General features: G+C 45.3%; 2 protein-coding genes across 2 annotated transcripts; one reads left to right on the top strand and one right to left on the bottom strand.

The window, feature by feature from the left end:
• The first annotated feature begins 46,077 nt into the window (after positions 1–46,077).
• On the top strand, positions 46,078–47,334 carry LOC123115255 (uncharacterized). The gene has a single exon (XM_044536461.1). The coding sequence runs from the start codon at positions 46,078–46,080 to the stop codon at positions 47,332–47,334; it is 1,257 nt and encodes a 418-aa protein (XP_044392396.1).
• Positions 47,335–48,536: 1,202 nt separating this feature from the next.
• On the bottom strand, positions 48,537–51,171 carry LOC123114127 (calreticulin). Its single transcript, XM_044535493.1, has 10 exons — positions 50,504–51,171; positions 50,345–50,401; positions 50,034–50,081; positions 49,852–49,938; positions 49,706–49,763; positions 49,516–49,583; positions 49,321–49,416; positions 49,167–49,214; positions 49,040–49,084; positions 48,537–48,940 (listed from the first exon to the last, which is right to left on the bottom strand). Exons 1-10 carry the CDS (start codon positions 50,786–50,788, stop codon positions 48,827–48,829), a joined length of 906 nt encoding a protein of 301 aa, XP_044391428.1. The 5' UTR covers positions 50,789–51,171; the 3' UTR covers positions 48,537–48,826.
• Positions 51,172–72,089: the final 20,918 nt, after the last annotated feature.

Here is a 72,089-nt window from a genome sequence, read left to right as displayed (position 1 = left end):
CAGCAGTTTTACGATAAGTCGATGATTACAAATCAGTCGGGTAAGAGAGATTACCCTCAAGCATGATGAATAGCTTCTTGGCGAGCCCTCCCAGATAAGCCTCCAGATCATTCTTCTTCCCCACCAGCTCACCAGCCTTGTCATTCAGAGCTATCTTGTCATTCTTCAGACGGCTGACTTCCTTGTTGGCTGCGTCGAGAGCAACCTTCAGATTGGCGTTCTCCTCTTCAAGTTTACCGACTGAAGCTAGTTTTTCTTCCGCAAGCTTCGTTTTGTCCAAAGCTGCCTTCTATGCCTCGACAAGGTCATGGTCCTTCTTCTTCAGAGCCTCCTTCAGTTTATCTGCAAAATGACAATGAGATCAGAATCAGGAATGGGCAGAAAGATACAAACAGTTGTCAAGTTCTCACCAATCATACATTTTGCCTCGTCCTTCACCTTCTGAAAGTTCTCCTGAACAAGCTTCAAGTCAAGGTCGAGCTGGATATGTTTGTTTTCCAACTCAGTATAGCCAGCCACAAGTTTGCAAGATTTCTGCGAAGGATCAGTCGACAGACATCAAAGATAGGTTGCTTCCGAGTGACTTAGAGAAAAATCATAGCATTTCTAAGACTACAGCCGAATCAAAATATTCAACAGTAGTCTCGGGGACTACACCCAGTGGGTGCACTCAGCGTACCCCCACTGGTTCTACCGACTCGGTCCGACCAGTCGGCCGAAAGAGACAAAGAGGTTATGATCCTAAAACTATAGCTCTATAGCTAACTGCCAGCAGTTAGTCTTGGTCTCATCATGATCTACCAAAAAAAACAGGTTCTTCAGACTACAGTCGACTGCCAGCAGTCCACCATAGTCTCGGGGACTACACCTAGTGGGTGCACTCAACGTGCCCCCACCGGTTCCAAAATTCCATTTGACATGGTCCGACCATACCGAGTGAAGAAGTTAGAGTGAAGAAATTCAAAATACAAGACTACAGTCGACTACCAACAGTCCACCATAGTCCCAGGGACTACACCCAGTGGGTGCACTTAGCGTGCCCCAACCGATTCAAATATTCAATCGACACACCCAGTGGGTGTACAGATGCAAAGATCTTCGGAAAGAAAGTCTTCAGATAGCATATCCTAACAGAACAAGCGGTGACCAACTAACCTGGACGTTGCTCTGAAGGGCTGAGCTAGCATCATAGGCTGCTTGGCTGGCTTCCCGGATCGCCTTCACCTGCTCCATCATGATCCCCGCCTGGCGTATAGCCTCCTTAGCAGCACCCGCTTGGTCCTCTGGGACGTGGTGTGTGGCGAAAAGGGAGGGCGGATCAGTAGTCGACGTTGAAGGCCGGACACTCGTCAGCGGCACAGCAAAGGACACGGAATGCCAAGTGACATCGTCATCCCCTTGAACCGATGCCTCAGACGCTAATGCAGTCTGAGTGGTCTTGCCAGCCGGCGCCTTTTTATTCCTCCTTGCCCTCAAGGGCACCTCGTCGTCATCATCCGGGAGATCAATGACATGGGGAGGAGCTACAGGAAAAATCCAAAGTTGAAATCGAAATCCAATCGACCAAAAGTAAAACCCTCAAAGAGTGTACCAAGGTTGGAGGTGGCAGCGTCTTCCATTTCCTGGTCTTCATTCTTGGCGGAGGTCTCGGAGGTAGCAGCACTGCGGATTTCAGAAACCAGTCGGTTAGTCAATGAGTCGACCAGGAGTTCGTCCATGCTAAACGAGAAAACGTAAGTTCTGATGTTACCCGGAGATAGTGGGAATGGCTATTCTCATCTTGGGCAAGGCCTTCGCCGTCTTTGATGGCGCCGCTCGTGGATGCTTCGGCGCTTTCTCAGTCGGCGCCGGAGAAGCCGCTCGAGGGCGCTTTGTCAACTGCCCAACGGACGCGATCGCTTTGCCACGCTCACTCACGGAGTCGTGGATGAGCTTGGATCGCCTTTCCGTGCAAGGAGGATCGACTTCCTCCTCCTCCTCCTCTTCGCTAGATCCGTCGTCATCCTCTTCCCCACCACCATCAGATTGCCACTCCTCCTCACTTTCACCTCCGCTCGCCTCTCCCTCCTCGGCCTGTTCTTGCGCCCCATTGGGCGTCAAGTACATCTCAGTCATGGCCTAGAAGACAACAAACAAAACAAAAGTCAGTCGACTGATTTCAAGCAAACAGAATGAAGAAAGCAGGATCACAGTCGGAAATGCAGAATTGTACCTTGTCCACTTCGTATGACTGGTCAAGTGGAGGAATCCCCCTGGCTCCTCGAGGGTTGTCTTTGTTCCCTGTGATGCTCGCCAGCCACCACTCCAGCGTGGCATCGTCAATCTCCTCCGGGTGGATCCGAGTGGTGTCCTCAGTGCCAGAATACAACCACATCGGATGGTCTCGAGCTTGAAGCGGCTGGATTCGTTGTCGGAGGAAGACCTCCAAGAGGTCCATGCCGGACACCCCATCACGGATAAGCTGGACGACACGCTCGACCAGCACCTTAAATTGCACCTTCTCTTCTGGGACCACCTTCAAAGAGGAAGGTTTCCTCACTCGTTCCATGGAAAAAGGAGGGAGCCCAGTCGACTGCCCAGGCGTCGGCTGGTCTCTGCGGTAGAACCAGGTCGACTGCCATCCATGGACCGAGTCGGGTAGGATCATGGTCGGAAAGGAGCTTTTTCCTCTCAAATGAACCCCAAGACCCCCACACATCTGAATCACTTGTGTTCTCTCATCACTCGGATTGGCCTTTTTCACCGTCTGGGAGCGACAGGTGAAGATCTGCTTGAAAATACCCCAATGAGGTCGACAACCCAAGAAATTCTCGCACAAAGACACGGAAGTAGCGAGGTACACGATGGTGTTGGGTGTGAAGTGGTGGAGTTGCGCCCCAAAGAAATTCAGAAATCCCTGAAAGAAAGGGTGAGGCGGCAACGAAAATCCGCGGTCGACATGGGTGGCCAAGAGAACACACTCACCCTCCTGAGGCTGCGGCTCGAATTCCTTCCCCGGGAGCCGTGCCGATCCATGGGGGATCAGTCCTTCATCGGCCACGTCGTCAAAATCTTCTTGATGAATCGTCGAGCGGATCCAGTCGCCCTGGATCCAGCCCTGCGGCAGGCCGGCCCTCGATGAAGACCCGCCTCGACTGGTCGCCCTGCCCTTCGCCTTTGCCGTCGCCTTCTTCGCCCTCTCCAGGGCCGCCGTCTTCTCTTTCACCATCGCCCCCGGTGAGACGCGCGTGGGCGGCGGCACTGACACGGAGGCGAACGCGACGGATAAATCTGGAGAAGAGAGGAGGAAATGAGAACACACTGTTCAAAAAACCCTCGTCCGACACCTTATATGAGGTTACTTCCGAGTGACTGACTTGTAGGCCCGGGCGATCCTGTCAAATCCCGCAACAGTCGCGCGCGCGATACATGGCATAAAAGGTGGCGCGGAGATCGAGGCATCCCTGCCTTATCCCCGTCCGATTACCGTGGCCTCCTCCGCCCCGCGCGCTTCCCGAAATTCGAATCCCGCTAAATCCGCGGGTTGCAGAACAACTCGTCAGACGAAAGATCTCCTTCGCTCTGTCGCTCGGAGCTCTCCAAGTAAAAACTTCACTCGACGGATACAAAGAATGGATCAAGGCGACTGAAAAAGAAGTTGGTGCCGTCACCTAAAGTTCATTGATCCAGAACAAGATATACTCATAGCACGAGAAATGGGTCGGAAGAGTTCTCAACTCCTTCCCCACTGAAACCTCGATCCATTCGGGGGCTAATGATGAAGCTATGTACCTAGGGTAGGGCCATGGACCTGTCCAAACTACCCTACCCAAGGACATCTCTAGAAGAAACCACCTGTCAATCGACCCAGAAGTGTTCCAGTTGACTGACTCGAAGACACTCGACAATCAAGCCAACCACTCGACCATGAAGCCAACCACTCGACAGCCAGGAGATCAAAAGTCACTCTGCACGCAAATGGTCGGTCATTAAGTAGCTTTTATGGTCATCATAGCACTTTATGTGTAGCGTTACCAGTAACGCCCAATCTTAATGTATCTTAAACCCTGCATAACTGAGAGCTGGAGGGGTCTGGCGGACTTTCACTAGTAGAAAAGGGGGCATCAGTCCCGGTTCGTAAGGGCCTTTAGTCCCGGTTCTTGAATCGGGACTAAAGGGTCGTTACTAATGCCTCCCCCCTTTAGTCCCGGTTCAAACTGGAACCGGGACTAAAGGTCGCGGCCACGTGGAGCTCTACCTTTAGTCCCGGTTGGTAACACCAACCGGGACTAAAGGAAATTTTATGATTTTTTTTTATTTTTTTTAATTTTTTTATTTCAAATTTCTGAATTATTTTAACCTCTAATCTCTAATCACCACCCCTCATCACTGCTCAATTTATCCTCTAATCTCTAATCACCCCTCATCATTCCTAATCATCTAACTTCCCGAACGGTCACCCATCCTCCCACTCCCCCAGCCTGAGCACGCTTAACTTTCGGGTTCTATTCTCCCTCATTTCCAAGCCTGCACTTGTTGTTTTGCTGACAATAGTAAGATGTCAATCCTATTAACCCTCAGGAATTTTGCATGAGCATTTTACTGTTTGAGTTTGAAACTATTGTTTTAAAAAACAATAATTATTTAGTAACACTAATATTTCTTGAATAATTAGTTTGACCATTGTTTGACCACAGTTTGACCACAATTTGACCAGATTTGACCAAAATTCAAAATAACTGAAATAATTATTTAGTAACACTAATATTCTAGAATAATTAGTTTGACCATTGTTTGACCACAGTTTGAATTTTTTTTGATTTTTTGCACTCTAGATCTTAAAAGCCCCGTAACTTTTTTTCTGTTAGGTTTTTGAGGATTCTAAAAATGTTTAACGGGGTTCCCCGATTAAATTTGGATGTAACTTTTCGAGAAGATGATTTTTCATATAAAAAACTTTTCCATCCGAGTCAGTATGCAAAAGTTATGCCCATTTTACTAAATTCTAGATAGATTTTGCAAATAAAGTCAAAATTCACATTTGCAAATTTTCCCAACAACTAGACCACATATCACATGGGAAACTTATTTTTTTTTTTTTGACATTTTCATCATTTTCTTTTATTTTTTTTAAAACTGAAAAGGCGATCCACAGGGGGGGGGGGGAGTTTGAAAATGTGACCTTTAGGACCGGTTCGTGCCATGAACCGGTACTAATGCCTCAAACCCCATTAGTACCGGTTGGTGGCTCGAACCGGGACTAAAGGTCTAACCTTTAGTCCCGGTTGTTGCCATGAACCGGTACTAATGGGCATCGCACCCTTTAGTCCCGGTTCGTGGCACCAACCGGGACAAAAAGGTCCAGACGAACCGGGACAAATGGCCCATGTGGCCCCTGGGAGCACGAACCGGGACTAATGCCCCCATTAGTCCCGGTTCTAGACTGAACCGGGACTAATGGGCTAACCCGGGGTGGACCAAAGCCCTCTTTTCTACTAGTGTCTATATAATCCACCCCCCCTCAGTGTAAAGGGTTCGCACCCCTGTAACTCATACGCATATAATTCAGTCGACCGCCTCCGGGCTCCGAGACGTAGGGTTGTTACTTCCTCCGAGAAGGGCCTGAACTCATAAATCCCTTGCGTATACAACTACTCCATAGCTAGGATCTTGCCTCTCCATACCTACCCCCCTACACTACTGTCAGACTTAGAACCACGACAACACCCTTGAGCACATCTCCATGCCACGACGTTTCCTCTCCTCCCCCTCGCATCCCTCTTCCTCTCTGTAGTGCTTAGCGAAGCTCTGCTTAGATTCCGCCACCACCACCGCCACCACGCCGTCGTGCTTGCGGTGGACTCGAGCTACTACTTCACCATCGCTCACTGGATCGAGGAGGTGAAGGCATCATCAAGCCGTATGTGTGTTGAACATAGAGGTGCTGTCCGTTCGGCACTTGGATCGGGAGTTCACGGGACGAATCGTGATTGGATCGCGAAGACGTTCGACTACAGCGACTGCATTTCTTAACGCTTCCGCTTAGCAATCTACAAGGGTATGTAGATCTAATCTCTCCTCCCATAGATGGTCATCTCCTAGATTGGATCTTGGTGAGCGTAGGAAAATTTTCTTTCCCATGTAACGTTTCCAACAACACCATGATTATGGTGGAGGGACCAGACATGGACATAGTTAACCTTAAGTTCCTACTTCTATGCTTTGAGACTATGTCGGGACTTAAGATTAATTTTGACAAGAGCGAGGTAGTGGTCCTAGGATACTCTGCAGAAGATCAACAGAGGATTGCGGAAACCTTAGCTGTAAACTTGCGGCCTGCCCCATAGCTTATCTGGGGATGCTGATGTCGGACTCCAGGATCTTGATGACGGAGTTCGACCCACTCATTGGACGAGTAGCATCCCATGCGGAACTGCGGTGTGGACGGTTCACTTCTAAAGAAAGCAAAACTATCCTCATCGGCTCCAACCTTGCTAGCCTCCCCATGTATATGATGGGGATGTATATCCTGCCGGAGGGTGTTCATGCTTCCTTCGATAAGGAGCTGGGAAGGTTCTTCTCGCAAGCTGGCGATGGCCACCCAAAGTACCAGATGGTCAAGTGGGCAGACATTTGTCTACCTAAGGATCGGGGTGGGCTAGGCATCACGGCGTCTCGACGCATGAACGTCGCCCTCATGCTATGCTGGGTCTGGTGGATCTTGCGTAAAGAGGGTTGTCTGTGGCTGCATCTTATCCTAGCCAAATACCTACGGGGTGCGGCTCTCTTGGCGTGCTCCCGCCCAGATGGCTCCCAGATCTGGAAATCCATCCAGAAGATTAAGAACGAGATTCGCCTCGGGGCTACCTTTACAGTTGGCAATGTGAATGGTACTCAGTTCTGGCTCGACCCTTGGACGGGCAATGAGCCATTGCGTACCCAATCCCCTAGATTATTTGCGATCCGTACTGACCCATCTATCCTAGTGTTCGCGGCTTGTCTAGATGGCATGTGGAACATCGCATTCCGACGGTCATTTGGCCATGAGGAGGCTCTCGAATGGGATAGGTTGGGAGACGTCATCTTGGCGGAACGATCTCAGTCCCCGGACAGTGTCTTCTGGAGTCTCTCTCCTTTGGGAGAGTTCTCCGTTAGTTTGGCATATTAGGCGCTTTGCCGCATGTCAGCCGTATAGTGGATTTCCCCTCTGTGGAAGGCTCCTGTGCCCCTGAAAATAAAGATATTCCTATTGCAGTTGCTTCGGGACCGCTTGCCCTCGGGGACAGAGGTCTGCAAGCACAACGGCCCGGGCAACGGCATTTTCCCTCTCTGTAGTGTCCTGGAGACAGGCTCTCACATCTTGTTTTCTTGCACGGCGGCAAGGGCGTTGTGGAGCTTTGTGCGGGACACACTCGGGCCCGACTGGGAGGCCGGAGACCTGGCGGAATTCCTACAGGCCAGGGCGACCCAGACTGGGCACAAGCGCCACCTATTCTGGCTTATATTTGTTGGGGAATGTAGCAGAAATTCAAAATTTTCCTGCGTGTCACCAAGATCTATCTATGGAGAAACCAACAACGTGGGGAAGGAGAGTGCATCTACATACTCTTGTAGATCTCTAAGCGGAAGCGTTCAAGAGAACGGGGTTGAAGGAGTCGTACTCGTCGTGATCCAAATCACCGGAGATCCTAGTGCCGAACGGACGGCACCTCCGCGTTCAACACACGTACAGCCCGATGACATCTCCCATGCCTTGATCCAGCAAGGAGAGAGGGAGAGGTTGAGGAAGACTCCGTCCAGCAGCAGCACAACGGCATGGTGGTGATGGAGGAGCGTGGCAATCCTGCAGGGCTTCGCCAAGCACCGCGGGAGAGGAGAAGGGAGAGAGGTAGGGCTGCGCCAGGGAGAGGTCAAACTCATTTGTTGGCAGCCCCAAAACCCTCAAGTATATATAGGGGGAAAGGGAGGGCTGCGCCCCCACCTAGGGTTCCACCCCTAGGGGCGGCGGCCAGCCCAAACCCATCTAGGGTGCGGCCAAGGGGTGGGCCGTTCCTATATCTCTATATTTTTGCAAGAGGCCATGTTATTTTGGTATGCAAGGGCAGGCCTGTCAGTTGTTCCGTATGTAGATTTGTTCCCTTCTTGTTGGTGCACTATTCTCGAGTTTTTTGTGTGTTTCTTTCTTGCGGCCAGCTTGACCATTGTCAGTTTGTCCATATGTAGATTTTTTCCCTTCTTGTTGGTGCACTATTCTCGGGTTTTTGTGTGTGTTTCTTTCTTGCGGCCAGCTTGACCATTTACTCTGGAAGGAGTTACTCAACTAAAAAAGAGCGAACAAGTTGAGATTCTTTTGTCTTGTCTATATTGTTCCTACAATGTTGTTTGGGTTGATTTTCTTGCTTTTTTGTAGTTTGCGGAGAGAGTTAAGTAGTAGGGTACCTGTCTATGGTGGCGACCGCATGCTCTGCAGCCGAGTGTAGTTAATTTGATGGTTCATGTTACAAGAAAAATCATTCCTCTGTTTGTAGGTTTCAGGTTCCTTTTGTTGTGAGGTGCTCCATGGCCCTTTGCTTGGTTGCTCTGTGGTGAGGCAACAGAGATAATTAGCAGTCTTGTATACTAACCAGGAGAACATCCATTTCATGATTTTGGGTATTGGGTTCTCTTTGCTAAACCAGCTGCAGCTAGATGGGAGAAGTAGTAAGTAATATCAGGTGCATGATTTCTATCAGTCTGTATTCTAATGACTACTGATATCCCCTTTCCTGTAGTGTGGCACTGAATCAATAGTTATTTTTGCACAATCATGTGTCATGTTCCTTTATGAATCATATAATATCAAGAGACAACTTATGGAACTGTTCAGATTTTTATGGCAGCCCTAACTTCACTAGGTAATAACTTTATTTGGTCTTTATCCAACTGGTTTTTATCATATCAAATTACTGCAGAGTGTACTGATTTTTTTGTCACCTAGCAACGGTGCCTTTCAGTTCAACTAGCAGTTTAAACCTCCGAAGGTTTAAGGTGAACAATGAGATATTTTTGGGTTTGTTTGAACTGTTGTGTCTATCCACTTGAGTGCCTCCATATGTGGTTCTCCTGTTGCATTAGTTATATTTTTATTTTTGATCATCTTGCTCAAGACTAAAGTTTCACTACATGAAAAATGACTACTTTATTTTATACCATGTTATCCTCTTTCTCTTCCCCATAGGACAGCATCTCGCCGCGTTCTCGATCTGGCGCCGCCACATATCGTGATTCTGGATCGGCGCAGGTTGTCGCCATGAGAGAGCCTGGCTGGTGTGGTCTTCATGCTGGGTGTGGAGAAGCACAGGAGGATGAGTAGGACGGGCACGGGGAAGGAGCAGCCAGGCCGGAGCTCCGGCGTTGCTCTCATCATGGTCGAATGGAGCCGGCTATCACTATGGGCTGCTGCTCGCCGGTCGTCGTTCCCCAATCTCAGTTGCTCATCTTCGGCTTCACCATCTTCCTCCCCTGATCGTGCATTTATTTTAGATCATATAATTATGCTATATCATATATGTTGTTTAGTTCAGACTTGTGCATGTGCATGCATTGGCATTGATTTAGACAGAGATATTGCATGATTTGTACATAGGAGTACGGATGATCTAGGAATAAATGTTTGAATACACTTAGTAGTGAGATTTAGGTAGAGGTTACCTGCACTGTTCTGTTTTATGTAGATTCTAAGCTGCAAAATCATACATGGTCCTGTCAGTAATTTGTTTGAGTAGTGAGTTTACGCATTTTCCCTTGGAATGTTTGTATGTGTGATCACTTGCTTTTAGGTTCCCAGTGGTATATCATGAGAAGTTTTTTACTTTGCACCGGGTGATCAACTACATATTTAGACGAATACACTATTCAAGACCAGGAACATTAAGATTTCTAATGTTGGTTTCCTCTTTCAAGATTGCGGTTTTCATAAGCCTTAGATAGCTAAGGTATTGTTCTCTCATCTCCTATATGGTGTCTAAGAAATACTAATGTAGACAATTCAAATTTTTAAAATACCTTCTGGCCAATTATGTGGGGAAGGTGCAGCAAGCCGGCCCTCGCGTTGCAGTAGAGTGGAGCTGGCAATTTTATGATCGGTCTCTAAATATTTCAACTTGCACAGTTTGAATTAGCTTCACATGGTATATAGTTTGAACATATGTATTCCTTAATTTTTCATATCAAAGGTTTAGAATTATTACCCTCAGTGCTAAAACTTGAAGTTACTAACAAATGCAAACGTTTTTGTTACAAAAGGTTTAGAATCATTAGCCTTGATGCTTGAATTTGGACCTTTCACCTTACTTGGGTAACATAGAGCCTAATGGCATATTGTCCAAATACACGTTCAAAACACTTTGGGTTTGACATGTTCTTTGTCCTTGATCAAACATAAAATTACTAAGAAAGGCAAATATTTCTCAACACGAACATGGTTTCAAATGGGTCTCTGCGCCATTTGGCGCACCGGGTCATCTAGTTATGATAAATGACAAACCAACACAGCATACAACAGAGATCTTAAGCCATGTTTGCATAATAGGACTTTCTTTCCCCAGTTACCTTTCTTCTTTTGAAGAGAACAAAAGTGTCTGCATGTAGTTTCCTGTCACACTTGTTAAAAGAATCCAAGGATACTTCAACAGCATCCGACCAATATGTTCTTGTTCAAAGCCAGCCTAGCATTTTTCTGAAATAGGACAATATTACAATACTTACTTACTGTCTAGAGAAAAATGGTATTGCAGGTTCTAAAAGCGTTCACAAACATAAGGGTTCAATTGAGAATCATGTTCTTTAGTATCATGAATCCTTGGCTTGGTATCATTTTTCAACATCAGAAAGCATAATGGGAGGAAATGAGAGCAGAACTGATGCAATCATTAGCTTGGAAATTCCAACGTGCTTAAGGAAATCAATTAATGGCTTACCGAAAAAGGCTTTCGCCTGCTTTATAAATAAAGCAAACCACCTAGAGCAACACATACAAGGACTAGTTCAGCACACACACACACACCCAAGTCTCACAGGAAGAAGTACACAGGTTCTGCTGAGGGCACAGCTCAACAAGCCCTAACAAAAAGAAATCAGGACGGCCCAGAGTCAATTAATGGCTTAAGATGACTCTCCTCTGAGAAGAGAAGAAGCATTGGAAATGATTCGACGAGATAAGGAAATGACACATCCCCCTGTGCCAACATCTCAGACCACCATGTCCGGCCTCTATCTGCAGTTACATGGTTCGAGAAACCTAAATTTCAAGACATTTAATAACACCATGAAACTTCCACGAGTGAAATTCTTTTGCGAATGGGAAACAATAACTGTGACTGTGAAACTTACTTTTTCGAAAAATGACAGTGTACATTGGAGTGCCTCATCTGCAGGTACTGAGAAGTGCATATGCTCAGCATTCCGTCTGATTAGAGTTTCAGAACCACTGCCTGAACATAGCATTTCCTTCAAGAGCTTAACCCATACATGAACAAACCGCAAGTAATGAATGCTGCAATCTACTGCAAAACATAAGATAGCTGTATCTAGCAGTACCACATTTGCCAGAAAGAACAGATCTAGAACAGTCATAATCCATTCTATCATAATATCAGATGTGCGATACCACCGTTTACTAGTGCTTATGAAAATTTGCTACAGATTTTCCAATTTTGACTAGCAGGTAAAGGTTCCACTAATAGTTTGGAACTTTACGAAAAAGAAGACTGAGGCAATGGTTGTTTGGTGGCACCGGGTGGTGTTGTGTGGTCGCCAGCGAGCACCCCTTCCACCTATGTTCTCTACTTTTTTGTTAGCCGCAGGCCGCAAATATAGCGCAAACTCTAAACTCTGTTCTGTTATACTGAGTATCTCTTAGTCACTGGTCAGTGCCTTATATTATGTTTTAGTGCTAGAACATGACACAGTAGCTTGTTTTCTGGCATTCCATTAAATCAGATCAGGACTAAAATATATAGCAAATCCTCGAGTAGAATGCCTGTCATCAAGAGCATAAGTAAAGAGCATGGGTATAGAAATAACCGGAATTCCGAAGTTCATTCCTTGTTAAGGGAAGTACGTCTTCATTGGAGGAGTGTTGAGGCCACACAAGGTCTCCCAAGCGCAACAAATTAAAGGCTCACCCTATTCTCTCGAGTGCGCACCACAAAGACGGGCACCCGATCCACTATGCAGTGGCCTTAAAGGCGGCAACCGAAACGTTTACATAAGCTTGGGGCAATCTCCACAACTTAATTGGAGGCTACCAAGTAATTCCACAAATGCCACAAAGCTGCAAACCAACAAACCGTCTAGGCTTTGAAGGACCCAAGAGTAAAAGGTTCCTCACCTTTCACCAATCGAATCCTCACCAAGAACTCAAAACTGTGCACCAAATGCAATGGCAAGAACACAAGAAGTGCTCAAGTCCTTCTCTCCCAAATTCCACCAAAGCTACAAAAGCTTATGGAGGAATACGAGAGGAAGAACAAAGAGGAGAACACCAAATTACTCCAAGATCTAGATCCAATAGGTTTCTTTTTGTTATTCTATATTCTGGTTTTTATTCTACATTTTTTATAACTCAACAACGTTTTTCAAATAAAAATTTAACATTTTTAATACATAATCAACATTTTTACATACACATTTAGAAAAATCAAATGCTTGATTAACATTTTTCAAATACAAGATTAAGATTTATTTTATACATGGTCAACATTTTCCCTATAAACACTTTTAGCATTTTTCAAATGCTTGATTAACATTTTTTTCAAATATAATATTAACATTTTTCTAAAATATGGTCAACTTCTATGAACATTTAACATTTTTAAAATGCTTTATAAAAAAAATCAAATGCAATATGAACAATTTTTTGAATGCACGATCAATATTTTTTCTGTACACATTTAACAATTTCCAAATGCTTGATTAACATTTTTTAAATATTTTTTCAACATTTTGAAATACTTGATTAATATTTTCATATACGTGATCAAAATATTTCATCATTTTTAAATACATGGTCAACATTTTTCTATACACATTCAACATTTTTCAAATGCTTGATTAACATTTTTCAAGTACTTTTTTTAACATATTTTAAATTTATGGTCAACCTTTTTCACATCCATTTTATGTTTTTTGTATACATGGTCAGCATTTTTTTCTATACACATATAATAATTTTTCAACTGCATGATTAATATTTTTTAAAATATTATGAAAAGTGTATTTTGTAATATATATGTTTAGAATTTTTGAAAGCGTAAACAAAGTAAAAAATAGAAATAAAAAATGAAAAACAAAAGGTCAAACAAAAAAAAAGGCAATGGCCTCGGCGAGCTGGGCCGACCCATTTAGGCCGAGAGCTGACTCTGTCTCGCCTGCAACGAGACATAAATGCGTGCAAGAAACCAATCAAGGAGTACTCCTTCGGAGCCCCGACAAGAGTCATTTGGGTGGGTTGGGAGCGCGCCACTTGGCATGCCCTCAGCTACCTCCACGTGTCGTGCTCTGGACGCTCTCTCCGGATTTTTTTTCTATTTTTCTGTATGTGTTTTCATTTTTTCCCTCTTCTGCAAAAGGCACGATGTTGGTGTGAAACGACAGACCTCGAGGTAGGGGGTCCCGAGTTGTGGATCGTGGATCGATGATAACAAGAATGAGGGAGACGATCTTTACCCAGGTTCGGGCCCTCTTGATGGAGGTAAAACTCTACGTCATGCTCTTGTTATATTTATGGAGATGTATCAAGCACAGAGTTGATCTACCTCGAGATCGTAAGCTACGTTCTACCCCTAGGGTTAGGTGAATGTAATTGCGATGCGGTCCCCTCTACGTGTCGAACCCCTTGGCTTATATACTCACCAGGTACGACATCTAGGGTTACATGGTCGGTATCCGGAGGATCGCATGGAGGCGTCTGGGGATATCTTGGAGTATACATCATGTCTTCGGCAGTATGGTCTTGATCTCATCTAGGCATACAACTTCCGAAGTCTTCCTTAATGAGAATGTGAGCCCATTAGCCTAGCCCAAAGACTACGGGCCGACTAGGTCAGTACCCCCTAGTCCAGGACACCGTAGGTAGCCCTCGAACTAGTCTTCCATGCTGAAGACGACCTCCTTGAATTAAGTAACCTTGGATCCGAAGTCCTTGAATTGATAGATGAGTTCCCCTTTATTGGCAATCCGAGGTTCCTTCTCCGTTAAGAGGTTCTGTTGACCTCCTTCCTCTGGAGTAGCATTCCTTGGCCATGGCTTAGCCAAGCTCATCTAGCGCCCGAATACTTAGCCTCAAAGGCTGGCCGCATAGGTGTGAACAATGTGAAGGAAGTATGCCCTAGAGCCAATAATAAAGTTGTTATTTATATTTCCTTATATCATGATAAATGTTTATTATTCATGCTAGAATTGTATTAACCATAAACTTAGTACATGTGTGAATACATAGACAAAACATAGTGTCCCTAGTATGCCTTTACTTAACTAGCTCGTTGATCAAAGATGGTTATGTTTCCTAACCATAGACATGTGTTGTCATTTGATAAACAGGATCACATCATTAGGAGAATGATGTGATGGACAAGACCCATCTGTTAGCTTAGCATTATGATCGTTATAGTTTCATTGCTACTGCTTTCTTCATGAGTTATACATGTTCCTCAGACTATGAGATTATGCAACTCCCGAATACCGGAGGAACACCTTATGTGCTATCAAACGTCACAACATAATTGGGTGATTATAAAGATGCTCTACATGTGTCTCCGAAGGTGTTTGTTGGGTTGGCATAGATCGAGATTAGGATTTGTCACTCCGTGTATCGGAGAAGTATCTCTGGGCCCTCTCGATAATGCTCATCACTTTAAGCCTTGCAAGCAATGTGACTAATGAGTTAGTTGTGGTATGAAGCATTACGGAATGAGTAAAGAGACTTGTCGGTAACGAGATTGAACTAGGTATGATGATACCGACGATCGAATCTCGGGCAAGTAACATGCCGATGACAAAGGGAACAACGTATGTTGCTATGTGGTTTGACCGATAAAGATCTTCGTAGAATATGTAGGAGCCAATATGAGCATCCAGGTTCCGCTATTGGTTATCGATCGGACATGTGTCTCGATCATGTCTACATAGTTCTCGAACCCGTAGGTTCCGCACGCTTAACATTCGATGACGATTTGTATTATGAGTTATGTGTTTGATGACCAAAGTTTGTTTGGAGTCTCGGATGAGATCACGAACATGACGAGGAGTATCGAAATGGTCGAGACATAAAGATTGATATATTGGAAGGCTATATTCGGACATCGGAATGGTTCCGAAGAAGTTCGGGTATTTTCCGGAGTATCGGGAGGTTACCGGAACCCCCTGGGGAGTTGATGGGCCTTAGTGGGCCTTAGTGGGAAGGAGAGGCAGCGGCCAGGAGGTGGCGCCCCCAAGCCCAGTCCGAATTGGACAAGGGGTTGGGGGTGCGGCCCCCCTCTCCCTTCCTTCCCCCTTCTCCTTTAGGTGGAAACCTACTAGGACTTGGAGTCCTAGTAGGATTCCCCTTCTCTCGGCATGCCTAGAAATGGCCGGCCGGCCTCCCCCTCCCTCCTTTATATACGAGGGCAGGGGGCACCATAGAACACACCAAGTTTTGCCTTAGCTGTGTGTGATGCCCCCCTCCACAGTTACACACCTCGATTATATCGTCGTAGTGCTTAGGCGAAGCCCTGTGCCGGTAACATCATCATGAATGTCGCCATGCCGTCATATTGATGGAACTCACCCTCGTCCTCAAATGGATCAAGAGCACGAGGGACGTCATCGAGATGAACGTGTGCTGGACGAGTAGGTGCCGTACGTTCGGTACTTGGATCGGTTGGATCGCAAAGACGTTCGACTACATCAACCGCATTACTAAACTCTTCCGCTTTCGGTCTATGAGGGTACGTGGACATACTCTCCCGTATTGTTGCTATGCATCTCCTAGATAGATCTTGCATGATCATAGGAAGTTTTTTGAAATACTGCGTTCCCTAATAGTGGTATTAGAGCCAGGTTTACGCGTAGATGTCTTATGCACGAGTAGAACACAAAGAGTTGTGGGTGATAATAGTCATACTGCTTACCACCAACGTCTTACTTTGATTCGGCGGTATTGTTGGATGAAGTGGCCCGGACCGACATTACATGATCGCGTTTATGAGACTGATTCTACCGACGTGCTTTTGCACATAGGTGGCTGGCGGGTGTTTTTTTCTCCAACTTTAGTTGAATCGAGTTTGACTATGGCTGGTCCTTGTTGAAGGTTAAAACAACACACTTGACAAAAAATCGTTGTGGTTTTGATATGTAGGTAAGTACGGTTCTTGCTAGAAGCCTGTAGCAGCCACGTAAAATTTGCAACAACAAAGTAGAGGACGTCTAACTTGTTTTTGCAGGGCTTGCTGTGATGTGATATGGTCAAGACATGATGTGATATAAATTGTTGTATGAGATGATCATGTTTTGTGACAGAGTTATCGGCAACTGGCAGGAGCCATATGGTTGTCGCTTTATTGTATGCAATGCAATCGCCATGTAATTGCTTTACTTTATCACTAAGCGGTAGCAATAGTCGTAGATGCAATAGTTGGCGAGAGGACAACGATGCTATGATGCAGATCAAGGTGTCGTGCCGGTGACGATGGAGATCATGACGATGCTTCGGTGATGGAGATCCTGAGCACAAGATGATGATGGCCATATCATGTCACATATTTTGATTGCATGTGATGTTTATCTTTTATGCATCTTATTTTTCTTACTACAGCGGTAGCACTATAAGGTGATCCCTTACTAAATTTCAAGGTACAAGTGTTCTCCCAGAGTATGCACCGTTGCTACAGTTCTTTGTGCCGAGACACCATGTGATGATCGAGTGTGATAAGCTCTACGTTCACATACATTTGGTGCAAGCCAGTTTTGCACACGCAGAATACTCGGGTTAAACTTGACGAGCCTAGCATATGCATATATGGCCTCGGAACACGGAGACCGAAAGGTCGAACGTGAATCATATAGTAGATATGATCCACATAGTGATGTTCACCATTGAAAACTACTCCATATCACATGATGATCGGACATGGTTTAGTTGATTTGGATCACGTGATCATTTAGATGACTAGAGGGGTGTCTATCTAAGTGGGAGTTCTTAAGTAATATGATTAATTTAACTTTAATTTATCATGAAAGTCCTGATAGTTATTTTGCATGTCTATGTTATTGTAGATCAATGGCCCGTGCCGTCGTTCCTTTGAATTTTAATGCTTTCCTAGAGAAAGCTAAGTTGCAAGATGATGGTAGTAATTACATGGACAAGGTCTGTAACTTGAAGATTATCCTCATTGTTGCATAGAAGAATTACGTCATGGAAGCACCGCTAGGTGTACCACCCGCGCCAGCAACTACAGACATTGTGAATGCCTAGTAGACGCGTGTTGATGACTACTCGATAGTTTAGTGTGCCATGCTTTACGGCTTAGAATAGGGACTTCAAAGACGTTTTGAACGTCATGGAGCATATGAGATGTTCCAAGAGTTGAAGTTAATATTTCAAGCAAATGCTCGAGTTGAGTGATATGAAGTCTCCAACAAGTTCTACAGCTGCAAAATGGAGGAGAGTAGTTCTGTTAGTGAACACATACTCAGAATGTCTGGGTACCATAACCACTTGACTCAGCTGGGTTTTAATCTTCTTGGTGATAGTGTCATTAGCAGAGTTCTTCAATCACTGCCACCAAGCTATAAAGGCTTCGTGATGAACTATAATATGCAAGGGATGAACTAGACAATTCCTGAGCTCTTCGCGATGCTAAAGGCTGCGAGGTAGAAATCAAAAAGAAGCATCACGTGTTGATGGTCAACAAGACCACTAGTTTCAAGAAAAAGGGAAAAGCAAAGAACGGGAACTTCAAGAAGAACGGCAAGAAAGTTGCTGCTCAGGAGAAGAAACCCAAGTCTGGACCTAAGCCTGAAACTGAGTGCTTCTACTTCAAAGGGACTGGTCACTTGAAGCGGAACTGCCACCGGTATTTGGGGGATAAGAAGGATGGCAAAGTAAAAGGTATATTTGATATACATGTTATTGATGTGTACCTTACTAATGCTCGTAGTAGCGCCTGGGTATTTGATACTGGTTCTGTTGCTCATATTTGCAACTCGAAACAGGGGCTACGGATTAAACGAAGATTGGCTAAGGACAAGGTGACGATGCGTGTCGGAAATGGTTCCAAGGTCGATGTGATCGCCATCGGCATGCTACCTCTACATCTACCTTCGGGATTAGTTTTAGACCTGAATAACTGTTATTTGGTGTCAGCGTTGAGCATGAACATTATATCTGGATCTTCTTTGATGCGAGACGGTTATTCATTCAAATCAGAGAATAATGATTGTTCTATTTATAGTAATATCTTTTATGGTCATGCACCCTTGCTGAGTGGTCTATTTTCGTTGAATCTCAATCATGGTGATACACATGTTCATAATATTGAAGCCAAAAGATGCAAAGTTGATAATGACAGTGCAACTTATTTGTGGCACTGCCGTTTAGGTCATATTGGTGTGAAGCGCATGAAGAAACTCCATGCTTATGGGCTTTTGGAATCACTTGATTATGAATCACTTGGTGCTTGCGAACCATGCCTCATGGGCAGGATGACTAAAACTCCGTTCTCCGGAACAATGGAACGAGCTACTGACTTATTGGAAATAATACATACCGATGTATGCGGTCCAATGAGTGTTGAGGCTCATGGTGGGTATCCTTATTTTCTTACCTTCACAGATGATTTGACCAGATATGTGTATATCTACTTAATGAAGCATAAGTCTGAAACATTTAAAAAGTTCAAAGAATTTTAGAGTGAAGTGGAAAATCATCGTAACAAGAAAATAATGTTTCTGCTATTTGATCATGGAGGAGAATATCTGAGTTACGGGTTTGGTCTTCATTTGAAACAATGTGGAATAGTTTCACAACTAACGCCACCTGGAACACCACATCGTAATGGTGCGTCCGAACGTCGTAACTGTATTTTATTAGATATGGTGCGATCTATGATGTCTCTTACTGATTTACCGCTATCATTTTGGGGTTATGCTTTAGAGGCGGCTGCATTCACGTTAAATAGGGCACCATCAAAATCTGTTGAGATGACGCCTTATGAACTATGGTTTGGCAAGAAACCAAAGTTGTCGTTTCTCAAAGTTTGGGGCTGCGATGTTTATGTGAAAAAGCTTCAACCTGATAAGCTCAAACCCAAATCGGAGAAGTGTGTCTTCATAGGATACCCAAAGGAAACTGTTGGGTATACCTTCTATCACAGATCCGAAGGCAAGATATTCATTGCTAATAATGGATCCTTTCTAGAGAAGGAGTTTCTCTCGAAAGAAGTGAGTGGGAGGAAAATAGATCTAGATCAGGTAATTGTACCTTCTCCCGAATGGAAAGTAGTTCATCACAGAAATCAGTTCCAGTGATTCCTACACCAATTAGAGAGGAAACTAATGATGATGATCATGAAACTTCAGACCAAGTTACTACAGAACCTCGTAGGTCTTCCAGAGTATGGTCCGCACCAGAGTGGTATGGTAATCCTATTCTAGAAGTCATGTTACTAGATCATGATGAACCTACAAACTATGAGGAAGCGATGATGAGCTTAGATTCCGTGAAATGGCTTGAGGCGATGAAATCTAAGATGGGATCCATGTATGAGAACAAAGTGTGGACTTTGGTGGATTTGCCCAATGATCGGCAAGCCATAGAAAATAAATGGATCTTCAAGAAGAAGGCTGATGCTGACGGTAATGTTACTGTCTACAAAGCTCGACTTGTTGCGAAAGGTTTTCCACAAGTTCAAGGAGTTGACTATGATGAGACTTTCTCACCCATAGTGATGCTTAAGTCTGTCTGAATCATGTTAGCAATTGCTTCATTTTATGATTATGAAATTTGGCAGATGGATGTCAAAACTGCATTCCTGAATGGATTTCTGGAAGAAGAGTTGTATATGATGCAACTAGAAGGTTTTGTCGATCCAAAGGGTGCTAACAAAGTGTGCAAGCTCCAGTGATCCATTTATGGACTGGTGCAAGCCTCTCGGAGTTGGAATAAACATTTTGATAGTGTGATCAAAGCATATGGTCTTATACAGACTTTTGGAGAAGCCTGTATTTACAAGAAAGTGAGTGGGAGCTCTGTAGCATTTCTAATATTATATGTGGATGATATATTGTTGATTGGAAATGATACATAATTTTTGGATAGCATAAAAGGATACTTGAATAAGAGTTTTTCAATGAAAGACATCGGTGAAGCTGCTTACATATTAGGCATCAAGATCTATAGAGATAGATCAAGACGCTTAATTGGACTTTCACAAAGCACATACCTTGATAAAGTTTTGAAGAAGTTCAAAATGGATCAGTCGAAGAAAGGGTTCTTGCATGTGTTACAAGGTGTGAAGTTGAGTCAGACTCAATGCCCGACCACTGCAGAAGATAGAGAGAAATATAAAGTCATTCCCTATGCTTCAGCCATAGGTTCTATCATGTATGCAATGATGTGTACCAGACCTGATGTGTGCCTTGCTGTAAGTATAGCAGGGAGGTACCAAAGTAATCCAGGAGTGGAGCACTGGACAACGGTCAAGAACATCATGAAATACCTGAAAAGGACTAAGGATATGTTTTCATTTATGGGGGTGACAAAGAGCTTGTTGTAAATGGTTACGTCAATGCAAGCTTTGACACTGATCCCGATGACTCTAGGTCGCAATCCGAATACGTATTTATATTGAATGGTGGAGCTGTCAGTTGGTGCAGTTCGAGTAGAGTGTCGTGGCGGGATCTACGTGTGAAGCGGAGTACATAGATGCTTCCGAAGCAGCAAATGAAGGAGTATGGATGAAGGAGTTCATATCCGATCTAGGTGTTATACCTAGTGCATCGGGTCCAATGAAAATCTTTTGTGACAATACTGGTGCAATTGCCTTGGCAAAGTAATCCAGATGTCACGAGAGAACCAAACACATCAAGAGACGCTTCAATTCCATCTGTCATCAAGTCACAGAGGGAGACATAGAGATTTGCAAGATACATATGGATCTGAATGTTGCAGACTCGTTGGCTAAGCCTCTTCCATGAGCAAAACATGATCAGCACTAGGACTCCATGGGTGTTAGAATCATTACTATGTAATCTAGATTATTGACTCTAGTGCAAGTGGGAGACTGAAGGAAATATGCCCTAGAGGCAATAATAAAGTTGTTATTTATCTTTCCTTATATCATGATAAATGTTCATTATTCATGCTAGAATTGTATTAACCGGAAACTTAGTACATGTGTAATACATAGATAAAACATACTGTCCCTAGTATGCTTCTACTTCACTAGCTCGTTGATCAAAGATGGTTACGTTTCCTAACCATAGACATGTGTTGTAATTTGATAAACGGGATCACATCATTAGGAGAATGATGTGATGGACAAGACCCATTCGTTAGCTTAGCATTATGATCGTTCCAGTTTCATTGCTATTGCTTTCTTCATGACTTATACATGGTCCTCAGACTATGAGATTATGCAACTCCTGAATACCGGAGGAATGATGACCCACAAGTATAGGGCATCAATTGTAGCTATTTTCGATAAGTAAGAGTGTCGAACCCAACGAGGAGTAGAAGGAAATGACAAGTAGTTTTCAGTAAGATGATGTCTGCAAGTGCTGAAACTGTAAGTAGCGAGTAGTTTGATAGCAAGATAATTTGTAACGAGCAAGTAACAATAGTAACAATAAGTATGCAGCAAGGTAGCCCAATCCTTTTTAGACAAAGGACAGGCCGAAACGGTCTCTTGTAACAAGCAAAGCGTTCTAGAGGGTACACGGGAATTTCATCATGTTGGTTTGATTTGTGTTCGCTACTTTGATAATTTGATATGTGGGTGGACCGGTGCTTAGGTGATGTTCTTACTTGAACAAACCTCCTACTTATGATTAACCCTCCCGCAAGCATCTGCAACTATGAGAAAAGTATTAAGAATAAATTCTAACCATAGCATTAAACTCTAGGATCCAATCGCTCCCTTACGGAATAGTGCATAAACTGGGGTTTAAGTTTCTGTCACTCTCACAACCCACCATCTATTTACTACTCCACAATGCATTCCCTTGCCAAAATATGGTTAAGTGTCATGTAGTCGACGTTCACATGACACCACTAAGGGAGTCACAACATACATACTATTAAAATATCGAACACATATCAAATTCACATGATTACTTGCAACATGATTTCTCCCATGACCTCGAGAATGAAAGTAACTACTCACAAATGATAAACATGCTCAAGATCAGAGGGGTATTGAATAACATAATGGATCTGAACGTATAATATTCCACCAAATAAACCATATAGTAATCAACTACGAGATGTAATCAACACTACTGGTCACCCACGGGCACCAATCTATAGTTTTGATACAAAGATTGAACGCAAGAGATGAACTAGGGTTTGAGAGGAGTTGGTGCTGTGAAGATGTTGATGAAGATGGCCCTCCCCAAGATGGGAGAGTTGTTGGTGATGAGGATGGCAATGATTTCCGCCTCCGGGAGGGAAATTCCCCCGGCAGAATCGCTCCACCGGAGGGCAAAAGTGCTCCTGCCCAAGTCCCGCCTCGAGAAGGCGGCGCTTCATCCCGAATGCCCTCCCCTTATTTTTTTCTAGGTCAAAATGACTTACATACTAGAAGATGGGCACCGGAGGTGGGCCGAGGAGGGCACAACCCACCAGGGCGCGCCTGGGCTGCCTGGCGCACCCAGGTGGGTTGTGCCCACCTGGTGGGGCCCCTCTGGTAGTTATTTGCTCCAATATTCCTTAAATATTCCATAAAAATTCCCCGTGAAGGCTGAACTTGTTTGGAGTTGTGCCGAATAGGTAGCCTAGCGTAGCTTTTTCTGGTCCAGATTTCCAACTGCCAGAATTCTCCCTCTTGGTGTGTACCTTGCAAATTATGAGAGAAAAGGCATTAGAATTACTCCAAAAAGCATTATTATGGATAAAAACATCATAAATAATAGCAAGATGACATGATGCAAAATGGATGTATCAACTCCCCCAAGCTTGGACCTCGCTTGTCCTCAAGCGAAAAACGAAATCGAGAAAACGTGTCCACATGCTTTGAGGGAGAGGTGTCGATAAAAACAAAAATATGGACATAGAAGCATCATGTTGATTATTATAACAACAACAAAAATTGAACATAGGACTTTTATCATTGAACTTGCATCATATACTTCCCATGAATAAGTAACAGTTCATCATATAATCGAAGTATCAAGCAAAAACTCTATTACAAACCAACAAACTATGTTCCCAGTCAACTTTGCAACTACAATTCATCATCTTTTCAGGAAGAGTCAGTTGTCGGAGCCTTTTAGCAAGTCCACATACTCAACCATCATATAGTCTTCCATGATTGCTAACACTCACCTCGTACCCATGAGCAAAATGTATCAACCGGACACCTAGAAAGATAGGGTCTTATAGTTTCGCCTCCCAACATACTCACCTCAGGAGGTCAACAATAATAACTCATGCTATCTATATTCAACTGGACATATGTGCCTAGATCTTTCCTCACCACGTGATGCTTGCCAAAAGAGAAAATAAAAAGGAATAGAAGGAAAACTTTGAATATTTGCATAAAAGCAAATACATAAAATTAAAAGATAGGTGCTACGTCTTGAGCTAGCGTTGGTTTTCCCCGAAGAGGAGAGGGTGATGCAGCAAGTGTAGCGTAAGTATTTTCCTCAGTTTTTGAGAACCAAGGTATCAATCCAGTAGGAGGCTCCTCAAAAGTCCCACGCACCTACACAAACAAATTGAGAACTCGCAACCAACACAATAAAGGGGTTGTCAATCCCTTCACGGCCACTTGCGAAAGTGAGATCTAATAAAGATAATATGATAATATAGATATATTTTTGGTATTTTATGATATAGATGCAAGAAAGTAAAGATGCAAATAAAAGTAGGTTGCAAGAAAATATGATAAGAGATAGATCCGGGGCCATAGGTTTCACTAGAGGCTTCTCTCGAGAGCATAAGTATTATGGTGGGTGAACAAATTACTGTCAAGCAATTGATAGAAAAGCGAATAATTATGACGTTATCTAGGCATGATCATGTATATAGGCATCACATCCAAAACAAGTAGACCGACTCCTGCCTGCATCTACTACTATTACTCCACACATCGACCGCTATCCAGCATGCATCTAGAGTATTAAGTTCATAAGAACGGAGTAACGCATTAAGCAAGATGATATGATGTAGAGGGATAAACTCATGCAATATGTGATATAAACCCCATCTTGTTATCCTCGATAGCAACAATACAATACGTGTCTTGCAACCCTTTCTGTCACTGGGTAAGAACACCGCAAGATTGAACCCAAAGCTAAGCACTTCTCCCATTGCAAGAAAGATCAATCTAGTAGGCCAAACCAAACAGATTATTCGAAGAGACTTGCAAAGATAACTCAATCATACATAAAAGAATTCAGAGAAGATTCAATTAATAACCATAGATAAATCTGAACATAAACTCACAATTCATCGGATCTTGACAAACACACCGCAAAAAGAGATTACATCGAATAGATCTCCACAAGAGAGGGGGAGATCATTGTATTGAGATCCAAAAAGAGAGAAGAAGCCAGCTAGCTAATAACTATGGACCCGTAGGTCTGAGGTAAACTACTAACAACTCATAGGAGGGGCAAGGATGTTGATGTAGAGGCCCTCCATGGTCGATTCCCCCTCCGACAGAGTGCCGGCGAAGGCTCCAAGATGGGATCTCGCGGATACAGAAGGTTACGGTGGTGGAAATTGTGTTTCATGGTGCCCCTGGATGTTTTCGGGGTCCGTAGGTATATATAGGAGGAAGTGTACGTCCGTGGACGCCCGAGGGGCCCACGAGATAGGGGGGCGCGCCCTACAGGGGGGGCGCACCCTCCTATCTCATGGGGCCCTCGGGGCTTTCTTGACTTGCACCCCAAGCTCTTCGGATCAGATTTGTTCCAAAAATAACGTTCCTGAAGGTTTCATTCCGTTTGGACTCTGTTTGATATTCCTTTTCTTCGAAATACTGAAATAGGCAAAAAACAGCAATATGGGCTGGGCCTCCGGTTAGTAGGTTAGTCCCAAAAATGATATAAATATGTAAAATAAAGCCCATAAGCATCCAAAACAGGTAATATAATAGCATGGAACAATCAAAAATTATAGATACGTTGGAGACGTATCAAGCATCCCCAAGCTTAATTCCTGCTCGTCCTCGAGTAGGTAAATGATAAAAAGAGAATTTTTGATGTGGAATGCTACCTAGCTTAATTCATAATGTAGTTTTCTTTTATTGTGGCATGAATGTTCATATCCAAGTAATACAAAATAAAAGTTCATATTGATATAAGAAACAGTAATACTTCAAGCATACTAAGCAAGTAATCATGTCTTCTCAAAATAGCATGGCCAAAAGAAAGTTATCCCTACAAAATCATATAGTCTGGCTAAGCTCTATCTTCATCACACAAAGTATTTAATCATGCACAACCCCGATGACGATCCAAGCAATTTTTTCATACTTTAATAATCTCAAACTTTTTCAACTTTCACGCAATACATGAGCGTGAGCCATGGACATAGCACTATATGTGGAATAGAACGATGGTTGTGGAGAAGACAAAAAGGAGAAGATAGTCTCACATCAACTAGGCGTATCACCGGGCTATGGAGATGCCCATTAATAGATATCAATGTGAGTGAGTAGGGATTGCCATGCAACGGATGCACTAGAGCTATAAATATATGAAAGCGCAACAAAAGAAAACTAGTGGGGTGCATCCAACTTGCTTGCTCACGAAGACCTAGGGCATTTTGAGGAAGCCCATCATTGGAATATACAAGCCAAGTTCTATAATGAAAAATTCCCACTAGTAAATGGAAGTGACAACATATGAGACTCTCTATCATGAAGATCATGGTGCTACTTTGAAGCACAAGTTTTTTAAAAGGATAGTAGCATTGTCCCTTCTCTCTTTTTCTCTCATTTTTTTATTTGGGCCTTTTTTATGGCCTCTTTTTTATTTTGTTATTTCGTCCGGAGTCTCATCCCGACTTATGGGGGAATCATAGTCTCCATCATCCTTTCCTCACTGGGACAATGCTCTAGTAATGATGATCATCACACTTTTTATTTTTTTACAACTCGATACTTAGAACAAAATATGACTCTATATGAATGCCTCCGGCGGTGTACCAGGAAATGCAATGAATCAAGAGTGACATGTATGAAAGAATTATGAACGGTGGCTTTGCAACAAATACAATGTCATCTAACTGTTCATGCAAAAAGCAATATGACAAAAGTAATGTGTGTCATATGAATGGAACGGTGGAAAGTTGCATGGCAATATATCTCAGAATGGCTATGGAAATGCCATAATAGGTAGGTATGGTGGCTGTTTTGAGGAAGGAGTATGGTGGGTGTATGGTACCGGCGAAAGTTGCACGATACAAGAAAGGCTAGCAATAATGGAGGGGTGAAAGGAGTGCGTATAATCCATGGACTCAACATTAATCAAAAGAACTCATATACTTGTTGTAAAAATTTAGAAGTCATCAAAAACCAAAGCACTAGATGCATGCTCCTAGGGGGATAGATTGGTAGGAAAAGACCATCGCTCCCGACTGCCACTCATAAGGAAGACAATCAATAAATAAAATTGTGCTCCAACTTCATCACAAAGCGGTTCACCATACGTGCATGCTACGGGAATCACAAGCTTTCAACTCAAGCATTCTTTAAATCCATAATCACCCAACTAGCATGATTTTAATATTACTACCTCCATATCTCAAAACAATTATCAAGCATCAAATTGATCATAGCATCCAATTCACTTTCTATGATAGTTTTTATTATACCCAACTTGGATGCTCATCATTCTACGACCAACTTTGTGACAATAGAAAATACCATGCTGTTCTAAGAGACTCTCAAAATAATATAAGTGAAGCATGAGAGACTAGCAATTTCTATAAAATTAATCCACCACCATCCTCTAAAAGATATAAGTGAAGCACTAGAGCAAAAACTATCAAGCTCAAAAGATATAAGTGAAGCACATAGAGTATTCTAGCAAATTCTAATCAAATAGGCTTCTCCAAAATGGTGTGTTACAGCAAGGATGATTGTGGTAAACTAACAAGCAAAGACCAATATAATACACGACACTCCGAGCAAAACACATATCATGTAGCGAATAAAAATATAGCTCCAAGTAAAGTTACCAATGAACGAAGACGAAAGAGGGGATGCCTTCCCGGGGCATACCCAAGCTTAGGCTTTTGGCTATTCTTGAATATCTTGGGGTGCCATAAGCATCCCCAAGCTTAGGATCTTGCCACTCTTTATTCCATAGTCCATAAAATCTTTACCCAAAACTTGAAAACTTCACAACACAAAACTCAACAGGAAATCTTATAAGCTCCGTTAGTGGAAGAAAACAAAACCACCACATAAGGTACTGCAATGAAATCATTCTTTATTTATTTTGGTGTTAAACCTACTGTATTCCAACTTCCTTATGGTTTATACACTAATTTATTAGCCATAGATGCATTGAAATAAGCAAACAACACACGAAAAACAGAATCTGTCAAAAACAGAACAGTCTGTAGAAATCTGTAACTAACGCAAACTTCTGTAACTCTAAAAATCCTACCAACATAGGACGTACTGGACAATTTGTTTATTGATCAGCAGCAAAAAGAATCAACACAAAAGCTCTTTCCTGTGATTTATTGAATTTTTCCTCGTGAGCGCAAAGTTTCTGTTTTTCAGCAGAATCAAATCAACCATCATCATAGTTTATCCTATAGGTTCTACTTGGCACAAACACTAAACAAAAAATAAAATCCCATCTAAACAGAAAGTAGAAACAAAATTTAACACTAAACAGTAACAAAAACAAAGAACATAAAGAAAATTGGGTTGCCTCCCAACTAGCGCTATCGTTTAACGCCCCTAGCTAGGCATAAAAGCAAGGATGGATCTAACGAGTGACATAATAGTAAGATAGATCTTGAAAACTCATCTCATATTCTCTACGTTCGGCAGAAAGCTTTCTTTGAGGCAATCAAAAGTAATCAAATGGGCTAAATTTGGTGGGACAAAGGTCCCCAAGATCAATCAAAGGAGGAATAGGTTCCTCCTTCGGCCCTTCATAGTGCACAACTATTTCATCACTAAAATCATTATTTTGGAAAAAAATTGTGAGCCTATACTCAAGAGAGTATCTTAGCTCATCGTTTCGAAGAGCAAAATCATTATTAAGTTCGTTAATGCAATCAATCAAGACTTTGGTAGGAACCTTTTTTCTAAGGTTTGCATTAAAAGCGACATAGTCGGAAGATTGAAAACGTCTAAATTCCTCTTGATCATTAAGATTGCTTCTATGGGAGGACGACCGACGTCCACCCTATAGTGCACAAAGATTTCTTTGGCCTCTCTTATGATAAATTTAAACTCATGAGCCAAAAATATAGTAACAGCGCGCTTAACAGAACAATGCTCAGTATTAGAAAATTCTAGAAAAATTCTTTGTATGCAAGGATGCATATGCATAAATTGTCTTTCAAGTTCAACTACAAGCATAGCGATAGCATCAGCAAGACTACTAGTTCTAATAAGAATAGAACAACCCAAGGAAGGTAGAACACCGGCACAAGTAAAGAAATCTTGAATAACACCTTTGCCAATAATGTTACCACTGCCGATTCGAAACTTTTTAGTATGCAAGATAGGGGGTTCATCGGCCGGAGCCTCGGGATTTGCCATGTTATCATTATTGTCCATATCGACGATAATCTCCTCAGTTTCAGACATAGCGGCAAGCAAGGCGGGAGAAAGCGAGTGAAAAATAGGGGAGGAGATTGGGAAAGAGAGGGCGAATAAAATGGCAAGGGTGAAGTGGGGGAGAGGAAAACGAGAGGCAAATGGCAAATAATGTAAATGCGAGGGAGATGAGTTTGTGCTGGGTACTTGGTATGTCTTAACTTGAGTGAAGACCTCCCCGGCAACGGTGCCAGAAATGAGCTTAGTTGACGGGGTGTGAGTGAGTGCCCTTTACCTAGCCTCCCTGGCAACGGCGCCAGAAATCCTTCTTGCTACGTCTTGAGCTAGCGTTGGTTTTCCACGAAGAGGAGAGGGTGATGCAGCAAGTGTAGCGTAAGTATTTCCCTTAGTTTTTTAGAACCAAGGTATCAATCCAGTAGGAGGCTCCTCAAAAGTCCCACGCACCTACACAAACAAATTGAGAACTCGCAACCAACACAATAAAGGGGTTGTCAATCCCTTCACGGCCACTTGCGAAAGTGAGATCTAATAAAGATAATATGATAATATAGATATATTTTTGGTATTTTATGATATAGATGCAAGAAAGTAAAGATGCAAATAAAAGTAGGTTGCAAGAAAATATGATAAGAGATAGATCCGGGGCCATAGGTTTCACTAGAGGCTTCTCTCGAGAGCATAAGTATTATGGTGGGTGAACAAATTACTGTCAAGCAATTGATAGAAAAGCGAATAATTATGACGTTATCTAGGCATGATCATGTATATAGGCATCACATCCAAAACAAGTAGACCGACTCCTGCCTGCATCTACTACTATTACTCCACACATCGACCGCTATCCAGCATGCATCTAGAGTATTAAGTTCATAAGAACGGAGTAACGCATTAAGCAAGATGATATGATGTAGAGGGATAAACTCATGCAATATGTGATATAAACCCCATCTTGTTATCCTCGATAGCAACAATACAATACGTGTCTTGCAACCCTTTCTGTCACTGGGTAAGAACACCGCAAGATTGAACCCAAAGCTAAGCACTTCTCCCATTGCAAGAAAGATCAATCTAGTAGGCCAAACCAAACAGATTATTCGAAGAGACTTGCAAAGATAACTCAATCATACATAAAAGAATTCAGAGAAGATTCAATTAATAACCATAGATAAATCTGAACATAAACTCACAATTCATCGGATCTTGACAAACACACCGCAAAAAGAGATTACATCGAATAGATCTCCACAAGAGAGGGGGAGATCATTGTATTGAGATCCAAAAAGAGAGAAGAAGCCAGCTAGCTAATAACTATGGACCCGTAGGTCTGAGGTAAACTACTAACAACTCATAGGAGGGGCAAGGATGTTGATGTAGAGGCCCTCCATGGTCGATTCCCCCTCCGACAGAGTGTCGGCGAAGGCTCCAAGATGGGATCTCGCGGATACAGAAGGTTACGGTGGTGGAAATTGTGTTTCATGGTGCCCCTGGATGTTTTCGGCGTCCGTAGGTATATATAGAAGGAAGAGTACATCTGTGGACGCCCGAGGGGCCCACGAGATAGGGGGGCGCACCCTACAGGGGGGGCGCACCCTCCTATCTCATGGGGCCCTCGGGGCTTTCTTGACTTGCACCCCAAGCTCTTCGGATCAGATTTGTTCCAAAAATAACGTTCCCGAAGGTTTCATTCCGTTTGGACTCTGTTTGATATTCCTTTTCTTCAAAATACTGAAATAGGCAAAAAAAACAGCAATATGGGCTGGGCCTCCGGTTAGTAGGTTAGTCCCAAAAATGATATAAATATGTAAAATAAAGCCCATAAGCATCCAAAACAGGTAATATAATAGCATGGAACAATCAAAAATTATAGATACGTTGGAGACGTATCAAGCATCCCCAAGCTTAATTCCTGCTCGTCCTCGAGTAGGTAAATGATAAAAAGAGAATTTTTGATGTGGAATGCTACCTAGCTTAAATCATAATGTAATTTTCTTTTATTGTGGCATGAATGTTCATATCCAAGTAATACAAAATAAAAGTTCATATTGATATAAGAAACAGTAATACTTCAAGCATACTAAGCAAGTAATCATGTCTTCTCAAAATAGCATGGCCAAAAGAAAGTTATCCCTACAAAATCATATAGTCTGGCTAAGCTCTATCTTCATCACACAAAGTATTTAATCATGCACAACCCCGATGACGATCCAAGCAATTGTTTCATACTTTAATAATCTCAAACTTTTTCAACTTTCACGCAATACATGATCGTGACCATGGACATAACACTATATGTGGAATAGAACGATGGTTGTGGAGAAGACAAAAAGGAGAAGATAGTCTCACATCAACTAGGCGTATCACCGGGCTATGGAGATGCCCATTAATAGATATCAATGTGAGTGAGTAGGGATTGCCATGCAACGGATGCACTAGAGCTATAAATATATGAAAGCGCAACAAAAGAAAACTAGTGGGGTGCATCCAACTTGCTTGCTCACGAAGACCTAGGGCATTTTGAGGAAGCCCATCATTGGAATATACAAGCCAAGTTCTATAATGAAAAATTCCCACTAGTAAATGGAAGTGACAACATATGAGACTCTCTATCATGAAGATCATGGTGCTACTTTGAAGCACAAGTTTTTTAAAAGGATAGTAGCATTGTCCCTTCTCTCTTTTTCTCTCATTTTTTTATTTGGGCCTTTTTTTATGGCCTCTTTTTTAATTTTTTTATTTCGTCCGGAGTCTCATCCCGACTTATGGGGGAATCATAGTCTCCATCATCCTTTCCTCACTGGGACAATGCTCTAGTAATGATGATCATCACACTTTTTATTTTTTTACAACTCAACAATTACAACTCGATACTTAGAACAAAATATGACTCTATATGAATGCCTCCGGCGGTGTACCAGGAAATGCAATGAATCAAGAGTGACATGTATGAAAGAATTATGAACGGTGGCTTTGCAACAAATACAATGTCATCTAACTGTTCATGCAAAAAGCAATATGATAAAAGTAATGTGTGTCATATGAATGGAACGGTGGAAAGTTGCATGGCAATATATCTCAGAATGGCTATGGAAATGCCATAATAGGTAGGTATGGTGGCTGTTTTGAGGAAGGAGTATGGTGGGTGTATGGTACCGGCGAAAGTTGCACGATACAAGAAAGGCTAGCAATAATGGAGGGGTGAAAGGAGTGCGTATAATCCATGGACTCAACATTAATCAAAAGAACTCATATACTTGTTGTAAAAATTTAGAAGTCATCAAAAACCAAAGCACTAGATGCATGCTCCTAGGGGGATAGATTGGTAGGAAAAGACCATCGCTCCCGACTGCCACTCATAAGGAAGACAATCAATAAATAAAATTGTGCTCCAACTTCATCACAAAGCGGTTCACCATACGTGCATGCTACGGGAATCACAAGCTTTCAACTCAAGCATTCTTTAAATCCATAATCACCCAACTAGCATGATTTTAATATTACTACCTCCATATCTCAAAACAATTATCAAGCATCAAATTGATCATAGCATCCAATTCACTTTCTGTGATAGTTTTTATTATACCCACCTTGGATGCTCATCATTCTAGGACCAACTTTGTGACAATAGAAAATACCATGCTGTTCTAAGAGACTCTCAAAATAATATAAGTGAAGCATGAGAGACTAGCAATTTCTATAAAATTAATCCACCACCATCCTCTAAAAGATATAAGTGAAGCACTAGAGCAAAAACTATCAAGCTCAAAAGATATAAGTGAAGCACATAGAGTATTCTAGCAAATTCTAATCAAATAGGCTTCTCCAAAATGGTGTGTTACAGCAAGGATGATTGTGGTAAACTAACAAGCAAAGACCAATATAATACACGACACTACAAGCAAAACACATATCATGTAGCGAATAAAAATATAGCTCCAAGTAAAGTTACCAATGAACGAAGACGAAAGAGGGGATGCCTTCCCGGGGCATACCCAAGCTTAGGCTTTTGGCTATTCTTGAATATCTTGGGGTGCCATAAGCATCCCCAAGCTTAGGATCTTTCCACTCTTTATTCCATAGTCCATAAAAGCTTTACCCAAAACTTGAAAACTTCACAACACAAAACTCAACATGAAATCTTATAAGCTCCGTTAGTGGAAGAAAACAAAACCACCACATAAGGTACTGCAATGAAATCATTCTTTATTTATTTTGGTGTTAAACCTACTGTATTCCAACTTCCTTATGGTTTATACACTAATTTATTAGCCATAGATGCATTGAAATAAGCAAACAACACACGAAAAACAGAATCTGTCAAAAACAGAACAGTCTGTAGCAATCTGTGACTAACGCAAACTTCTGTAACTCTAAAAATCCTACCAACATAGGACGTACTGGACAATTTGTTTATTGATCAGAAGCAAAAAGAATCAACACAAAAGCTCTTTCCTGTGATTTATTGAATTTTTCCTCGTGAGCGCAAAGTTTCTGTTTTTCAGCAGAATCAAATCAACCATCATCATAGTTTATCCTATAGGTTCTACTTGGCACAAACACTAAACAAAAAATAAAATCCCATCTAAACAGAAAGTAGAAACAAAATTTAACACTAAACAGTAACAAAAACAAAGAACATAAAGAAAATTGGGTTGCCTCCCAACTAGCGCTATCGTTTAACGCCCCTAGCTAGGCATAAAAGCAAGGATGGATCTAACGAGTGACATAATAGTAAGATAGATCTTGAAAACTCATCTCATATTCTCTACGTTCGGCAGAAAGCTTTCTTTGAGGCAATCAAAAGTAATCAAATGGGCTAAATTTGGTGGGACAAAGGTCCCCAAGATCAATCAAAGGAGGAATAGGTTCCTCCTTCGGCCCTTCATAGTGCACAACTATTTCATCACTAAAATCATTATTTTGGAAAAAATTGTGAGCCTATACTCAAGAGAGTATCTTAGCTCATCGTTTCGAAGAGCAAAATCATTATTAAGTTCGTTAATGCAATCAATCAAGACTTTGGTAGGAACCTTTTTTCTAAGGTTTGCATTAAAAGCGACATAGTCGGAAGATTGAAAACGTCTAAATTCCTCTTGATCATTAAGATTGCTTCTATGGGAGGACGACCGACGTCCACCCTATAGTGCACAAAGATTGCTTTGGCCTCTTTTATGATAAATTTAAACTCATGAGCCAAAAATATAGTAACAGCGCGCTTAACAGAACAATGCTCAATATTAGAAAATTCTAGAAAAATTCTTTGTATGCAAGGATGCATATACATAAATTGTCTTTCAAGTTCAACTACAAGCATAGCGATAGCATCAGCAAGACTACTAGTTCTAATAAGAATAGAACAACCCAAGGAAGGTAGAACACCGGCACAAGTAAAGAAATCTTGAATAACACCTTTGCCAATAATGTTACCACTGTCGATTCGAAACTTTTTAGTATGCAAGATAGGGGGTTCATCGGCCGGAGCCTCGGGATTTTCCATGTTATCATTATTGTCCATATCAACGATAATCTCCTCAGTTTCAGACATAGCGGCAAGCAAGGCGGGAGAAAGCGAGTGAAAAATAGGGGAGGATATTGGGAAAGAGAGGGCGAATAAAACGGCAAGGGTGAAGTGGGGGAGAGGAAAACAAGAGGCAAATGGCAAATAATGTAAATGCGAGGGAGATGAGTTTGTGCTGGGTACTTGGTATGTCTTAACTTGAGTGAAGACCTCCCCGGCAACGGTGCCAGAAATGAGCTTAGTTGACGGGGTGTGAGTGAGTGCCCTTTACCTAGCCTCCCTGGCAACGGTGCCAGAAATCCTTCTTGCTACGTCTTGAGCTAGCGTTGGTTTTCCCCGAAGAGGAGAGGGTGATGCAGCAAGTGTAGCGTAAGTATTTCCCTTAGTTTTTGAGAACCAAGGTATCAATCTAGTAGGAGGCTCCTCAAAATTCCCACGCACCTACACAAACAAACTGAGAACTCACAACCAACACAATAAAGGGGTTGTCAATCCCTTCACGGCCACTTGCGAAAGTGAGATCTAATAAAGATAATATGATAAGATAGATATATTTTTGGTATTTTATGATATAGATGCAAGAAAGTAAAGATGCAAATAAAAGTAGATTGCAAGCAAATATGATAAGAGATAGACCCGGGGGCCATAGGTTTCACTAGAGGCTTCTCTCGAGAGCATAAGTATTATGGTGGGTGAACAAATTACTGTCAAGCAATTGATAGAAAAGCGAATAATTATGACGTTATCTAGGCATGATCATGTATATAGACATCACATCCAAAACAAGTAGACCGACTCCTGCCTGCATCTACTACTATTACTCCACACATCGACCGCTATCCAGCATGCATCTAGAGTATTAAGTTCATAAGAACGGAGTAACGCATTAATCAAGATGATATGATGTAGAGGGATAAACTCATGCAATATGATATAAACCCCATCTTGTTATCCTCGATGGCAACCATACAATACGTGTCTTGCAACCCCTTTTGTCACTGGGTAAGAGCACCGCAAGATTGAACCCAAAGCTAAGCACTTCTCCCATTGCAAGAAAGATCAATCTAGTAGGCCAAACCAAACCGATAACTCGAAGAGACTTGCACAGATAACTCAATCATACATAAAAGAATTCAGAGAAGGTTCAATTAATAACCATAGATAAATCTGAACATAAACTCACAATTCATCGGATCTTGACAAACACACTGCAAAAAGACATTACATCAAATAGATCTCCACAAGAGAGTGGGAGATCATTGTATTGAGATCCAAAAAAAGAGAAGAGGCTATCTAGCTAATAACTATGGACCTGTAGGTCTGAGGTAAACTACTCACAACTCATAGGAGGGGCAAGGATGTTGATGTAGAGGCCCTCCATGGTCGATTCACCCTCCGGCAGAGTGCCGGCGAAGGCTCCAAGATGGGATCTCGCGGATACAGAAGGTTACAGTGGTGGAAATTGTGTTTTGTGGTGCCCCTGGATGTTTTCGGGGTCCGTAGGTATATATAGGAGGAAGAAGTACGTCGGTGGACGCCCGAGGGGCCCATGAGACAGGGGGGGTGCGCCCTACAGGGGGGCGCCCTCCTATCTCGTGGGGCCCTCGGAGCTTTCTTGACTTGCACCCCAAGCTCTCCGGATCAGATTTGTTCTAAAAATAACGCTCCCGAAGGTTTCATTCCGTTTGGAATCCATTTGATATTCCTTTTCTTCAAAATACTGAAATAGGCAAAAAAATATAGCAATATGGGCTGGGCCTCCGGTTAGTAGGTTAGCCCCAAAAATGATATAAATATGTAAAATAAAGCCCATAAGCATCCAAAACAGGTAATATAATAGGATGGAACAATGAAAAATTATAGATACGTTGGAGATGTATCAATAGGCCCTTCACAGAGGGAAGCAGAGGTTGCCATGCGATTATTTGTTTGCATGCTCAATCCCTTAGTGCAAGAGAACGTCACGTTCTATTGCCCCTTAAGATGACAACCTTTATTATGCAGTCTGTCGTTTTTATTCTTTGTCATCCAAGTTCGTACAATGCTCAATTTTCTCTTACACTAAATGATCTCACATATTTAGAAGCAATTTTTGTTATCATTTTGCACCAATGACAACTTACTTGAGGGATCTTGCTCAATCCATAGGTAGGTATGGTGGACACTTGAAAAAGATTTGGGTTTAAGGGTTTTGGATGCACAAGTAGTATCTCTACTTGGTGCGGAATTTTTGGCTAGCAAAGATAGGGGCAAGTATCACATGTTAAAGGATCTATGATAATATGACTTCTATGTGAATATAATATACATATTAAGTTGTCTTTCTTATCCAACTTCAACAATTTTGGCATATAATATTTTGATGAGGGCTCACAATCACAAAAGATTTCTAGGATAGTACATTTATATGTGAATCTTCTCTTCCCTTATTAATTCGTTCATGAGTTGCATCATTGACTAATGCTGTGTTTGTCAATCTCTAATAAAATTTCCTACTTATACTTTTCCTTATGTGGTGCTATCACCTACCATAAGATTAATATATGACCTTATTGATCTATTTCCTTTATTTTTCTTCTTCCTTTCTTATTTCTTTTCTTTATTTGCAACATGAAAGTAAAGAAAGCAAAACTCAGACTAACTTTATTATAAAACTTGCACACGATTATGTGGATTGATCGCTAAGCAGACTCTCAAATAAGAAAGGATCGAACTAAATTTATTTCACCTAAAGCAGAAATATAGAACTAAGATAAGTAAAAGGAAAAGGATAGTGGGATGATACGATACCGGGGCACCTCCCCCAAGCTTGTCAGAAGCCAAGGGGAGTGCCCATACCCAATACTCAGTTCTCCTTTGGTGGTGAACAAGCTTCTTCCTCCTCCTCGGCCAGCAGTGCTTGTGCTGTCGCTGGGGATGGATTTACGGTAGCTTCCTTGCTTGATAAATCTGACCAGGAACAACAAGAAAAGAGAACATAGGATTTCTTCGCGATACGGTGGTTAATAGGTTCGGGGAGTATATATAAAATTTTATCTTACAGGACAAGTAAACAAAAGAAAATATAGAATCTGGAAGGTGCCCCAGGTGGGCACAACCCACCTGGGTGTGCCAGGCATGCTTGGCGCGCCCTGGTGTCTTATGCCCACCTGAAAGTGCTAGTTATCGACTAGAGGGGGGTGAATAGGCGATTTTTATCAAAGTCTTCAAAACGTGGAAGTTTCAAAGACAAACAATAGAAATGACCTAATTGATATGCAGCGGAAGATAAACTACAACAAGCAAGCCATAGTCAAGTATGCAATAGTATTAACGTACGAAGACTAATAGCAGCTAGGTAGTAAGGACCAGGATGGAAGATAGTATGAAGCCAATCAACAATAGTAGTCAAACATTGAAGTCAAATAGATAAGACAGATAAGCAATGACTTCACGAAGACAGACTCAAAGTAAAGGAGGGAAGGGATAGAACCAGTCACTTGTTGAAGACACAGGATTTGTTGGACCAGTTCCAATTGCTGTGACAACTATACGTCTGGTTAGGGAGGCTGAGATTCAACTCAGAAGACCGTGTCTTCACCTTATTCCCCTTGAGCTAAGGACACACAGTCCTCGCCCAATCACTCTGGTAAGTCTTCAAGGTAGACTTCCGAACCTTCACAGACTTCATTCACCGGCAATCCACAATGACTCTTGGATGCACAGAACGCGACGCCTAACCGGCTGGAGGATACACAGTCCTCAAGTGTAATAAGTCTTTAGGTCACACAGACAGAAAGACTTCAGTGATGCCTAACACTCTTTGGCTCTGGGTGTTTGGGCTTTGTCCTCGCAAGGATTTCTCTCTCAAAGGCTTCGAGGTGGGTTGCTCTCAAAACGACAAAAGCCGTAAACTAACTCTGAGCAGCCACCAATTTATGGTGTAGGGGGTGGGCTATTTATAGCCACAAGGCAACCCGACCTGATATGTCCAAAATGACCCTGGGTCACTAAGGAACTGACACGTGTTCCAACGGTCAGATTTCAAACACACACGACAACTTTACTTGGGCTACAAGCAAAGCTGACTCATCCAGCTCTGGATAAGATTTGCTCTCATTGTCTTCGCTCGAAGACATAGGATTTGGGTTGAGCATCACTTCAGTCACTCTGACTTAGTTCACTTGGACCCCACTTAACAGTACGGTGGTTCCTATGACTCAACAAAGAAGGAAAGGAAACAACGAAACAACTCAGTCTTCGCGCTCCATAGTCTTCACTCAATGTCTTCTCATGTCATAGTCTTCAATGTGAACCTCTTCACACACCACCATTGTCTTCAATGTCTTCATACATTTTTAGGGGTCATCTCCGGTAGGTAAACCGAATCAATGAGGGAAACTACCTGCGTTATCCTGCAATTCTCACAAACGCATTAGTCCCTCAACCAACTTTGTCGTTAATACTCCAAAACCAACTAGGGGTGGCACTAGATGCACTTATAATCTCCCCCTTTTTGGTGATTGATGACAAACTGGTTGAAGTTTTCAACGGGAAAGAAGTATGTGAAATTGTAAAGGATAGTGTATTGTCTTCATAAGTGGCAAGGGCTCCCCCTGAAGATGTGCATATAAATAATTTGCTTCTGGAATGCAAATGCACATGGCAGGTTGTACTTGTGGAGATCCTCTTCAACTTATGAAGATAATTCATCATGCATGAAATGATATAGCTAAGAGAATGACATGCACAATGAAAAATGGACATCTGCAGAATTATCTAAGTGCGGAAGTTATCATCGCACGTGGAAACGCAAATAAGTGGCAGACGACCATCAAGTTTAAGTGTTAAAACTCAAAGAACAAAGTGTATCAAAGGCAAGAGTTGTAAGCACTAGGCAAAAATATAAAGCAACCGCCATTATGAACCCGCTTGAAGACTATCAAACTCATACGCTTCTCCCCCTTTTGTTAGTAATGACCAAAAAGGTTTGAAGACATAGAGCATCTACTCATCCTCATGAGGAGTAGTTGAAGCAGCAGGGTTGTCATTGTCGTTTGGCGGTGCAGACGAACTCGGTGCAGTGTCGATGCGTGCAGAAGTAGGGGGTGGTGAAGTAGCATCGTCTTCATCATCGATCACATTGGCATTGACAGTGGCCGCGGAGGAAGAATAGTTAGAGTCTTCAAGAGATGGAGTTCTTCGTAGGACAGCATTCCGTGGAGGAGTGGAGTCAAACTTGAATCTTTCAGTGAAGCCATCGTCTTGAAGATCTGCTTCAGCACTGAGCAGGGTCAAACTCTTCCATGATCGCCGACCAGTTTCATGAGTGACAAATGCATTCTTGGTGGCAAGGTTGCGAATGCGATTTACATCCACCAAGAGACTTTGCATCTGACGCTTGAGCCAAAAATGATGCTTATCCTGTTTCTGATGCAGAGCCACAAGAAGTTCTCGATCATTGAGGACCCGAGAGCGCTTCCGAGGCCTTTGAGCAATTGTGCTCTCAGTAGCTTCAGTTGGCGCACGATGAGGCAGACGAGTATTTCCAGCCATCGGATAGACACGCGTGACAGCTTGAACTCCTTCCATAGGCTGAGTGAAGCTTTGATGTTCAGCATTTTGAAGACAAAGAGGCTTCTTGGCAGGTTCAGGGTATATGTCTTCAACTGACATATCAACCTCTGGTAGGAAGATCATATGATTGCGAGCAGATGGTTGATAGTTGATAGCAGAGTGTTGCTTGATGAGGCGCATGACCCATGGAGCATAGAACTTCAGTCCGAAAAGGTCAGATCCAGATGCAGCCAGTTTCCTGATGAACAAATCATGTGCATTGAAGCTGATGCCATTGAGGATGTAAAAGACCAATGTCTTCATGGCCCCTTCAAGTTTTGCAGCTGATGAATGTCCTTTGATTGGCCATAGAGTCCGCCTGATGATATGATATATAGTGCGCGGCAGATACTCAAGGTCATCAACAAGGAACTCCTTTGGATATTCAGCATCACGTGGGAAAGGCTTCATCATGCTCAACATCTGACTCATATTGGATTTAGGCTTATGGAAGATGCTCTCCAGTGCATTGCGGTGGTTTTGACAACCAGGTTCATATAGCTCTCCGGGAGTGGGTAGGCCTGTAAGGTCAATGATGTCAAGAGCTTTGGCTTCATGATGAACATTTCCTGTCATCCACTCGAGAACCCATGTCTTCATATCTTTGTTATAACCGCGAATGTGGAGCGTAGCATAGAATTGAAGCAATAGCTCTTCGTTCCAATGTTCTTTGTCTGTGAAAAAGCTGAGCAGACCAGCATCACGAAAGAAGTCAAGTGCTTCTTCTAAGCATGGCAGTCCTACAATGGCTTTAGTGTCGAGGCGCATATGAAGGAAAATGCACCCTTGATCATACAGAACACAGGAGTAATAGCTTCGCTGCTGATGACTCCAGAGCCGATCTGATGATATTCTTGGTTTCGTGTAGGGGTTCGTTGAGCTGTCAAAGAATGTGTTGTGGCTCTTGAAGCCATTTGCATTAAAAGACCCGACAGATGTGGCAGTACCTGGAAACCTTGGCAGTCTTGGCTTTGGCTTCTGGACCAGAGGCCTATGCTCAATGTGATAGTCAAATTAAGGACCAGAGACAATAGGCGGAGGGACCAGAACTGGCCATCTTACTGTGATTAGCTTGCCATGGTTGTATGCTTGCTCGATTGTGTAGGGCCTTGGTGGCGGAACAGGAGCAGTGGCAACAACAGTGGCTTCGGGCTGCACAACAGAAGCTTCAAGAGCATTGTCAGTATTGACTTCTGGTACAGTGCTTGGGACAGGCTCCACAATAGCTTCAGCCATGACTATGTCATTGGCTTTATTGTTGTTGGTGGTGGCAGCCTCAAGGTTTTCAACCTCCACTTGCTGAGCTGGAGGGTCAGGCATAGACACGTTTACTTCTTGAACAGTTTCTTCAGGAATGGGGGGAGTAGGGACACGTTCTTCTTGACGTTCGTCATCGGCTGATGCAGACGAATTGTCTTCAGCAGCTGGTGCTTCAGACTCGGAGACATTCACAGCAGGAGTGGCTTCTGAAAACACTTGACGTGCAACAGGTTGATGGTGCACCTCTCCTTCTGGAACGCTCGGAAGAGGGACTTGAGGCCTTGGTCCTTTGCGAAGCCTTTGCAGTACAAGCAACGCCTTTGGAGATGGAGTGGGCAGGTCCTCATCCTCTTCAACTTGCACGGATGGTGTGGCTTGTTGTTGTTGGGGAGTACTGGGGGAGTCTTGGTGTTGCGGGCGATCAGCCCATGAAGCATCCTGAGCAATTGGCGTTAGAGGATGACCAATGCTGATGATTTCGCTGTTCGTACGAACAGGCAATGATACCACATTGTATTCAATTTGAGGAAGAACTTCATCATCTTCAACTTGTCATGATGACCAATGTCTTCAGCAGTGATGGGATCAACTGCTGGAATCTCTTCAGCTTCAGGAGCCTCTGTGGAAGCAGGCTCATGAACAGTCATGTGAAGTTCTTGGGATGCAGATGCAGAACGAACCACTGAGATGGGTTCAACAACAAGGGGCTCTGTGGGAGTAGCCCGACTCTTCTTGATCTTGCGCTTCTTCTTGGAGGGAGCAGCATCAGAGGCTTCGGAGGTTTTCCTTTTTCTGGCTTCAGCCTCTGCAGCCCTCGTCTTCTTCTGTTCTGAAGCAGTTGACGTGACCTTTGGCTTTGAGCCAGTCATGATGCTTGGGGAGACAATGCGAGGTTCATCTGGCCTTGAAGGTGCAGATTGGACTGTTGATTTCTTGTTCTTTGCAGCCATCCTGGGGTCGATGCCAGGCCGACCAAGAGCCTTGCGCTTCTCAGCCTCATTGTAGGCAAGCACACACTTGTCAGCTAGATTTTTCATGCGCTCTCTGGAGCCTCGAGCTTCTTCACGCTTCTTGTGAAAGGCTTCTTTGAGCTCGTGAAGCATGATCTTGAAGTTCTTGACATCTTGCACGTTGAGCGTGGCCACATGCTTCTTGAACTGAGCCTTTTCATAGTCAATCTTGTGCTTCAGTTCGACGATGCGCTGAGCAATAGCTAGCTCAGAAGCAATGGCGCCATTGAAGGCGACGCTGAGGCCAATTGGAAGTTGCAGATCATCAAAGCTAAGATTTGGTGTGTCAAACCACTCATCAATGAAGTTATGGATGATTGCCACGTCAAAGAGAGGCAAGTTGTTGAAGATCTCTGCTTCTTCCTTGCTCTTGAACAGTTGCTCAAGAGCATCATCTGCAAGATCGTCATGGTTACTAAGTGTGATGTTTTGGTTTAAACTGTTTGATAGTGCGCCTGACGGTATGTGTGTTGGTGTTTGAGGGATTTGTGAGTACATTATCCAATGTGACATGATACCAGTACCTGAGAGTCAGGGTCTTGCATCTTTTGTTATAATGTCTGTACTAGGCTGAGCATCAAATCAAAGCAGAATTTGCCTTTGTGTTCAAAAAGAAATAAAATCAAAGCACAATTGCTTGAGGATCGGGCGGGATGTGTGGTTAGGCATCTCAAACCAATATTTTAAAAAGTCTGAGTGCTTGAGGGATAGGTTTTATCCTATTTAAGAAGGTTATATTCCTCTCCGATACTGTCTACATGCAAATATTTCATAGTTGTGATCGAGGACTGTGTGGCAACTGGCAAGCATGGTTATGCATCTCAGACCAATAAAAAAAAAAGTTCAACTGCTTGAGGGATAGGTCTTATCCTATTTGAGAAGGTTATATCCTCTCTGGTACTGTCTAGTTGCAAATATTTCGTGCTTTTGCAGTTTATCTACTCCCTTCGTTCCTAAATATTTGTCTTCTTAGATATTTCAAATGGACTACCACATACGGATGTATATAGACATAATTTAGAGTGTAGATTCACTCATTTTGCTTCGTATGTAGTCACTTGTTGAAATCGCTAGAAAGAGAAATATTTAGGAACGGAGGGAGTATATGGTACTTCAGGATGGTACATGATAATCTCTGCAAACACAAGTCAGTTGTTATAAAAGACAGTGAACAGGATATAGTCAGCACTTTGATGAAAATGGCCCAATGGAATGATATGGTTCTGTTGTTTTACACCAGAGATTCAGAGTGCATTAACGTTCATGACCTTTTGTTTTATGTACCTTAACAATGATGCATTGACAAATTTCCGTCTTGCACGTAGGGTCCCTAATTATGGAGAACTTGCTCTGGAGCGTGCTACCACATTTTATAGACAGAACATGCCTTGCTATGCAAAGCTAAAAATTACAGCTTCAAATAAAGATGATGCTGGGAGCAGAGGCCTCTAGTAGCAATAATGAGCATGGTGATTCTGAGATATGCTGCTTATCATTTGCACCAAATATCGCTGAGTTTTATATGGCAATTCCCCTGTATGGAATGGTTTTCTTAGAGAAAGCCACGGGGATTAGTTTACGTCACAGCTTTAACATGCGACACTGGTAATGCCGCAGACCGTCTTATAAACTGAAAAACAGTACTGTCCTTGTTATCAATATTCAGTGTGGTTATTAACAGTCTACTGATTACAGTCATTCTCATTGTTTGTTCGTGCCTACTGGAAAGTATACCTGATGAACAGCTAACCAGCATTCAAGAGTCTTGTTTGTGACTTTATCCATTTGAATTTTGACTACAAATATCAATTTAGGTATTTTCAAATTAGAAATTCAAAAACCACATGTATTAATTTGTCTCAAAAGTGCTTCTAGAATCTCATGTACTTTTTTCTAGTGCTTTTTATACGTACATAGGGTTGTGCCACTTAGCGCCCCAGAACTCTTTTTTACGAGGGAGTAATAGTTGTGACAAGCTATTATGTGGAATTAGTGATTTAACTCAGCCTGCGGCAATCAGTGGCATTGGTGTTGTAAGCTGATTTCAACATCGGCTTCTTGGTGCCACCTGAATAAAATTAAAGGAATGCATAATTACTGGATATCAAATGAGTTCAGAAAAAGCTTGGCTTCTTTTTGTGGCTTGTGGCTGCTGAAAGCTTACATGGTCGATGTTGCATGGATCTCCAGCTAGCGTCACACACAACTTTTTTTATATTGCGTCACACACAAGTCTGATGCAAATCTTTAGTGAAAATTGTCTGTAACGGCTAGCTGATGATAACACCCGTGCAAGGATGCTTAATGTGAAAAACAATTCAGACTCGGTGATGAACAGACATTGAGGATTGTGATGATTATTATTCTTTTACTTTGCGAAGGGAGAATTGTGATAATTATAGTCTACATGATCCATCACTTGTGAGAAAACACCGTTTCATTCTTTGTAGGACTTTTATTTTGCTCTTGCCTATATTTACTTGAAAATTTTGAATTTATTTACATTTAATTGCAATTCTACTTTAGTTATATTGAAAATTCGAAGTTCAAGTACGAAAAAAAAATAAGTTCTGATATAGGTAAAGTTCAGAAGCACATGTGCACCGTTGTCAGAATTTTGGACATCTAAGCAGCTCAATGCAAAAAAGACGAAATCGATCAAAATAGTAAGTGAACAGTAAGTTTTCTTACGACCCTAAAATTTGTCTTTTTTGCTAAGAGCTACTGAAATGTTCAAACTCCACGAGATTTGGCACAGACTTCACGCGCAGGAGCATCTAGCATCACAAAAAAATGTTTTTAATTCTTTTTTCTATTTTATAAACAAATTTACTGTTCACCTCGGGTGCACACCCGAGAGCCAAAACGCTGTGCCTCGGTGATGAACAGACATTGAGGATTGTAAAGATTTTTTTACTTCATGACGGAAGAACTGTGATAATTATTGTCTGCATGATTCGTTAGTTGCGAGAAAACACTGTTTCATTCTTTGTAAGACTTTTATTTTGCTCTTGCCTATATTTACTTGAAATTTTTGAATTAGACGAGTGTTCGATTTCAAAACGCCGCGCCTCGGTGTTGTATAGGAGAAAACATGGTACCATGCAGCTGCTTTTAAGCATGGGTCTGATTGCCAGATGGATGATCAGCTCTCAGCTATCTCAAGTTGAGTTAGACGAGGCGGACCAATCTGTGGCTGGATGGTTAGGAGGACAGTGGTATCTTCAGTCCATCAGGGTTTAAGTCCTGGTGCTCGCATTTATCTTGGATTTATTTCAAGATTTTCGACGATGTGTGTTCAGTAGGAGGAGACGTTCCCATCGACTGCGAGACGCTTACGATGACTTCGTAAAATCTCAAGACGATATGCCGGCTCAGTCTCTCGGAGGTGCTCATAGGGATAGGATGTGTGCGTGTATGTGTTCATAAGGGTGAGTGTATGCGCGTTTATACGAGCGCTGGCTTCTGTATTGTGTTAAAAAAGTTGAGTTAGATGAGTATATGAATTTGAATTTTATAGATATTATTAAAAATAAAAATAAGTAGTTTTTTTTAGAAACAGAAAAAAGAAAAAACTAGCGATCCTGGTCCGACTCAAAATGGACCTCCCGTCCCCATGGTGGTCCGGCCCGTAGACGAACCCCGTAGAAATTATAAATTGATAACAATCCTGCAGATGTACCGAAGCTCCTCCCCACAGACGACAAACCCAAACCCGGCGACCACCATGGCATCAGCACCGCCACCGCAGCGCCGCCGCGCCTCGCCGCCGGCGATCCCGGACGAGCTCGTCGAAGAGATCCTCCTCCGCCTCCCGCCCGACGACCCGGCCTGCCTCCTCCGCGCCTCCCTCGTCTGCAAGGCCTGGGGCGGCATCGTCTCCCACCCCGTCTTCCGCCGCCGCCTCCACGAGCTCTACCTCGCACCCCCCGTGCTCGGCTTCCTCCACGGGTGGGAAGACGAGGAGGTCCCACACTTCGTCCACACCACCGCGTCGCCCTTCTCCCTCGCCGCCCCGGACTGGCGCTCGTGGCGGGCGGTGGACTGCCGCCACGGCCGCGCCCTCTTCCTCTCCAAGCGCAATCATACTTGTACCTGGGAGCTGCTCCTTTGGGAGCCAATCACGGGCGCCCAGCAGCGCATACCGGTGCCCGCGGCGTTCAACGGCAGATGGCCGACCGCGGCCGTGTTCTGCGCAGTGGACGGGTGCGACCACCACGACTGCCTTGGGGGTCCATTCCGCGTGGTCTTCGTCTTCGTCGTCGACAACGAAGACGTTGACTACGACGACAATGTCATATCGGCCGGCGTATACTCGTCGGAGACCGGCACGTGGGGAGAGCTGACCTCGATGTACAGCGAATTCATGATGTTCTTTGAAAAGTATTCCAGCCTGCTCGTTGGGAGGTCTCTGCTTTACTTCATGTCCGATGCTGGGTTGATCCTGGAGTACGATTTAGTGAGGCATGGCCTGACCGTCTTCGACACACCTGACTGCCAGCCCGGCTACAAGTCCGACTGTGGGTCGTCGTCCTCGGACGACAACAGATTTAAACTCATGCTTGCGGAGGATGGTGGGCTGGGAGTTAGTGAAGAATCGGGTCTGCGCCTCAAACTGTGGACAAGGAAGGCGACCACTGATGCACCATGGGTAGTGAACTGCATCTTCTGCTTGGAGAATTTGCTTCCAGCTAGCGATCTCTTGGTCCCGGGTATAAATTATAGAGTGACCGTGCTGGGCTTTACTGAGGAAGCACAAGTCATTTTCGTTGACACGATTGATAGCCTCTTCACAATCGATCTGCAATTAGGGTTGGTGACGGAGGTCCCGGATGATCGTGGCTTCAGCAATCTGATTCCAGTTGTCGGCTTCTACACTCCCGTGCCCCGACGCAAGAACCAGAATCTGCTGGCGTTGAAACCGTGTGAGGCGGCAAGTGGTGAGGGGGGAGAAAACAGTAGTTCAGACACATCGGCTGTTTGACAAATAGAGTAATTAACTAAGTAGCTACTTGTATACCAATCAATGCTCTGAAAAGACTGCCATTGTTTCGCCCTTTGCTTTGAAGCAACTGGCTTTGCATTAGTCTTGGAGGGTTGTGTAAACAATTTTGCATGTTGTTGTGCATGTGTGAATGTTGCTTTTTATGTGAAATTCATATGTATAAATGTATTACATCTTGTCTCAGTCCTTTCTGCTAGCATACATGCCTTTTGGAGGAGTTAAGCTTTCCATATATATCTGACATACTAACATCTCAATCTGTTGTGTGCTGCTTAGTGCTACTCTGATGGTCAGTCATCAGTGCCGTGAGTAGGATCCTTTTATTCTCCGCAGTCGGGAAACACTTCTTTTCATGGTATTGTAGTTTAGATTCCAGATCAGACATTGACAAGAAGAAGTGAAGTAGCGAATGATGTTGAAGACTTGTTCTGAAGACAGCGTCGCAACTAGGACTTGAGAAACTATTTGTAACTGCTAAACCTGATAGTTGTACCATGATGCCTTAGCACTGGAACGGTTCAGAGTCTCTTTGTTGTTCTGTACGACAATGTTTCTATTATGTGAAGAACATTTCATCTTCAAGAAATGGGATAAACATCGTCGACATATTTCTACTCTTGCCAGCAGTTTTCTGTTCGTGCTTGGTTTAACTATATACTAGTAGTAGCATGCATAACTATAGACAGGTAGTGTTTATCTTCCAAATCAACATTTCTACTGTAGTTTCTTCTGGAACATATCAATGTAGTTTTGCTGAAAACTGCTGAGCTGCAGCGACATACAAGGCTAGTTTGGAATTGGGTCTGGGTTTAATACAGTGGTCATCATTTTTTTCTCTTGAAAAAAACATTTCAATTTTTTCTTAAACTAGGCAAAAAACATTTAGGGCTTGTTTGAGACTCTTCCTTCCATCAAAATCGGGCTGTTGATGAGTAGGACGAGCTTTTTCTGTGGGTACTGTTTCTCTCAATAAGTTAACTTTATTAAGTGGACAGTTCGTCTTCTATTTTTTAGCTGAATTGTTTCTTTTGCTTTCTTTTGACAGGTCAATTATTTCTTCTGTAATTAATTAGAAGGTTGACCTCCAACCGGTTGCTCCAAAAATAACGCGATGAGGCACCGAGATAGATTCATGCATGACTACGGTATATTTCCTATGACCGACAAAAACACATAACAAATTACAAGAGCCGAGATTGCATTACTTCTTCTCTCAACTTTCAGAGAAAATGTTCTTCTAATTGATGAATGGGAAGCTCTACTGCCTCAAGAGGAAAAAGTTTAGATACAGAGCCTGCCTGCCACACTCTAAGGCCCTGCTTGGATTGTCGGTTTGCTCCTAAATACCCCCGTAATCAAAACAGACCTCCAGCCGTCGTTTTCAAATTGGGCGGAAATAACGCAGCGGCCGGTAAAATACACCTGTAGATTAAATCCGGGTGTATAAATTTACACCCAATCCAAGCGGGGCCTAAAGCTCGTCCTTCTTGTCGGAAGAAGAAGAAGCATCCTTGCTAATTTCCTCATCCCCGGAGGCATCCTTGTTCTCCTCATCGCTGGCGCCGGCAGCTTTGCCCTCATCCTCCTGCCACAGGTAAGAGAATGTAGTTTTGTGTTAAGATGAGACACATCATATAAGCAGTTAGAAACGCTGAGGATAAAATTAAATTCATTTGCAGCTTACATCAGCTGCATCATCATTGTCTTCGGTCTTAGCATTTGCGGATTCCTGACAAGGAGAAAACAGAGTAGTTAGTACTGGATTTAGCATAGAGGGCAGTATAACAAACAGAGGATGTTTGCATATACACCTCCTCAAGCCTCCTCTTCTCGGCCTCATCAAAGGCAGCCTTCTCAGCCTGCAAGGCAGAGAGCCATTGACTTAGCTCTCTACATCAAACATCTAAAACGACACAAAACTGAAAATGAAACAAAACTTAAACTGCTCGTGATAAGATGGCATACATCCTTGTGCTTGCCCCAGGTCTCCTCCGCGAACTTCTTGGCGTACTCGGGGTCATCAGTGATCAGGATGTTGTCGAACAGAGTTCCTGATTTAACCTAGTGCCGGTCGAAGGAGAAATCAATATCAGTGGTCTCAACAAAAGCTTCACAATGTGCTATGCTAACCATGCTTCACAGAACTTGTGAAGCACTAACCTGCCACAGCTCAATACCAATGTGCTTCAGGCTGTCAAAAGCGTAGATGTAAGGATCATCCTTGTACTCTGCACGAACAAAGGAAAAGAAGATCATATGAGCTTTTGATGTTTCACTGAATTAGTTGAGCAGAAAAGATAACTGTACAGCAGTTAATCTGAATGTACAACAGTGGGCAAGCTCAGTTTACCTGGGTTGTCGATCAAAGGTGCCTTCCATTTGCCCTTGAAATTAGGGTTCTTGATTTTCTGAATACAGTCTCATGTCAGAACTTGTAATGCACATTGCTACCTGTCTAGAACAATTAAGTAACTAGCCATGCTGTCATAGTTATACCTTTTGGATCCATGGTCCCTTGTACTCAGGGTTTGGGATGGTTGGAGCTGTCCATTCACCATCTTCCTCATCATCCCAGTCCTCAGGCTGCCATGTATGTAATATTGACCAGTGTGAGAAATTGCATACAAGAGGCAACAGAACACAAAGTAAAACTGTTTTAAGAATGGGGAAATGTGCACCTTCGTTGCATCAGGTTCAGTGATTTCCTTGGGAATGTCATCATACCCCTGCAAACAATCTGAGTCAGACAGGAAACCACTAGAGGCAAAGCATCAAAGACAAACAACAGTTTATAACACAAGAATGTGGAAACTCATGCTGTGCAGTTAGGATTGTCTAATGGACACTTTGCATCCGTAGATTTGTGAGACACAGCACAGAATATAATGAACAGTTCAGCTTAGCTCAGTATTATGGCATTGGCCAAAATCAATACTCATGCTACAACATTATCATCATCCAAATTGTGCAGCAACAAAGGGAAAGCTACCTCTGGCTTCTTGTCCTCGGGGTCAGGAAGGAACTCCTCGTCCTCCCAGTCCTCTGGCTGCAACCATCAGCACACAATGTTATATTAACGACTTATCACCTCTGTCACAAAAACACCATTACCATGGCTACCAAACGACGGATTATCTCTGAACCTCACCTTCTTGGCATTAGGATCCCTCTTCTTCTTGGCAGGAAGGATGTCCCAGTCATCGTAGACGCTGCCGGACTGCTTCTCGACGTTGTCGATGAGGATGCTGTACGTGGCGTCGGGCCGGAGGATCAAGGTGTAGACGTGCGTGAGCTGGTCCGTCTCGCAGGGCACCTCCTTCTTGATCAGATGGTTCTTGCCGTTCTTGGTGAGGATCGCGTGCACCTTCTTGGTGGCGTACCCGCAGATGTCCGGCCCGAACATGATGCTGCGATTCGGATCGAACCAGGGCATGGATGATCAACCAAGCATACATGCCTTTTGAAGGAGTTAAGCTTGCCATATACTGCCTCCGTTCCTAAATATAAGTCTTTGTCCCCTCCCTCGCTCGCTCGTCCCGGGTTGCCCCGCGTGCGACCGGGAGGAAACCCTAGCCGCCGCCGGCGGGGTCCCCCGCCCTTTCCTCCTCCACCTCGCCGCCGCCAGAGGGCACGGCCAGGCGAAGCCTGGTCGGCGCTGGCGGCGCCGGGGAGATCCCGCCCCTTTGCTCGGCGGGCTCGGTGTGGGCCAAGGCGGCTGGGCCGGGGTGTCGCGCTAGCGGCGAGGGCGGCAGCGCGCTGGTTCCGATCGACGACGGCGTGGCTGCGGTGTGGCGGGCGGCGTGCTAGGGGTGTGCGTCTAGGGGCTGGTTTTGGTCGCGGCTCCGCCAGATCTGGCACTCCGGGCGGCGTGGGCCGGGGCGGCGCTGGTCACGGGCGGCGGCCCCTGCCTCGCCTTCCAGCTGGTGGGGCTAGCATCGTGACGGTGGTGGTCGACCCTCTCTCTCGCTTGCTGCTCAGCTGGGGGTGTTGGTGGACGGTGGCGACCTGTTGGTGGACGTTGGCGGCTCGGCGGGTGCTGTTGGCCGGCCGGTGGTGGTGGGGTGCACCTGGGAGGGAGGCAGAGGCCTCCTGGTCCCTGCCCCCGGTGGTGCGGTGCAGTGGCTGCGGCGAGGACGAGACCGGCGGCTGTGGCGTGGACGAGGCCGGCACCTGAGGAGAGGTCGAGGCCGGCGGCTGCGGCGAGGTCGAGGCCTGCGGCTGCTGGCAACCCTCTCCCCTACCTGGATCTGGCCGGCTGGGCCGTCTTCCCGCTAAAGGGTTCGTTTTGGGGTGAAGGGAGTCCCTTTACCTCTCATCGGTCAGTTCCGTCCCTTTGCTGTCGTGGTGGTTGCGAAGGGGTCATGGATGCCGGGGCGGCGGCCTCGTTGGTGATAGTCACGCTGCTGGTGGGTGAGGTGCGCGACTCAGGTGTGGGCTGGTTGCTATGACCGCTCGGGCGGCGTGGCGGCCGGTGCTTCGGCGAGCGGTGGCGTTTCGAAGGTGGAGCGTGCGTGCCAGGGGCGATCCCTTGCTCGGCTTCGGTCGGGCCGGCGACGGCGGCGTCCGTGGGCGTCGTCTCCTTCCTGAAGGCGTCGTCGTGGCTACTCTTCCCCTTTGAATGATCCAGGTGAAAGCCATGATCCTTTGGATCCGGCGGCGACGGCGCTCCGGTGTCGTTCCCCTTCTTGAAGGCGCCGTCTTGGAGGCCTACATTCGCCAAGCTCAGCCTCGTCTCTCCGTGACATTCTTTCATGGTGGACTTCTCCGACTACTTCAAGCTCTGCCCTTGTTGCTCATTTGTTGTATGCTTGGAGTGTTGGGGTGTTGTGGTTGTTCCTGTACCTGCTGTATCCAGCCTTGGGTGTGTTGTGTGGTGGTGTGGTGTGGTGTTGTGTGGCTATCGTTGTCGGTTTCGGTGATCGTTGCTTTATAATATAAAGCGGGGGAAACCCTTTTTCGGTAATATAAGTCTTCGTAGAGATTTCACTATGGATCACATACGGATGTATATAGATGCATTTTAGAGTGTAGTTCACTCATTTTGCTCCGTATGTGGTTCATAATGGAATCTCTCCAAAGACTTATATTTAGGAACGGAGGGAGCATATCTGACATACTAACATCTCAATCTGTTGTGTGCTGCTTAGTGCTACTTTGATGGTCAGTCATCAGCGCCGTGAGTAGGATCCTTTTATTCTCCGCAGTCGGGAAACACTTCTTTTCATGGTATTGTAGTTTAGATTCCAGATCAGACATTGACAAGAAGAAGTGAAGTAGCGAATGATGTTGAAGACTTGTTCTGAAGACAGCGTCGCAACTAGGACTTGAGAAACTATTTGTAACTGCTAAACCTGATAGTTGTACGATGATGCCTTAGCACTGGAACGGTTCAGAGTCTCTTTGTTGTTCTATACGACAATGCTTCTATTATGTGAGGAACAGTTCATCTTCAACAAATGGGATAAACATCGTCGACATATTTCATCAGTTGCAAGATTCCCCCCCTCTCTGTATGAATATGTTTTTTCTACTCTTGCCAGCAGTTTTCTGTTCGTGCTTGGTTTAGCTACTCCCTCTGTTCCTAAATGTAAGTCTTTTTAGAGATTGCAAAATGGACTACATATGGAGCAAAATGAATGAATCTACAATCTAAAATACATCCATATATATATCCGTATATATATCCGTGTATATATTGAAATCTCTAAAAGACTTATATTTAGAAACAGAAGGAGTATATACTAGTAGCTAATTCGAAGAGGCTGGCTATTCGAGACAGGTAGTGTTTATCTTCCAAATCAACATTTCTACTGTAGTTTGGTACTGTGCATCTCTTCTGGAACATAACAATATAGTTTTGCTGAAAACTGCTGAGCTGCAGTGTCTTGGATCAGAAAACTACAGCGACATACACGGGAGTTTGGAAACGAGGCAAGCAATGCACGGTCACTCTGATTTAAGACAGTGATCATCATTTTTTTTTCTTTTGGAAAAAAACATTTCAAAAATTGTTGACCGTAGAGGTGTCTCAGTCATTGTTAGAAATAATCTCGGTGCACTGGAAGTAGTCACGTAGATGTTTTTTCAGTTTTCTGAATATGTTGAATAATAGCCAGAAGTGCACTCTGTTCGTGCTGCGGCTTAATAGCTTCAGGCGTTAGTTTTTATTCAATTATCTTATCCTCTGTAATCGGTAGAGTGATGACCACGATCTGGCCGTGGGATGGCGCGGGGATAACGGATCGTGGGCTTCCAGTTTGTTTTATGGAATAAAAGGATAGAAGCGAAAAGGACGCGAGGTTGAGGCGTCGCAAACTACTGTCTCCCGTTTTTCTGTTTCGCTGCTGTTCTCTGAACGTGTTCGTCAGGGACTTAGCTGTAGATTACAGAGAGGACCGTCAGTGTGTTTGCGCAGAAATTGATGACACTCGTCGGAGAAATCCGATCGCTGGGCGAGACGGTGTCGGATGAGTCGATCATTGAGGTCCTCTTCAACGCCGTCCCGAGCCGGTTTGGGGACATCGTGAACACCATCGAGCAGTGGGGTGACCTCACTACCATGACAGTGTCGGAGGCAGTTGGGCGCCTCGCCGCGTTCGAAGAGAGCCGGCGCGGCCGGAGCCATCACTCCGGTGGGAAGGAGGACCAGCTGATGCTGATGACGCAGGCCCTTGAGCAGCTCATGAAGGGCAAAAATGGGTCACCGGGAGCCGGTAGCAGCAACGCCGGTCATGGCCGTGGAGGTGGTCGAGGTCGAGGCGGTGGCCGTGGTGGGCGCGGTGACCGCGGACAAGCCGGGCGCGGCGAGAGCAAGGACGTGGGGAAGCAGAAGAAGCACCGTAAGTTCGACATCACAAAGGTCAGGTGTTTCAATTGTAATGAGATGGGCCATTTTCGGTCTGACTGCCCGGAGCCAAAGCGCGAGCAGGTGAATTTTGCACAGGCAGAAGAAGTTGAAGACCCAGCACTCCTCATGCTTGAGGCGTGTGAGCTTGCACCTTCTGAGGAAGTACCCACAGAGCAGGTCCTTTTGAATGAAGAAAAGCTGATGCCAAAATTGGCTGGTGCACAAGACATCTCTTGGTACTTGGACTCAGGAGCGAGCAACCACATGACAGGCAATGCAGAAAAATTTGCAGAACTGGATAAGTCAGTGAATGGAAAGGTAAAATTTGGTGATGGCTCTGCCGTCGACATATGTGGTCGAGGCTCAGTTCTCATACAGTGTTTGACAGGGGAGCACCGAATTCTTTCAGACGTTTACTTCATTCCTCGTCTGAAGAACAATATTATCAGCCTAGGGCAGCTAGATGAGAATGGGTGCAAATACTCTAGTGAAGATGGGCTGATGACAGTATGGGATCGACAGAGAAATGTCCTGGCTAGAGTAAAGAGGACTAAGAACCGGATGTATATCTTGAACATCAAACCAACTGAACCTGTGTGTTTGTTGGCACATGCAAAGGAGCAGTCATGGCTGTGGCATATGAGATATGGACATGTGAATTTCAGATCGCTCCGTGCTTTGGCCGCAGAGGGAATGGTTAAGGGAATGCCCCTGCTTGAGCATGTTGATCATATATGTGATGGGTGTATGATTGGAAAGCAAAAGAGGCAGCCTTTCCCGTCAATCTCTAGTTTTCGTGCTACACAGCAGCTGCAGCTAGTGCACGGGGACTTGTGTGGGCCGATCACCCCAAAAACACCCGGCGGTAAAAGGTACTTCTTGCTGGTGGTTGATGACTACTCGAGGTTCATGTGGATAGCACTGTTAAAATCTAAGGACGAGGCACTTGGTGCTCTGAAGAAATTCAGAGGGCTGCTGAAATTGAAAGGGAACTAAAACTAAGGCAATCAGAACTGACCGAGGGGGTGAGTTCACATCAGCAGAGTTTGCTAAGCATTGTGATGATCATGGCATTAAGCACTTCCTTACTGCTCCGTACACACCTCAGCAAAACGGCGTCGTCGAGAGAAGGAATCAAACTGTGGTCGGGATGGAAAGAAGTCTGTTGAAGTGCACAGGAGTTCCTGCAAGATTATGGGGCGAAGCGGTTGCCACAGTAGTGTACCTTCTCAACCGTGCGCCCACTAAGAGTGTTAGAGGGGTGACTCCATATGAAGCATGGCATGAAAGGAAACCTTTAGTGGAGCATCTGCGCACGTTTGGATGTGTGGCACATGTCAAAATGGTTGGCCCTGGTGTGACTAAGCTCTCAGATCGCAGCAAGAAAATGGTTTTTATCGGTTATGAGACAGGCTCAAAAGTGTACCGCATGTATGATCCGAAGAGTAAGAAGTTGATCATCACTCGGGATGTTGTGTTCGAGGAGGACAGGTGCTGGGATTGGGGCCTAAAGAAAAATGAAGTGGAAGAGGACTCAAGCAATTTCAACATCCTGTATCCAGAATCGACCACCCAAGAGCAAGAGGCAAAGTCGATGGAAAATGGTGCCATGACAGAGAATTCTGCTACCATGGCAGCCGAACCAGAAACTCCTGCTATGGCAAGGAAAACACCCGATTCGGTTGCCATAGCAGCACCGATGCAGGTCGCTAAAACACGACGGGCACGGGATGGGGCAGTGATCCCATTTGATCTTGCTGGATCTCCAACAACCCCTAGTGCCACGCTTGAGACACCAGTATCACCATACTCAGAACCCTCACAGGGGCCCCAAGGCATGCGACCATTGGAAGATATCTATGAAGAGACTGTGGAAATAAAGGAAGCATACTCTGGGTTGTGCCTGTTTGGTCTGGAGGAACCAGCAAGCCATGCAGATGCAAAGAAAGAGAGTTGCTGGAAGAGAGCCATGGAGGAGGAGCTGAGTTCAATTGTGTCCAATGGAACTTGGGGATTATGTGAGTTACCGGAGGGACACAGACCGATTGGTTTGAAGTGGGTCTTTGAGTTGAAAAAGGACCCAGATGGAACTGTGGTGAAGCACAAAGCAAGGTTAGTCGCGAAAGGATATGTGCAGCGACAGGGGATTGATTTTGAAGAGGTCTTTGCCCCTGTAGCTCGTTTGGAGTCGGTCAGACTGCTAGTAGCACTTGCAGCTGAATTCAATTGGAAAATGCACCACATGGATGTCAAGTCAGCATTCCTCAATGGCGATCTGATCGAGGAGGTTTATGTTACTCAGCCGCCGGGGTATGAAATTGCAGGGGAAGATAGAAAGGTCTTCAAGCTAAAAAAAGCACTCTATGGCCTCAAACAGGCTCCAAGGGCCTGGAATTCAAAACTAGATGCAACCTTAAGTGATCTTGGTTTTGAAAGATGCCCTTCTGAATCTGGACTCTACAAGAAGCAAGTGGATCAGAAAGCTCTGATTGTCGGTGTGTATGTAGATGATCTCATCATAACAGGAGGCAGTGATCGAGCCATCGAAGATTTCAAAAAGCAAATGAAGTCTAAGTTCAGTATGAGTGATTTGGGACTGCTGAGCTTCTACTTGGGGATAGAAGTGAAGCAAACAGAGGATGCAATCACTCTTTGTCAATCAGCATATGCAGCTCGAATCCTTGAGAAGATGGGAATGTCGATCTGTAATCCTATGCATACACCAATGGAAGCCAGACTGAAGATGAGCAAAAACAGCCAAGCAGAGGCTGTTGATGCAACCCAATACAGAAGTGTAATGGGAAGTTTGAGGTACCTGATTCATACTCGCCCAGACTTGAGTTACTATGTTGGTTTTGTCAGTCGCTTCATGGAGAAACCTACAGCAGAACACATGAGTGCTGTGAAGCACATTCTAAGGTATGTGAAAGGAACATTGAATCTTGGATGCTGCTATAGTAAAGGTGAGAGGAGCAAATTTCAGCTCATTGGGTACTGCGACAGTGATCTAGGTGGTGACATTGATGATCGTAAGAGCACTACAGGGGTGTTGTTCTACCTTGGAAAGAATCCACTGACTTGGGCATCTCAAAAACAGAAAGTTGTGGCTATGTCCTCGTGTGAAGCTGAGTATGTGGCAGCTGCATCTACAGCTTGTCAAGGAATTTGGTTGGCCCGGCTCCTAGGTGAATTACTTGATCGCGAGCCAGAAAAATGGACACTGAAGATTGACAACCAATCAGCAATAGCCCTCTGCAAAAATCCTGTGTTTCATGAGAGAAGCAAACACATCGACATACGTTATCACTTCGTGAGAGATTGTGTTGAAGAAGGAAAAGTTGCAGTGGAGCATGTTAGGTCTGAAGAACAGCATGCAGACATCCTGACTAAATCTCTCCCAAGGACTCTGTTTCAGGAAATGAAGAAGAAGATTGGCATGCAGGATTTGAAGCCAGTGCACCAAGTTTAAGGGGGTGAAATGTTAGAAATAATCTCGGTGCACTGAAAGTAGTCACGTAGATGTTTTTTCAGTTTTCTGAATATGCTGAATAATAGCCAGAAGTGCACTCTGTTCGTGCTGCGGCTTAATAGCTTCAGGCGTTAGTTTTTATTCAGTTATCTTATCCTCTGTAATCGGTAGAGTGATGACCATGATCTGGCCGTGGGATGGCGCGGGGATAACGGATCGTGGGCTTCCAGTTTGTTACTATGGAATAAAAGGATAGAAGCGAAAAGGACGCGAGGTTGAGGCGTCGCAAACTACTGTCTCCCGTTTTTCTGTTTCGCTGCTGTTCTCTGAACGTGTTCGTCAGGGACTTAGCTGTAGATTACAGAGGGGGATTTCCACCAATATTCCACTAGATTGAGTTGCGTTTTAGGACCTGAATCCAACAGTCATCTCAGCATAGTTCTCGAACCCGCGGGGTCTACACACTTAATGTTTGGTGACGATATAAGTATAGTTGAGTCATTATGGTAGTTACCGAAGGTTGTTCGGAGTCCCAGATGAGATCCGGACGTGACGAGGAACTCCGGAATGGGCCGAAGGTGAAGATTATTATATTGGATGAAGGGTATTTGGAGTCTGGAATTGTTTCGGGGGTACCGGGTGATGACCAGCGTCACCGAAAGGGGTTTCGGGGTGCGCGGGGGGGGGGGGGGGCATGGGCCAAGGGGAGGGGGCAAACCAGCCCACTAAGGGGTTGAGCGCCTCCCTCACCCCATCTCACGTAACCAGGAGGGTTGGGGGCGCCCCTCTAGGGTTCCATCCACCCGGCTTGGGGGGCAAGTCACCCTAGGGGAGATTCCATCTGCCCTGGCCGCCGCCCCCCTAGGGAAAACCCTAGGGGTGCCACCCCTCCTTCCTTCCCCTATATATAGATAGAGAGGTAGAGAGAGGGCAGCCGCACCTGATGAAGCTATGTACCTAGGGTAGGGCCATGGACCTGTCCAAACTACCCTACCCAAGGACATCTCTAGAAGAAACCACCTGTCAATCGACCCAGAAGTGTTCCACTCGACTGACTCGAAGACACTCGACAATGAAGCCAACCACTCGACCATGAAGTCAACCACTCGACAGCCAGGAGATCTAAAGTCACTCTGCACGCAAACGGTCGGTCATTAAGTAGCTTTTATGGTCATCATAGCACTTTATGTGTAGCGTTACCAGTAATGCCCAATCTTAATGTATCTTAAACCCTACATAACTAAGGACCGGAGGGGTCTGGCGGACTCTATATAAGCCACCCCCCAGTGTAAAGGATTCGCACCCCTGTAACTCATACGCATATAATCCATTCGACCGCCTCCGGGCTCGGGACGAGCGTGCGCGACAACGGGTACCGGATTCCAGTCGACGTCAACTCTTTCCACAACCGACTCAGGTATATCGAACTCCGATTCAGAATTTAGCAGTTGCGGCCCGTATAGCAGAGTCCATTCAGCCTTCCCAGTCAGAGGTTGGCAGAGGCTTGTTGCAGATCAGAGATTTACTCAGGGCAGCAGGAGATCAAAATTCAGCTGTATCGCAGTCACGGAATAGGATTCACAGCAAATCCGTAGCTGCAAATATAGTCCAGTCGACTCATAGCCCCAGATCGCCCCCGAGGCGTGAGGGACGTGGAGACCGGCATGATCAGTACAAGAACCGTGAGCAGTATGATCACCGAATCGATCGCGATGATCGACGTCGAGTGCCCACCCCTCCCCCAAGGGGTGGATCGTACGCGCCTCGACAACAGGATGATAGACGCCATCACAGTGTTGGGCGAAGGATTCCAGTCGACCCCAGAGAACCAGGCTTTGATGCGAGATCCACTATCGTTCAAGGTTTGGTCGACAGGAACAGAGCTCACCGAGAGGGTCACGACAGAGATGTACCCACCAGCAGCAGAGTGCACGTCTTAGGACCAGAGTGTTTCAGCAGAGCCATCAGGGCCGCGGTGATTCCTCCCAACTTCAGGTTGGCGACTTGAGTCAGTAAGTTCACTGGTGAGTCCAAGCCTGACACTTGGCTTGAGGACTACCGAGTGGCTGTTCAGATTGGCGGCGGCAATGATGAGGTGGCCATGAAACATCTGCCTCTTATGTTGGAGGGCTCGGCCAGAGCATGGTTGAATCAGTTAGCATCCAGCAGCATTTACACTTGGGAAGATCTTTCCCGAGTGTTTGTCAGAACGTTTAAAGGAACTTGCAAGCGACCAGCAGGACTGACAGAGCTGCAAACTTGTGTGCAGAAGTCGAATGAGACTTTGAGAGATTATATCCAGAGATGGATCACATTGCATCACACGGTAGAGAATGTATCTGATCATCAGGCAGTCTGTGCCTTCAAGGAAGGCGTTAAGTACAGAGAGCTAAACCTGAAATTTGGTTGAACCGGAGACATGTCTCTAAGTCGAATGATGGAGATAGCTACCAAGTATGCCAATGGTGAAGAAGAGGATCGGCTCCAGAGTGGCAAGCACAAGTAAGTCGCCCACGAAACTAGAGGAGGGAACTCTAGTCGGAAGCAGAAGCGGAAAGCCGAGCCAGCTGCTCTTGGAGAAGCCTTGGCCGTGACTCAAGGAAAGTTTAAAGGGAAGCCTAAAGGGTCTTGGAACCCTAAGAAGGTGAAAGACAAGGAAGGAATGACGTGATGGATTTGCCGTGCCACATCCACACGAAAAAAGATGAGGAGGGTAGATTCATTTACCCGAAACATACCACTCGACAGCGTCGGCTCTTGGTCCAGCAATTCCAGGTGAAACAGCCCAAAGATAAGGAAAAGGAGTCGGACAAAGTCGAGGACAAGGAGGATAGTGATGATGGATATCCGTAGGTCAATTCCACTCTGGTGATTTTTGCTAACGTTTAGAGCAAAAGTCGATTGAAAGTTATCAACCGAGAAGTGAATATGGTTGCTCCGGAGACACCCAATTATCTGAAATGGTCTCAGACCGCCATCACATTCGACTAGTCTGATCACCCGACACACATAGCCACCCCTGGGAGGCAAGCTCTAGTGGTCGACCCAGTCGTCGAAGGCACTCGTTTGACTAAAGTTTTGATGGATGGTGGCAGTAGCCTGAACATTCTGTACGTAGAGACGTTGAAGGGGATGGGCATTCCGATGTCCAGACTCAGTACCAGCAACATGAGTTTCTATGGAGTCATTCCTGGAAAGAAGGCCGCGTCACTCGGTCAGATTGCTCTTGATGTGGTTTCCGGTGATTCCAAAAATTACCGCAAAGAAAAGTTGACATTTGAAGTTGTGGATTTTCAGAGTGCCTATCATGCTATTTTGGGCAGGCCAGCTTATGCACATTTTATGGCTCGACCATGTTACGTGTACCTCAAATTGAAGATGCCTGGCCCCAAAGGTGTGATCACCATCACTGGCAATCGGAAGAAGGCGGAAGAGTTCTTTCAGAAAGGCTCAAAGATCACCGATGCTCAGATGGCTGCGGAAGAGTGGCAGGAATACCAGAAAACCGCAGACCCGAGTGATTTGTTGTGAGCCAAGAAGCCCGCTACAGAATCAGCGTTTCAATCGTCTGGTGAGACGAAACCAATTCACATTCACCCCACCGACCCCAATGCTGCTCCGACTCATATCTCTACAACGCTCGACTCCAAATAGGAAGAAGCGCTCATCCAGTTCCTCCATGAGAACTGGGACATCTTCGCATGGAAACCTTCTGACATGCCGGGTGTTCCCAGGGGGCTGGCTGAGCATCATCTACGAGTCGACTCAAAAGTGAAACCTGTTAAAGAACATCTTCGACGGTCCGCCGTCCAGAAAGGAAAAGCCATTAGCGAGGAGGTGGCTCGGCTCTTAGCGGCAGAGTTTATCTGAGAGATTTACCACTCCGAGTGGCTCGCCAATGTTGTCATGGTCCCCAAGAAGGACAAGTAACTTCGCATGTGCATTGACTTCAAACATATCAATCGGGCCTGCCCGAAAGATCATTTTCCTCTCCCCCGCATCGACCAAATAGTCGACTCGACTGCGGGATGTGAGCGCATGTCTTTCTTAGACGCTTATTCCTTTACCATCAGATCCGTCTGTATGGACCCGATGAGATCAAAACAACTTTCATCATCCCATTCGGGTGCTTCTGTTATATCACCATGCCATTCGGCATCAAGAATGCCGGAGCCACGTTCATGAGGATGATATCGTGGTCAAGTCACGGAAAGGTTCCGACCTGCTGACTGATCTTGCAGAGACATTTGCCAACCTCAGGAGGTATGATATCAAGCTTAATCCATCAAAGTGCACATTCGGAGTTCCTGGCGGAAAGTTACTCGGTTTTCTCATTTCCGAACGAGGAATCGATGCCAATCCAGAAAAAGTTGGTACTATACTGCGAATGAAACGTCCTGTGCGTGTGCACGATGTCCAGAAGCTTACTGGTTGCTTGGCCGCGTTAAGTCGATTCATCTCTTGACTCGGTGAAAAGGCATTGCCTCTTTACCGACTGATGAAGAAGTCATACAAGTTCGAGTGGACTCCTGAAGCTGATGCAGCGTTTGCAGAGCTAAAAACTCTACTTTCCACCCAGCCGGTGCTTGCTGCCCCGATCAGCAAAGAGCCTTTGCTGCTCTACATTGCAGCCACAGGACAAGTCGTCAGTACAGTACTTACGGTCGAGCGGGAATAAGAAGGAAAAGCCTTTAAAGTTCAGCGTCCAGTGTATTATATTTCTGAAGTTTTGACCCCATCAAAGCAAAGATACCCTCATTATCAAAAGCTTGTATATGGGATTTGTATGACCACGAAGAAGGTTGCTCATTACTTCTCTGACCATTCCATTACAGTCATCAGCGACGCTCCATTGTCAGAGATTTTGCACAACAGAGATGCAACCGGTCGAGTGGCAAAATGGGCGATTGAGCTCCTTCCCCTAGATATCAGATTTGAGGCAAAGAAAGCCATCAAGTCCCAAGTAATAGCAGATTTCATCGCCGAGTGGACCGAACAGCAACTGCCGACTCAAGTTCACTCGGAGCACTGGACCATGTTCTTTGATGGTTCTAAGATGCTGAATGGATCCGGTGCTGGGGTAGTGTTGGTTTCCCCTCGAGGAGATAAGCTTAGATATGTGCCCCAGATTCACTTTGATTCCTCCAATAACGAAGCAGAATACGAAGCACTTTTGTATGGGTTGCGCATGGCCATTTCACTCGGCGTCCGTCGCCTCATGGTCTATGGCGACTCTGATTTGGTGGTTAACCAAGTGATGAAGGAGTGGGACGCCAGAAGCCCACCCATGACTGGTTACTGCAATGCGGTGAGAAAGCTAGAGAAGAAATTCAAGGGGTTAGAGCTTCATCATATACCCCGACTGAAAAATCAAGCAGCTGACGATTTGGCAAAAATAGGTTCCAAGAGAGAAGCCATTCCCAGTGATGTGTTTTTGGAACACATCCACATGCCGTCAGTTCAAGAGGATCCTTTCACCGAAGAAGCCCCGCAGCCTAAAAGTGCCACAGATCCGACTGAAGTTGAGGTCCCAGCTGTGGTCGACCTGATCATGGAAGTTTTGGTTATCACTCCCGAATGGACAGTGCCGTACATCGCCTATATACTAAGGAAAGAACTCCCAGAGAACGAAGAAGAGGCTCGGCAGGTCGTCCGTCGATCCAAGGCCTTTACTGTGATAAGGGGACAATTTTACAGGGAAGGCGCGACTGGAGCCAGTCAGAAATGTATAACGCCAGAAGAAGGTTCGATAATTATCGACGATATCCACTCGGGGACCTGTGGCCATCATGCGTCCTCTCGGACTATTGTGGCTAAAGCATACCGAGCGGGGTTTTACTGGCCCAGAGCAAATGAAATGGCGAAAGAGATAGTCGACAAGTGTGAAGGATGTCAGTTCTATTCCAATATGTCACACAAGCCCGCCTCAGCCTTGAAGACCATTCCAATCGTCTGGCCCTTCGCTGTTTGGGGATTAGATATGGTTGGACCACTGAGAACTGGCAGGAGCGGCTTCACCCATGTACTGGTGGCAGTCGACAAGTTCACTGTGTGGATCGAAGCCAAGCCTATCAAGACTCTTGATGCTGGCACTGCTATCAGCTTCATCAGAGAGTTGATATTCAGATATGGAGTTCCGCATAGCATCATCACTGATAATAGGTCAAACTTCGATTCCGACCAATTCAAAGCCTTTTGCGCTTCTCAAGGCACGCGAGTCGACTACGCTTCCATCGCTCACCCCCAGTCGAATGGACAGTCAGAAAGAGCAAACGGCCTAATTCTCAAAGGACTGAAACCCTGGTTGATGTGTGATCTTAAACACGCGGCAGGCGCATGGGTCGACGAACTTCCATCAGTTATTTGGGGATTGAGGACTACTCCTAATCGGTCGACTGCGCAAACTCCATTCTTTCTGGTCTATGGAGCCGAAGCAGTTCTGCCGAGTGACCTGCTTCACAATGCACCCCGAGTAGAGCTCTACTCTGAAGATGAAGCAGAACAAGCCTGGCAGGACGCAGTTGACCTTTTAGAAGAAGAAAGAGAGATGGCCATGATCCAATCGACCATCTATCAGCAAGACTTGCGTCGATTCCATGCCAGAAACGTGAAGAGTCGAGCCTTCCAAGAAGGAGACTTGGTCCTCCGAGTGGATCAACAGAAGCCACATAAACTCGCCCCTACTTGGGAAGGCCCCTTCATCGTCACCAAAGTTCTCCACAATGGAGCATACCATCTTTACAATGTCCGCGCCAGATTGATGAGCCACGAGCTTGGAATGCGGAGCTGCTCCACCCCTTTTACACTTAAGTAATCACTCGGGTGAGATGTAATAAAAAGTACTCCTGTGGTTTGTTTATCAAAGGCAAAAGTGTTATAATTTTCCCATTGATTATTGTTGCTTTTATTTATGTGAGAAATCCCCTAGTGAGTGGCTTAGCTACGAATCCGTTTTGCCTAAGTTTGTAAAAAAATTTCCTACCGAGTGACGAGCAAGCCTCTCACTCGGGGGCTTAGCTGCGAATCCGTTTCGCCTAAGTATTTGAAAATCCTACCGAGTGGAGAGCAAACCTCCCACTCGAGGGCTTAGCTGCAGTCCAGTACTCGCCTAAGTATTTGAAATCCTACCGAGTGGAGAGCAAACCTCCCACTCGGGGGCTTAGCTGCAATCCAGTAGTCGCCTAAGTATTCGAAATCCTACCGAGTGGAGAGCAAACCTCCCACTCGGGGGCTTAGCTGCAGTCCAGTACTCGCCTAAGTATTTGAAAATCCTACCGAGTGGAGAGCAAACCTCCCACTCGGGGGCTTAGCTACAGTCCAGTACTCGCCTAAGTATTTGAAATCCTACTGAGTGGGGAGCAAACCTCCCACTCGGGGGCTTAGCTGCAGTCCAGTACTCGCCTAAGTATTTGAAATTCTACCGAGTGGAGAGCAAACCTCCCACTAGGGGGCTTAGCTGCAGTCCATTACTCGCCTAAGTATTTGAAAATCCTACCGAGTGGAGAGCAAACCTCCCACTTGGGGGCTTAGCTACAGTCCAGTACTCGCCTAAGTATTTGAAAATCCTACCGAGTGGAGGCAAGCCTCTCACTCGGGGGCTTAGCTGCAGTCCAGTACTCGCCTAAGTATTTGAAAATCCTACCGAGTGGAGAGCAAACCTCCCACTCAGGGGCTTAGCTGCAGTCCAATACTCGCCTAAGTATTTGAAAATCCTACCGAGTGGAGAGCAAACCTCCCACTCGGGGGCTTAGCTGCAGTCCAGTACTCGCCTAAGTATTTGAAAATCCTACCGAGTGGAGAGCAAACCTCCCACTCGGGGGCTTAGCTGCAGTCCAGTACAAGCCTAAGTATGAAATCCATTCCGATCCGCAAGGACAATGAGGTGCAGGTCGACTGCTACCTTCTCCTTTGGAGCTACGCCAAAATACAATGTGCGCTCTGCAAGGACAATGAGGCACAGGTCGACTGCTACCTTCTCCTTCGGAGCTACGCCACAAATACAATGTGCGCTCTGCAAGGACGACGAGGTGCAGGTCGACTACTACCTTCTCCTTCGGAGCTACGCCACAAATACAACATGCGTTCCATCCCGATCCGCAAGGACGCAGGTCGACTGCGATCTGTGCTCCATCCTTACCCGCAAGAGCGATGAAGAGCAGGTCGACTGGATCCTCCCCCTCAGGGTTGCGTCTCAAGCGCTAAAGTGAGTTCCGAGTGAAGAACAAAGTTCGCTCAAAGGCAAATGCAAGCATATTCAATGATAAGCCAAGTTCAGATAACATCCTACGGATTCAGAAGTGCTCAGGCAACAAGCCTGTTAAAGTTTATCGGTTACAAAACCACTCGGCATTCTGAGGCAAATTTAAGGTGAAGCACAACAGTTTTTCTTACTCCTCGGGTGGAGGACTGGAAGGCGCGACAAACTGGTCCAGGTCGATTCCATCAGCAATCCGAGTGGCAGCAGCAATGAAGGTCTCCATGGAAGATTGGAAGTCATGCTTCTTGGTATTGGCCACTTTGAGGGATGCCAGCTTGTCCTCTCACGCATCCTTGCAGTGAACGCGAACCAGGGACAGAGCAACATCAACACCACACCTGGCAGAAGATTTCTTCCATTCTTGCACTCGACCTGGAACTTCATTTAGTCGAGTCATTAGAGACTCGAGGTCATTTTGAAGCGTCTCTCTCGGCCAGAGTGTCGTGTCGATTCACGACGCCGCAACCTTCAATCGAGCAAGGTAGTCGACCACACCAGCAACGCGAGACTCCAGTCGGAGCATGTTCATGGCAGCTTCATCCTTCATGAGAGAGTTAATGCGGTCCAAGCCTGTCTCCACTCGACTGGTCTCCTCCTCGAAGTTTTGGCAGAATTCTGTGAACACAATTCAAACATGAACCAGCAGTTTTATGATAAGTCGATGATTACAAATCGGTCGGGTAAGAGAGATTATCCTCAAGCATGATGAATAGCTTCTTGGCTAGCCCTCCCAGATAAGCCTCCAGATCATTCTTCTTCCCCACCAGCTCACCAGCCTTGTCATCCAGAGCTATCTTGTCATTCTTCAGACGGCTGACTTCCTTACTGGCTGCGTCGAGAGCAGCCTTCAGATTGGCGTTCTCCTCTTCAAGTTTACCGACTGAAGACAGTTTTTCTTCCGCAAGCTTCGTTTTGTCCAAAGCTGCCTTCTGTGCCTCGGCAAGGTCATGGGCCTTCTTCTTCAGAGCCTCCTTCAATTTATCTACAAAATGACAATGAGATCAGAATCAGGAATGGGCAGAAAGATACAAACAATTGTCAAGTTCTCACCAATCATACCTTTTGCCTCGTCCTTCACCTTCTAAAAGTTCTCCTAAACAAGCTTCAAGTCAAGGTTGAGCTGGATATGTTTGTTTTCCAACTCAGTAGCGAGCCACAAGTTCGCAAGATTTCTGCGAAGGATCAGTCGACAGACATCAAAGATAGGTTGCTTCCGAGTGACTTAGAGAAAAATCATAGCATTTCTAAGACTACAACAGAATCAAAATATTCGACAGTAGTCTCGGGGACTACACCCAGTGGGTGCACTCAGCATGCCCCCACTGGTTCTACCGACTTGGTCCGACCAGTCGGCCGAAAGAGACAAAGAGGTTATGATCCTAAAACTATAGCTCTATAGCTAAGTGCCAGCAGTTAGTCTTGGTCTCATCATGATCTACCAAAAAAACAGGTTCTTCAGACTACAGTCGACTGCCAGCAGTCCACCATAGTCTCGGGGACTACACCCAGTGGGTGCACTCAGCGTGCCCCCACCGGTTCCAAAATTCCATTCGACATGGTCCGACCAGACCAAGTGAAGAAGTTAGAGTAAAGAAATTCAAAATACAAGACTACAGTCGACTGCCAGCAGTCCACCATAGTCCCGGGGACTACACCCAGTGGGTGCACTCAGCGTGCCCCCATCGATTCAAATATTCAATCGACAAGAAAGTCTTCAGATAGCATATCCTAACAGAACAAGCGGTGACCAACTAACCTGGACGTTGCTCTAAAGGGCTGAGCTAGCATCATAGGCCGCTTGGCTGGCTTCCCAGATCGCCATCACCTGCTCCATCATGATCCCCGCCTGGCGTATAGCCTCCTTAGCAGCACCCGCTTGGTCCTCTGGGACGTGGTGTGTGGCGAAAAGGGAGGGCGGATCAGCAGTCGACATCGAAGGCCGGACACTCGTCAGCGGCACAGCGAAGGACACAGAATGCCGAGTGACATCGTCATCCCCTTGAACTAATGCCTCAGGCGCTGATGTAGTCTGAGTGGTCTTGCCAGCCGACACCTTTTTATTCCTCCTTGCCCTCAAGAGCACCTCGTCGTCATCATCAGGGAGATCAATGACATGGGGAGGAGCTGCAGGAAAAATCCAAAGTTGAAATCGAAATCCAATCGACCAAAAGTAAAACCTCAAAGAGCGTACCAAGGTTGGAGGCGGCAGCGTCTTCCATTTCCTGGTCTTCGTTCTTGGTGGAGGTCTCGGAGGTAGCAGCACTGCGGATTTCAGAAACCAGTCGGTTAGTCGATGAGTCGACCAAGAGTTCGTCCATGCTAAACGAGAAAACACAAGTTCTGATGTTACCCGAAGATAGTGGGGATGGCCATTCTCATCTTGGGCAAGGCCTTCGGCGGCTTTGATGGCGCCGCTCGTGGATGCTTCGGCGCTTTCTCAGTCGGCGCCGGAGAAGCCGCCCGAGGGTGCTTTGTCGACTGCCCAACAGATGCGATCGCTTTGCCACGCTCACTCACGGGGTCGTGGATGAGCTTGGATCGCCTTTCCGTGCGAGGAGGATCGACTTCCTCCTCCTCCTCCTCTTTGTTGGATCCGTCGTCATCCTCTTCCCCACCACCATCAGATTGCCACTCCTCCTCACTTTCACCTCCACTCGCCTCTCCCTCCTCGGCCTGTTCTTGCGCCCCATTGGGCGTCGAGTACATCTCAGTCGTGGCCTAGAAGACAACAAACAAAACGAAAGTCTGTCGACTGATTTAAAGCAAACATAATGAAGAAAGCAGGATCACAGTCGGAAATGTAGAATTGTACCTTGTCCACTTTGTATGACTGGTCAAGTGGAGGAATCCTCCTGGCTCCTCGGGGGTTGTCTTTGTTCCCTGTGATGCTCGCCAGCCACCGCTCCAGCGTGGCATCGTCAATCTCCTCCGGGTGGATCCGAGTGGTGTCCTCAGTGCCAGAATACAACCACATCGGATGGTCTCGAGCTTGAAGCGGCTGGTATTTGTCGTCGGAGGAAGACCTCCAAGAGGTCCATGCCGGACACCCCATCACGGATAAGCTGGACGACACGCTCGACCAGCACCTTAACTTGCGCCTTCTCTTCCGGGACCACCTTCAAATAGGAAGGTTTCCTCACTCGTTCCATGGAAAAGGGAGGGAGCCCAGTCGACTGCCCATGCGTCGGCTGGTCTCTGCAGTAGAACCAGGTCGACTGCCATCCATGGACCGAGTCGGGTAGGATCATGGTCGGAAAGGAGCTTTTTCCTCTCAACTGAACCCCAAGACCCCCACACATCTGAATCACTTGTGTTCTCTCGTCACTCGGATTGGCCTTTTTCACCGTCTGGGAGCGGCAGGTGAAGATGTGCTTGAAAAGACCCCAATGAGGTCGACAACCCAAGAAATTCTCGCACAAAGACACGAAAGCAGCGAGGTACACAATGGTGTTGGGTGTGAAGTGGTGGAGTTGCGCCCCAAAGAAATTCAGAAATTCCCGAAAGAAAGAGTGAGGCGGCAACGAAAATCCGTGGTCGACATGGGTGGCCAAGAGAACGCACTCACCCTCCTGAGGCTGCGGCTCGAATTCCTTCCTCGGGAGCCGTGCCGATCCATGGGGGATCAGTCCTCCATCGGCCAGGTCGTCAAAATCTTCTTGACGAATCGTCGAGCGGATCCAGTCGCCCTGGATCCAGCCCTGCGGCAGGCCGGCCCTCGATGAAGACCCGCCTCGACTGGTCGCCCTGCCCTTCGCCTTCACCGTTGCCTTCTTCGCCCTCTCCAGGGCTGCCGTCTTCTCTTTCACCATCGTCGCCGGCGAGACACGCGCGAGCGGCGGCACTGAGACGGAGGCGAACGCGGCGGATAAATCTGGAGAAGAGAGGAGGAAATGAGAACACACTGTTCAAAAAAACCCCGTCCGACGCCTTATATGAGGTTACCTCCGAGTGACTGACTTGTAGGCCCGGGCGATCCTGTCAAATCCCGCAACAATCGCGCGCAGGATACGTGGCAAAAAAGGTGGCGTGGAGATTGAGGCGTCCCTGCCTTATCCCGTCCGATTACCGAGGCCTCCTCCGCCCCGCGCGCTTCCCGAAATTCGAATCCCGCTAAATCCGCGGGTTGCAGAACAACTCGTCAGATGAAAGATCTCCTTCGCTCTGTCGCTCGGAGCTCTCCAAGTAAAAACTTCACTCGACGGATACAAAGAATGGATCAAGGCGACTGAAAAAGAAGTTGGTGCCGTCACCTAAAGTTCATTGATCCAGAACAAGACATACTCATAGCACGAGAAATGGGTCGGAAGAGTTCTCAACTCCTTCCCCACTCAAACCTCGATCCATTCGGGGGCTAATGATGAAGCTATGTACCTAGGGTTGGGCTATGGACCTGTCCAAACTACCCTACCCAAGGACATCTCTAGAAGAAACCACCTGTCAATTGACCCAGAAGTGTTCCACTCGATTGACTCGAAGACACTCGACAATGAAGCCAACCACTCGACCATGAAGCCAACCACTCGACAGCCAAGAGATCTAAAGTCACTCTGCACGCAAACGGTCGGTCATTAAGTAGCTTTTATGGTCATCATAACACTTTATGTGTAGCGTTACCAGTAACACCCAATCTTAATGTATCTTAAACCCTGCATAACTGAGGGCCGAGGGGTCTGGCGGACTCTATATAAGCCACTCCCCCCTCAGTGTAAAGGGTTCGCACCCCTGTAACTCATACGCATATAATCCAGTCGACCGCCTCCGGGCTCCGAGACGTAGGGCTGTTACTTCCTCCAAGAAGGGCCTGAACTCGTAAATCCCTTGCGTATACAACTACTCCATAGCTAGGATCTTGCCTCCCCATACCTACCCCCCCTACACTAGTGTCAGACTTAGAACCACGACAACACCCTTGAGCACCTCTCCATGCCACGACATTTCCTCTCCTCCCCCTCGCATCCCTCTTCCTCTTTGTAGTGCTTAGCGAAGCTCTGCTGAGATTCCGCCACCACCACCACCACCACGCCGTCGTGCTGCCGGTGGAATCGAGCTACTACTTCACCATCGCTCACTGGATCGAGGAGGTGAAGGCATCATTAAGCCGTATGTGTATTGAACACGGAGGTGCCGTCCGTTCGGCACTTGGATCGGGAGTTCGCGGGACGAATCGTGATTGGATCGCAAAGACGTTCGACTACATCGACTGCATTTCTTAACGCTTCCGCTTAGCAATCTACAAGGGTATGTAGATCTAATCTCTCCTCCCATAGATGGTCATCTCCTAGATTGGATCTTGGTGAGCGTAGGGAAATTTTCTTTCCCATGCAACGTTTCCAACAACACCATGATTATGGTGGAGGGACCAGACATGGACATAGTTAACCTTAAGTTCCTACTTCTATGCTTTGAGACTATGTCGGGACTTAAGATTAATTTTGACAAGAGCGAGGTAGTGGTCCTGGGATACTCTTCATAAGATCAACAGAGGACTGCGGAAACCTTAGCTGTAAACTTGCGGCCTGCCCCATAACTTATCTGGGGATGCCGATGTCGGACTCCAGGATCTTGACGACGGAGTTCGACCCACTCGTTGGACGAGTAGCATCCCAAGCGGAGCTGTGGTGTGGACGGTTCACTTCTAAAGAAAGCAAAACTATCCTCATCGGCTCCAACCTTGCTAGCCTCCCCATGTATATGATGGGGATGTATATCCTGCCGGAGGGTGTTCATGCTTCCTTCGATAAGGAGCTGGCAAGGTTCTTCTCACAAGCTGGCGATGGCCGCCCAAAGTACCACGTGGTCAAGTGGGCGAACATTTTTCTACCTAAGGATCGGGGTGGGCTAGGCATCACGGCCTCTCGATGCATGAACGTCTCCCTCATGCTACGCTGGGTCTGGTGGATCTTGCGTGAAGAGGGTGGTCTGTGGCTGCAGCTTATCCAAGCCAAATACCTACGGGGTGCGCCTCTCTTGGCGTGCTCCCGCCCAGATGGCTCCCAGATCTGGAAATCCATCCAGAAGATTAAGAACGAGATTCGCCTTGGGGCTACCTTTACAGTTGGCAATGTGAATGGTACTCAGTTCTGGCTCGACCCTTGGATGGGCAATGAGCCATTGCATACCCAATTCCCTAGATTATTTGTGATCCATACTGATCCATCTAT

This window comes from Triticum aestivum, chromosome 5B (genome assembly GCF_018294505.1).
Source record: "Triticum aestivum cultivar Chinese Spring chromosome 5B, IWGSC CS RefSeq v2.1, whole genome shotgun sequence".
Classification (NCBI taxonomy): Eukaryota; Viridiplantae; Streptophyta; class Magnoliopsida; order Poales; family Poaceae; genus Triticum; species Triticum aestivum.
This window is presented reverse-complemented; position numbering and strand designations above follow the sequence as displayed.

What these genes read in the sequence shown, in the direction of transcription:
- LOC123115255 (XM_044536461.1), top strand. Translation starts at nt 46,078, where the DNA reads ATGGCATCAGCACCGCCACCGCAGCGCCGCCGCGCCTCGCCGCCGGCG.
- LOC123114127 (XM_044535493.1), bottom strand. Translation starts at nt 50,788, where the DNA reads ATGCCCTGGTTCGATCCGAATCGCAGCATCATGTTCGGGCCGGACATC. An exon ending in GGGATCCTAATGCCAAGAAG is followed by an intron (nt 50,402 to 50,503) that starts GTGAGGTTCAGA and finishes TGATGGTTGCAG; the next exon opens with CCAGAGGACTGGGAGGACGA. An exon ending in ACCTTTGATCGACAACCCAG is followed by an intron (nt 49,584 to 49,705) that starts GTAAACTGAGCT and finishes TTGTTCGTGCAG; the next exon opens with AGTACAAGGATGATCCTTAC.